The following is a 60,948-nucleotide window of genomic DNA, read 5'->3' as shown; positions in this document are numbered from 1 at the left end:
CCACCCCACAAAAAAAAAAAAAAAAACCAAAAAAACAGCATGGAAGCTCACAGTGCGCTTCATCTTCTCCTCTAATTCCCACAGAGAGTGTCAGGAGTTTAAAAAAACTGCTGTTCAACATTAATTGCAATGTGCACGTTGTCTGGAGCCAAGAAGAAAGAAAATGTAGGACAAATATCACCTGAGCTGCTAACAGACCAATACAGCTATTAGCGAGATGATTGCAATCATCCGCTCTTAGTTGATTTTACTATAGGCGTGCTTTGTGAGTGAGCTGCCTGCCATCTCATTGGAATGCACTCCACATACTCACAATGCTGTAAGTAAGTGACAAATTGGCGTTTGTCAAATAGGGTTAAAATAACAGATTGAAAGCAATTAAGGGACTCTTCTGTGGATTGTCTACCTCCTGTGAAGTGCAAGGTCAAAAATGTCGATTAATATTTGTAAATTACTGGTATTAGTTTCACTTGACAAACATATTCAAAGAGTCTCAAGGTTGAAAAACAAAACACATATTATAGTATTTTAATTACACAATACTACTCCAGAATTCCAAAGTGTGGGTATATTATCATTTAAAAAAGAGAGAAAAGAATCACAACATAAAACAGTTTCAAACATTTGTTTCCCCTCAAAATGCCCCAAGGATCAAGACATGTCATGCAAATGAATCAAAGCTCACCCTGCCTCCACGACTGTGGGATGTGCAAGTACGGCATTGTGTTACCATGACAACTGTAACGATCCATGCCCTGCAGTTCTTCATTTGGAGCTTGGGTGGCGCCATGTGCCTTGTCTCTCCCTCTCCCCTCTGTCTCCATAGAAATCAGCATCACCTGTCTTCAAGCAGCACTGATTACTGCCTGCATCGAAAGCTGTCAAGTTCTACAACCTTCGCCTGAGTATTGACGCTTGTTTGTTTTCACTGGCCGACTCTCGTACTCCAAGGTTTTGTGATACGAATATCCTACGACCCGCATCTGTACTCACCCGATTGTGTTCTTCCCCATCTCCAGTGTTCTTTCCGTGCCTTCCCCGTCTTGCTGACTGCTCCAGCCACGCCGCCAAGCTACCCCACCTGCTTACTTTCCCGCTTCCTGCTTGCTCCTCGTCCCGTTTTTATTAAACTGCACTTTACTATTCAACCTCCAACCGCTGATCTATCCAACAGACAAATCCAACGCTCCCCTGAAGAACATCGCCAGCATGTCCGTCAAGTCCTCCAACGCCTTCTTGAACTGTCTTTTCGTGAAACCTGAAAAATGCGAATTCCACCTCTCCTCCGTTTACATCTTGGGCTACATCATCGCCAAAGGACAGTTACAACCAGACCGAGCAAAGATCCAAGCAGTCGTCAACTGGCCCATTCCCTCCACCCACAAGGAGCTTCAACGTTTCCTGGGTTTCACCAACTTCTATCGACATTTCATCCGTGACTACAGCAACGTTGCCGTACCTCTCACCAGTCTCACCTCCACCAGCTCACCTTTCCATTGGACCCCTGCCGCATCGCAGGCATTCAAACGCCTCAAAGAAGTGTTCACCAGTGCTCCCATCCTGTGATACCCTGACCCCTCCCTCCATTTCGTGGAGAAGGTTAACTCCTCTGACACGGGAGAGAAAGCTGTCCTCTCCCAGCGGGACCCAGTTTCCCAAAAACTTCATCCCTGTGCCTTTTTCTCCCGTCACCTGTCTACATTCGAACGTCGGGAACCGTGAGCTGCTAGCCATCATTTGGGCTCTGGAGGAGTCGGGGCACTGGTTGGAGGGGACCGTTATACCCTTTATTATATGCACTGACCACAAAAACCTAGCCTACCTCCGTTCCGCCAAGTGGCTTAATCCCTGGCAAGATCGCTGGGCTTTATTTCTCAGCCGATTCAATTTCTGCCTCTCCTTCTGCCCTGGTTCGCGCAATGGCAAGCCTGATGCCCTCTCCCATATGTTGGCACCCCCTTCCAGTCCAAATGAACCAGAACCCATCCTCCCTTCCTCATGCTTTGTGGGAGCCGCCACTTGGAAAATTGAACAGGTGATTAAAGAGGCTCAGAAGACTCACTCAGATCCCAAGATCGGACCTCCTAACTGACTGTTCGTACCCAATTCCACACGCTCTGTCATCCTTCAGTGGGCCCACAACTACAAGCTCACCTGTCATTCCGGCATCACCCGCACCATCCATTTCATACAGCAACACTTCTGGTGGCCCAGTCTAGCCAAGGACACCCGAGATTTTGTCCTAGCCTGCTCCGTCTGTGCCCGAGGTAAAGCTTCACATCAACCCCCAGCTGGTCTGCTCCGCCCCTTACCCATTCCGAGTCGCCCTTCGTCCCACATCTCCCTGGACTTCGTCACCAGCCTACCTCCATCTGAAGGTACCACCGTCATCCTCACCATTATTGACCGGTTCTCCAAGTGTGTTCACTATGTACCTCTTCCCAAACTGCCCTCTGCTTTTGAGACTGCTAACCTTCTTGTTCTCCACGTGTTCAGACTTCATGGTATCCATGTTGACATTGTATTGGACCGGGGTCCTTCATCCCAGGTCTGGAAATAGTTCTGTAAGGCGGTGGGCACAGCAGCCAGTTTGTCCTCTGGCTACCACCCTCGACCCAACGGCCAGACGGAGCGGGCAAATCAAAACCTGGAATCCGCTCTTCGCTGCGTCACTGCTCACCATCCTGCCTCCTGGTGCACCTTCTTTTTGGGGATTGAATATGCCCACAACTCCCTCACCAGCTCCGCCACAGGTATGTCTCCTTTCATGGCAAGTTACGGTTTCCAACCTCCTTTGTTTAAGGACCAGGAGCATACAGTGGCGGTTCTCGCGGTGAGGGAGCATCTCCAACAGGTCCAGTCTGTGTGGAAGAATGTCAGGGCTGCTTTAACTCGGTCGATGGTGAAGAATAAGCAGCTGGCGGATCTCCATCGCTCCCCTACACCTGTATACAAGGTGGGTCGGATGGTATGGCTCTCCTCCCGTGACCTCCCTCTCCAAACCGAGTCACGTAAGCTCACGCCGCGCTTCATTGGACCTTTCCTGGTCACCAAAGTGATCAATCCCACCTCTGTACAGTTGAAGCTGCCCCAGTCTCTCAAGAGCCATCCCACGTTTTATGTGTTTCTGCTCAAACCTGTCTCCACCGGTGCTCTTAGCCATCCGGCCGTACCCCCTGCGCCCCCCATGTTATCGACAACCATCCTGCCTTCTCTGTATCACACATCCTGAATGTACGGCCCTGGGGAACGGGGTTTCAGTTCCTCGTGGACTGGGACGGTTATGGTCTGGAGGAGCGCTCCTGGATTTCACGTAAACTGATATTGGACGACTTCCTTATTAGAGACTTTTCTGCGGCTCACCCGTCGAAACCTGGTAGGATGCCAGGGGGCATCCGTTGAGAGGGGGGTACGGCTCACCCGTCGAAACCTGGTAGGATGCCAGGGGGCATCCGTTGAGAGGGGGTTACTGTCATGATCCATGCCCTGCAGTTCCTCTTTTGGAGCTTGGGTGGCACCGTGTTCCTTGGCTCTCCCTCTCCCCCTCTGTCTCCCTAGCAATCAGCATCACCTGTGCATCGCTCCTGTCTTCAAGCAGCACTGATTACTGCCTGCATTTAAAGCCTGTCAAGTTCTATAGCCTTCGCCTGAGTATTGACGCTTGTTTGTGACTCACCAGCCGACTCTCGTACGCCCAAGTTTTGTGATACGAAAGTAATTATCCTACGACCCGCATCTGTACTCACCCGAGTGTGTTCTTCCCCGACTCCAGTGTTCCTTCTGTGCCTTCCCGTCTCGCTGACCGCTCCAGCCACACCGCCAAGCTACCCCAGCTGCTTACATTCCCACTTCCTGCTTGCTCCTCGTCCCGACGGTCTTCCACCTCGCCTTGGATATTACCCTGAGCCAACCTACAATAAACCATTCTAAATCTATTCTATCCTAGGAATCAGATAGTGATCTGTGTTTATGTTTTCAAAAGATCACTTCTACGACATTCCTAGGAAATCACAATGTTCTATCACTGATGACTGTATTTTTAGAATAGGGTTGCTCAGTGTAATTTCTTGATTTTGTAAACATGTACTGTACATAGATTTTTTTATTTATTTGAGGAGTCTGTGTGTGGACTGCTTGGGCGTGAGTTGTAGCCGATAGAAGCTCTTGTATGAATATGCATTATGTTATTGCTTGTGGTAATTAAATGATTGAAGTGCACCAGCCACTGTGTCATCCTGACCACTTGTGAGGGCATTACAATATATATATTACATGTATAATAGACAGTGTGAACTGTTTTATATTGTGATTTTTTTTCAAATAAAATACCACCCTTGCATGAGGTAGAATTGTGTAATATTGTGTGTATTAATTATTGTTAATATTATTATGCGTCTACTGTCTACTCTGCTGCTGTAAAACCTGAATTCTCCCATTGATGAACTAAGGCCTATTCAAATCTATTCTATTCTATTCCCTAATACAGCTAAACACTGAAAATAGTGAACACTAAGCATTGTTGAATGGCGACATCTCAATACAGATCTTGTATTGAATGATGAAAAGTGGTCTCACTTTAAAGGCGAGTTTATGATACAAAAATATTAAACAGAAATAGAAATCTAAATGGAATAATGTAGTGCCGCCTGGCAAAAATAAGTAATAGAAAATACAAGTTTTGAATGTTCTTACTAAAATAAATAGAAAATACATATTTTGATAACTAGTACATGTTCTTAGTCCAATAAAAATATCATGTAAAAGTTGATGAACATAGATCAAAATTGCTAATTTGCATCATTTGCTAAGCGCCGTCAACACCAAAGAGAAGGGACAAATATTGCATCAGATTTCCGGGCGACGTCATCATCTGTCACCGCCGGTCATTGTGTCAATTTGGAGCTCGCTAACTCGTCAACAAGTCGCTCGAAGTGGGGCAGCTTGTCACTTTTTATGGCCGAACAAACTGTCGTGGTGGAGAAAATGAGCGAACTCAACATGGGCGAAGGTCAAAAGGTAAAGTTTCGCCTTCATTTCTGGCTATGTGGATTCAATTTAGCCGGTTAGCTTAGCCTAGCCACCTCTGTCTGTTCCTATTCACGACAGCTAATGCAATGCGGTGCTAACGTGTCGGCTTTCGGGAAGAACGGATGACCCCACATTTCTGTGACTGGAATGCTGCACATATAATAAATGTGCAGTTATATAGGTGTACATATATGTGAGCTTTTACCTCATATGGCCCGTTGTTAAGTTAGTGATCAAAGGGAGAGTCAACGAGGCGCCTCATACAACACATTTGTTCACTTTCTGCTTTACTTTTGTACCATTGTTTTAGCTTTATTGAACACAAACATAACATACAAAAACTATAGACTATACTTTAGACCGTAGGGGTGAACAGTCTTCTGAAGTGTAATTAAAAATATGAAAACGAAGGGGGCTCGAGGTTATTTTCTCAATATATATTGCAGTCTTGACAGAATCCACTGGTCAGAACAGCATTGGGCTTCATAGAACAACTGGGACAGTCTTCACATATTTGCAGATTTAAATTGGATTTATAAAGTATGGCATGATTTGGCCTCAGCTCATCAGGCAAAGAAACAGCTCTGAGCGTGTCACTCGAGGCTCTGTCAGAGGTGACTGTCTCATTCCTCTGCGCAGGAGCACTTTCAGTAAGTCAGCCTGGTCAGTGAGGAGCGCTGGTGAGTGGAACTCAGTACCTGAGGAGGTTAAACTGCTTACAACATACAAGGCCTTCACAAAAAAACTGAAAATGTGGCTAGTTAACACCTATAGCTGCCAACACTAAAAGACAAGTATGTTATGTTGTTTTTTTGTTATGATCAAAAAAATTATGGTTTTATTCTCTCTTAATAGTATAGTTTGATTATGTATCCTGTATTACATTGTCTTGTAGATGTATTTTACTGCTTTTTTACATCAAGGATCAGGGGACTACAGATGAAAACTAGCCTTCTGGCTAATTCTGGCTTTTTTAACCATGTGTACTTCATGTGTTTTATGAAATTGCATTGTCCCCTTTCAAAAATAAACTGATAAACCCAAGTGAGTTAAGTCATCCAAATATAACACAACAAGATTTGGATGTTGGCTTGCAAACGTTACACAATTAATAGGAAACTTAGCCATGGCTTGAAAGCGTTACACAATTAATATGAAATTTAGCCCAAATTAATGTAAGATTGAAAACCTATACCTTTATTTTGTCCAATTTAGGCAGTCCAAATAGTACATGTCTAATAGTTGTTTTCATCAAGGGTTCAAATTTGGAATTGTTTAGGTCAGTCCAAAATACAATTTTGTAGTTGTTGTTCTGGCAAAGATAAGACCCTTCTATTAAATATCTGCTAAGTACGACATGTGCTACATGCAAATACCTTCACTTTTCTCATTGGCAATGTATACTAGTGCTATCCATTTTCTTCTGCTTCTCTGGGGTCGGGTCACGTGGGCAGCAGCTTAAGCAGGGAAGCGCAGACGCCCCAGTCCTCAGCCACTTAGTCCAGCTTCTTAGGGAGGTCCCCTAGTTCTTCCCAGGCCAGCTGGGAGAGTAGTCTCTCAGCGAGTCCTTGTTCGGCTTCCTCCCTTTGGGACGTGCACCTATGCAGGGAGGTGTCCAGGGGCCATTTTAACCATATGCCCGAGCACATTTATCCATTCATTTTCCGTAACGCTTATCCTCACTAGGGTCACGGGTGTGCTGGAGCCTATCCCAGCTGACTCTGGGAGAGAGGCGGGGTAAACCCTGAACTGGACGCCAGCCAATCGCAGGGAACATATAAACAACCATTCACACTCACATTCACACCTACGGCCACTTTAGTGTCTTCAATTAACCTACCTTGCATGTTCTTGGGATGTGGGAGGAAACCAGAGTACCCGGAGAAAACCCACGCAGGCATGGGGAGAACATGCAAACTCCACACAGGCGAGGCCGGATTTGAACACGGTTCCTCAGAACTGTGAGGCAGATGTGCTAACCAGTCGGTCACTGTACCGCCACACATTTTAATGAATATAAATTCCATTATTGCAATACAGCACCAGATAGTGGTGCTTCTGGTGTGTGCGCTTTGGCCACTAAGGGGTAGTATACTATATACATAAAGACTCTAACAAAGACGAGTTTCACAACTAAGTGACTGTAAACTGCAGTAATAGCAATCGTTTTTCACAGTCTAAAGCATATATCCCTGTCAGTATTTGTATATATTCTGTCTACGTGTTGTAACCATTTGTGTTCAAATAACGGTTGCTTAAAACGCGGCCTTAATTTTGTTATCAATTAGCCAGTCTATGTTGTTTTGCATTGTGTAGCATTAAGCAAGTGAACTTTCTCAAGACAAAGTTCTGTGTTTGTTTTAGATACGTAACATGTAATTCTTTGTTTTATGTTTAGTTTGGCGATAAACAGCTAGAAGTGAGTGGCGGTTGCTGCCACCATCTAGTGCTTGTTTCTCAAATTTTTGCTGATAACTCAAAGCAAAAAATTGGCCAAGTGAGGGTTCGCATCTCGAAAAACTTGAGTCGCGTCACTCGTCAGTCAAGGTACCACTGTGTAATTGCATTAAGTAAACTTTAATTAATATCCCTACACTGTGATGTATGGACAGGGAGGAGCAGTGAATTGTAAAGATGGCGGAAAGAAGAAGGTGAAAAATAATGCTGGCGATGCTGGAGGCAGAGCTGAGGTAAGCAACAAACATTTTTCATACCTTGCATATTCACATCAGTATTAGATAGGCTAAACGATGTTTTTTTTTTTTTTTTTTTCCCCCTTCCAGCTTTCATCAGCACCCAAATACATCGACGAGCGCCTGACGTTGTACGCAAAGCTCAAAGCTGAGCACGATGCCCTCATGGCAGAGAGAGCTGCCAAGGAAAGTCGAGCCATTAAAGTCACCTTACCTGATGGCAAGGTAGTGGATGCAGAGTCTTGGAAGACCACGCCCTACCAGTTGGCTTGTGGAATCAGGTCAGTGTCTGTTGCAACATTTTTTAGCACCATAAATGGGGAAATATTCCTTGTACTGCTGCCATCTGCAACGATAAACATACTTTATTGTTAAATACCTCTCTAAACAGCGTATTATCTTTTAATGAAGTGGATAATGTTAATAATGTGGGTAATCTCACATGATCAACACAAGTGTTTAGAGTTGCAGAATTCCGGGATTTTTTTTAAATTGGAAATTTAATTTGGGTACTAGATATAGTTGTGGAAAACACATTTTAGCATAAAACAACCAGATTCCATGCAAGTACAGTGGTACCTTGAGTTAACAGTGCCCCATTTTATGAGTTTTTCCCAAGTTAATGAGAATTTATCACAATTTTCACTGAAAGTGTTCTATTTAGAAAAGTACCCAGCTTAAGCTCCCATTCCCTTGCAGCGCTACATCTATATCACTGGCGTGAAACTTCCTTATTATAATGCTGTGCTTTGCTGTACTTTATTTTGCACAATGTCAGAGCACATTTTAACTTCATTCATCTCTTTAAAGTGGATTTGTCAGTATAACTCAACATCTATGCGTGAATTTGACGAATCTGTCATACTCTGCCATCCAGTCAAGGCCTGGCTGACAACACAGTGATTGCCAAGGTGAACAAAGACGTGTGGGATCTGGACCGGCCTTTGGAGGACGACTGCAGCCTCGAGTTGCTCAAGTTTGACGATGACGAAGCTCAAGCTGTAAGTCCACAGAAGCCAATCATTTGGTTTCTACTCACAAGACTAGAACAGTAAAATTCTTAACAACCCCTTCTGGAGGCATGGTGTCAATATTAACTGTTCAGTATCTAAATGTCAGATGATATCAGCTGTTTCAAGATTCCTACAGTTCAGATTTTCTTAGTTTTTATGTTGTTTTTTTTCCCAACCTTTTATAATTCACAAAGCCAAATTCAAAGAGACATACACAGGGTATTTCTGAGTGTGTTATCGCTCTGAATATGATACTTTTAGAGACCATTGGGGGAAAAAAATGTGCAAAATTAAATGAACTCTTAAAACATTCAGAATTTTGTTGTATTTTGTATTGTTCTTCTTTCTTAAACTTCAAATCTTAATGTATAGAACTACTTTTCCATCTCAATAAATTGGAATATGGTAAAAAAGAACATTTACATTCAAAAAGTGAAACTCATCGAGGTTCAGGAAAAACTTTTCAGAAAACTAAATCCTGCCTTATTTCTATGTTGAAATCATTTTGATCGTTTCTTATGTAATATTCTGATGTCTTGAGATTGAGAATTTTGGATTGTCATTTACTCTAATCATCAAAATGATAAAACAGAGTTTCACTATTGAACTGAACCTACCGAAATAAATTATACACAATATTCTAAGTTATTGAGGTACATGTGTGGCGTTTAATAAAGTATGTACCGTTTGCATCTAGTGTGGGAACACATTTCCATTCTGGAAGTCTGTCACAAGGCAGGTTATAGCAAAGAGTGGAAAGGTGTTGTGGGGGAAAAAATCAATTCCAACCAATGCAGTAAAAAGAAAAATGCCTTGCTTGACACACATTGTTATAGAAGCTGAAAAAAATCAATACGACCAATTAATAATTAAAAAAAAGAACTTTTGATGCCACTATTATGGTCGAGTGGAAAAAATAACATTTTAGAGACCTCGTTTGAGAAACAATGCTATGGAAATGTGAACAAAAACATTATTTTCTACATCCTTGAAATCCTTGAAGGTATACTGGCACTCCAGCGCTCACATCCTGGGTGAAGCCATGGAGAGAGTGTACGGCGGTTGCCTCTGCTACGGTCCGCCCATAGAGAACGGCTTCTACTATGACATGTTCCTCGACAGCAATGAGTGAGTGGCGCAGGCTTGGCCTTCACATCTCTCCAGTCGTCAATGAGCTTAGCTTTTTAATTGCATGGACTGGAGATGAACCTCTTTCTTTGCGAACAACCTTTCCACTTGACCTTTCCCATATGCATTTCCCACATGCAGTAGGAGAGCGCTGTCTAATTAATTCCATAACCCTCTTAATGAAGTCATGTTATGCTAATGGCCTTCCTTACTGACTGATTCTCACCAAGGAGATTTTGACATTGCAGCACCCTTTCAGCCAATAACTCTTAACTATTACCTCAGGTTTCTCAAAGGTTCGTCTCTAATCACAATGGTGGTGACACTTAAGATGCCCTTTGAACACAAGCATACTAAATTTAGCAGTGTTTTAAAGGTTTTTTTGCATTGCAATATGAGCTACAATGTTGCCATTTCTCTTTGTGGAATTTGTGTGCAGAGGGGTGTCGAGCAATGATTTCCCCTGTCTGGAGGGCTTGTGCAAGAAAATAATCAAGGAGAAGCAGCCATTTGAGAGACTGGAGATCACAAAGGAAACACTGCTTGAGATGTTCAAGGTATCCCACAGAAAAAACAGAAAGTCACATAGCATCAGTAACTAATACAGTGAAGTGAAAATGTGCAAATAATTGACGCCCCTCTAAAATTCGGTTTGTAATTGCGTATAGCACTTAAAACGGAGAGTATCATAAAGCACCAACACCATGCAGCTAGCATGTACACAATCACGAACCCATGGTACATAAATTATTAATACATGTATTCAGTAGTTGAACTATTCAACACAAACCACCTTCACATGAGGCTCGTCAATACAGCGTAGTATTAGCTAGCACACAAGTCTAAATAACATGCTAGCACAAACTGAAGTGACTGCATACATCAGCAAACAAATACTGAATGTATGTTATAATTTTACACAAACAGTATTAAGTCACCTTCTGGCATTCACACACAATAATAAATGATTGTAAACACAGGCAAATTGTAACGATAAAGTATACTACACGGGCTATCAGTAGCTGTATCAGGAGAAAGGCGGAAACATTTTTAGTTTCCCTTTTGAAAGTGTACGAGGTGCATTCAAGGACTGCCAACAAAACGGGACATATCAAATGCAGATGAAAAAACACTATCAATGAATTAAACCTAACAGAAACACCAAGCTACACCAGATGGTGCCAAAGTAAGACTTGTATTGCTTTGGTCTGAGCACAAAAACAGCGAATAGACAAGATTTTCAGCGAATAACGGACAGGACATTACAAAAAATAAATCTGCAAATGCCAAACTGTGAATGTGTGGGGATTCACTGTATAATTGACACTCTTACTCTTTGCAGTACAACAAATTCAAGTGCCGTATATTGAACGAGAAGGTTACCACTCCCACCACAACAGTTTATAGGTGAGTTAATGTGTGGTGGCTGCTGTTTGTATGTCTTGTCGATCTTAAATGCACTCGAATCTCGTACGTTTCAGGTGTGGCCCTTTAATTGATCTGTGTCGGGGTCCACACGTGAGACACACAGGAAAAATCAAGGCACTTAAGATCCACAAGGTGAGTTTTTCATTCCTGAGATGAATTACGCACTGCACTGTATGTTCTCATGTAGTGGCCTTCGCTCTTAAGAGGTGCCGTGTCACAATTAAATCACCAAGTGTGTCCTCCATTTTACATAGTTCACGCTCACTTTTTACAATATTTTTTTTTTACACGTATTAATACCCCTGCCAATCAGTCCATTTTAAAATTAAATGTGGCCCTTGTGCACAAAATTTGTTACGTAGGCAGGATGCCAATAGGTGCCTGAGTTAACCCAAATGGTGAGACACCATAACAGCTGAGCAGGGTGTAACTCACCAATGTGGATCTGGAAACAATAAACACAATGGTGTTTAAAGTGTCATAATCCACATTTTATTCAATGGCTTTTGTTTTACTGCTATTCTGTAGCATCCCCATGTAGCAGAGAAAAGCCATTGCTTTAATTTCAACAACAAACAAGCTGTCGTAACTGTGTTTAAAAGGTACAAATCACTAACAAACTATCAGCATCAGCACGTGACATGCCAAAAATTAAATTGGGATCAATTAAATCCGCCTTCATCTGCAATAAGAATGCACAAGTGGAAGCGGCTAATGTGAGGTTACTGATTACCTTCTCATTGTAACGCACAAATAACATTCTTCATCAACTGATCAACAGACAGCAGCATGTCTAGTTCTCACTTTTGCGCGAGCATTTCGCTGGCTTTGGGTGGACTCCTCACATTTCCAAAACCATTACTTCTCAGAGAGAAAAAGAAAACCCAGCATGTTTGTTTAAACGTTAACATTGCATCCTCATTTTCAACACTTTAGATTGGTCAATAGTTTATGAAAATAACAGACTCTCGTGGGGACTTACCAGTTGGATGAATTTGTGAAAAAATATGAAATTGAGCAAATGTGGACATTGAAAGTTTCCGCCCAACGATGATGATTTATACTTATAAACGCCTCCTCCCAAAGACACACCTTACTTCAAATAATGTATACTCTGCAGTTGAGTAAATAAGCAGCTACAGTATACAAGGTGTTCTCAGTTTACAATGGTACAGACATAAACGGTTACAAACGTCGGAAATTAATTGCGCAGTAGTATAAGAATATGTCATAAGACGGCACAAGAAGGGATGTTCAGTTATTGTACTTAATACTACAATTATGACTTTAGTACTTAGAGTAGTGATAGACTACGATGTGTTGCGACTTGCGCACAAACTCGGGTTGCTCACCGCCATAGGAACGGAACCCATGTATGAAGAAAAATTGTATTACTGTGAAAGGTGAAAATCTGGACAAAAAGCCTTATGTTTTTGTATTTTTGGTGCACAGAACTCCTCCACATACTGGGAGGGAAAGGCAGACATGGAGACCCTGCAGAGGATTTATGGAATCTCCTTCCCAGACCCTAAAATGCTGAAAGAATGGGAGAAGTTTCAGGAAGAGGCCAAGAACAGAGATCACCGCAAACTGGGCCGGGTATGAACTTGAGGCATTCAGCTCACAAACTAGACCACGTATCAAGGTTTCTTTTTTCTGCCTGGGAAAAATTACTCGTGAACGTTCTTCATCTTTGAGTGATGATAAATTGACCTGACTGCAGCAATCAGGTCCCATTTACTGGCTGTTTTCTTGGGCAGATTTAGTTCTCTTGCGTTAAGTTGTGGGAGAAGTGATCTTAGAAACAGTGTGTTGTCAGACAAATCCTCATTACAGCACGTGACGAGTCTGTTCAAATTAAAACCGGTTTGACCTAAATGCAAATATGTCGTCCTCAGGAGCAGGACCTGTTCTTCTTCCACGACTTGAGTCCAGGGAGCTGCTTCTTTCTGCCTAAAGGTGCCTTCATCTACAACACCCTGATTGAGTTCATCAGAGTAAGTCAGTCATTATTGGACAAAATGAGAGACACAAAGGCTTCAATTATCAGCAAGGCCACATGAATGGGGAGTTCTACTTTTGTCATATTTGAGGTGCTGCAGTTTAAAGTTCCATTTAGTCTATGAAAAAAGGGGGTTTTGTACTTTTATGGAGGTGTACTGAAGCATGCTGTGAGCTGTTTAAAATATTTTACCCCACTCTTGTGGCTAAATAGGGAACATCATGAGAAAAAGCACTCATTGTGAAGTTGTGCGGTTGACAAACTATAACCACAATACAGTATGAGGTCAGTGAGAGCCAGATAAGAACATCTGAAATACCATCCATCCATCCATTTTCTGAGCCGCTTCTCCTCACTAGGGTCGCGGGCATGCTGGAGCCTATCCCAGCTGTCATCGGGCAGGAGGCGGGGTACACCCTGAACTGGTTGCCAGCCAATCGCAGGGCACATCGAAACAAACAACCATTCGCACTCACAGTCATGCCTACGGGCAATTTAGAGTCTCCAATTAATGCATGTTTTTGGGATGTGGGAGGAAACCGGAGTGCCCGGAGAAAACCCACGCAGGCACGGGGAGAACATGCAAACTCCACACAGGCGGGGACGGGGATTGAACCCCGCACCTCAGAACTGTGAGGCTGACGCTCTAACCAGTCGGCCACCGTGCCGCCATCTGAAATACCAATATTGTGTATTATTGTTAGTCTTTCATTAATAATCTTAATTAATCATCTTTGCTTATCATGGAATTTCAAATTGATAGTTACAATAAATTAGTTCAAAATATTGAGTTTATTATAAAGCCTTTAATTATTAATAAATCACCTCTTGGGGCATCATACAATTTGAATTAATAGCCATAATAATTTAATTCCAAATACTGATTGTATTATTGTCTTTCAGTAATAATTCACCTTCTAGGTCTTCACACAATTCGAATCGATAGTCACATTAAATTAGTTCCAAATATTGAGTGCATTATAAAGCCTTGAATTGATGGACACAAATTACAGTAGTTTCAAATAAACACCGCCGAATGAGTTTATAGTAAAAGGTTTATTGTTTCCCTGTGGCAGAGTGAGTACAGGAAAAGGGGTTTCCAGGAGGTGGTGACGCCCAACATCTACAACAGCAATTCCAAATACTGATTTATTATTGTAAAGTCTTTCAGTAATAATTCACCTTCTAGGTCTTCACACAATTCGAATCGATAGTCACATTAAATTAGTTCCAAATATTGAGTGCATTATAAAGCCTTGAATTGATGGACACAAATTACAGTAGTTTCAAATAAACACCGCCGAATGAGTTTATAGTAAAAGGTTTATTGTTTCCCTGTGGCAGAGTGAGTACAGGAAAAGGGGTTTCCAGGAGGTGGTGACGCCCAACATCTACAACAGCAAACTATGGCAGACCTCCGGTCACTGGCAGCACTACAGCGACAACATGTTCTCCTTCGAGGTGGAGAAGGAAATATTCGCCCTCAAACCTATGAACTGCCCTGGCCACTGGTGAGGCCTCTTCTTTCTTTTCTTGTGCATTAAAATGTGTCTAATTCCGCTGATTTAATTTCAGTCTGATGTTCGATCACCGGCCACGATCCTGGAGAGAGCTGCCCCTTCGCATGGCCGACTTTGGCGTCCTGCACCGGAACGAACTGTCGGGAGCCCTCACTGGCCTCACCCGCGTCCGCCGCTTCCAGCAGGACGACGCACACATCTTCTGCTCCATGGATCAGGTGAGGCCAACCACAACAGTCGCATTTATGAACGTGTCTGTTTGATGGCAATTTTCGAACTGCGCCGATGTTTTTGCCCTCAGATAGAAGACGAGATTAAGGGCTGCCTGGACTTCCTACGCACTGTGTACGACGTGTTCGGCTTCACTTTCAAGCTAAACCTCTCCACCAGACCTGAGAAATTCCTGGGAGAGCCTGCCGTCTGGGACCAAGCAGAAAAGGTAATCAGAGCGCCTGCTTATTTTTCTTGCTTAGCTGAAAATGTCAACCGCTCGCGGGAAGTCTCGGGAGAACAAAGATGGGCAAGCCGTGATGTTATCAAGATAGAAATTGAAGAGCCTCTGCGCAAATGGATTGTGCTTTTCAGAAGACAAAGAACATCTATATTTAAAAAGAATGGACGGCACATCTGCTGTCAGCTAAAAATGTGGTGTTCTATTCTCCTGAGGATTTACCTCACCACAGAGAGATTTTCTAACATTTCTCCACTCACTAATATAGATAGAGCTCCAAAAATAAAATTAAGTATAGGTCCAAAAGGAACATTAAGGATGATAAATAGTCCTGCCATATTTGAAGTTTACGATTTAAGAATTCACCTTTTTGTGATTTTTCTGTGGTACCTATGCCCAGTTATTCGCTGAAAACCTTGAAAAACCTATTTGCGTCTCTTGTGCCGTCTCTGTAATACCCAACGATGCAACAAGATGGCGCGAGGCTTTTATACTATGAGGATAATTGATATGAAACTTTTGGGATCATATTTTGACAGCATGGACTAGTGTTGTCATGATACTATACCTTGATACCAATAATGAAACTATACCATGGCAAAAACCTAAAAAAACATCAATAAAAGCAGCAGAATCATTGATGGCATCCATCCATCCATCCATCCATTTTCTGTACTGCTTATCCTCACTAGGGTCGCGGGCGTGCTGGAGCTTATCCAAGCTATCTTCGGGCAAGAGGCGGGGAACATCCTGAACTGGTCGCCAACCAATCGCAGTGATGGCATACAATGAAACTTAAGTTTGGCAAGCACGTTTTGCCTATTATTTGAAGGGTTGCTTACTATCTGTTGACGTGCACACAGCCACTCTTAAAAATACCGGTGCTAAATAGTAGTAGTATTGTACAGTTTTTGACCGAGAGCCTAAAAGTGCCTGTACACCGTGCAACCCTAGTATGAACTACTGTATTAATACAGGCGATGATAAAGATTTTTTTTAGGTGGGGTTTTCACTTTTTTTCGCAACTGACGGATTATTGTAGATAGTTTTGAAGAAACATACAATGTAGTATTTATAATTGTATGCCATTTTCAGGCTATATCAACATGTTTAATATAATTTGATGTACAATGAATAGTCACTGATGACTATCCCAAGTAACAAGACGGAATATAATTTATTGCCACATCATTTGTTTGTCTGGCAGCAACTGGAGAACAGCTTGAATGACTTTGGAGAGAAATGGGTTCTCAACCCGGGTGACGGAGCTTTCTATGGGCCAAAGGTGAATCGGCTAACATCGCCTTTAACTGCCAGTCAGCGGGCGGGGATGCGTGTCCTCTATTAACCTCCAGTCTCATTTTCGTGCAGATCGACATCCAGATCAAGGATGCCATCGGCCGATACCATCAGTGTGCCACCATCCAACTGGACTTTCAGCTACCCATCTGCTTCAATCTCTCCTTTGTCAGGTGATAATCCAGCTGGATGGGTGAAATTGACTGAAAAAATATATATATAGAAAATTCTCTTTAAGCGATGCTTCGTAGTGCTGTAATGTTCAACTCTTTTACAGCTAGGTTTCCAAAGGAATGGACAATTTTCTGCTAAATTTCCATGGGAAGTTAATAGGGGTGTAACAATTCGTTTTTGCATTTCGATTCATATCATGAGTTGTGGTTGCCCATTCGATTCAAGGACGATATTGGTTCATTAAGAACGATACGATCCGAAGCTATTCAGTGGCTTGAAATCGATTCCCAAAAATCTCAGTTAATTCACTTGAAAGTTTTCCAACTGGTAATTGCTGGAAATTTGCAACCCTGTTTACAGCCATGATGGAGATGACAAGAAGAGACCAGTGATCATCCACAGAGCCATCCTGGGATCAGTAGAGCGGATGATCGCCATCTTGACCGAAAACTACGGAGGCAAATGGTTTGTTTACCATCCATTTAAAGAACTCCATTATTTATTTATTTGTAAATATGAATATATATTACAGGACAAGCACTAATCATTCGTCACTTTTTACAAATAAATAAAATGTCTTATAGGCCGCTGTGGCTGTCACCTCGCCAAGTGATGGTCGTACCTGTGGGACCAACCTGTGAAGAGTACGCTCAAAAGGTAAATAAGCGCCACTCCCAATGTCACAGATAAGGCTCGTATCCACATAATGTTCCGGGAACATTTAGTTCTTGGTACTTGTTGTTCCTGGAACTAAAAGGTTCCTGTGGCCCGTTGGTTCAACTGTTTGCCCAGTGGGCTAAGTTCCCCGAAACATTTATGTAAATAGGGCTGCAGGCCCTGCCCCAAAGATTCCTGAACCCCACAAAGCAGGGTCTTTGGGTCTCCCAAAAGTCACCTCAGAACTAAATTTTTACACTTTCCCAAGTCCAAATACACAACAATATTTACATTTTAGAATAAATTTGACATAAAAATACATTAAAATGTTATTACATATCAGTTATATTTAATTTAAAATGCATTTTAATTTTCTTTGTAATTATTTCTTTAAATCCTTAATAGCACTCAGGATTTTAAGTACTTGAGAAAGTACTGTACAGCAGTGCTCCCCGTTTATTTTAGCGGAGAAGGAGCACCACCACCCAAATATGATATGATACATGTGAACACCAACGAAGCCAAAACATCGTCTATTGTCATCTTTGGTGGATCTGTGGTGATATCTTGTTTATAAAAAAAAAAGACATTGAAGATGTTTAAAGTTCCTAAGTGTGCTTTGAAACGGTCCCCTTTCCCAGTCACCCAAACGAGGGGGAAGGGCTTTTACGTGGTTTGCCGAATGCAGAAGTAGGTTGCGTATATACCGGATTGCTACAATGAAAAATACATTTAACCATTGCACACATTATCCATACCGACGATGTCACGTCATTAAATTCACTGTGAATACAGCGGAGATAAGCAAGAAAGCAATGTTAATATACTGCAATTGCAATGAGTAGGACTCACTGTGGTTAAAGAGGTAAAAGCTCCAGGAAGAAAAAGTAGATGTAGCAGAACTTGATAGTTCTCCTTATTGTGAAGGTATGGTGAGCCTTATCTGCTAGGAGGTGTATTACTGCCACCAAGTGGACTGGAGACTCATTGCAATCACATTTCACCAGCAAGCAGCAGTATGAAATTAAAATCTATTTGAAGACTTTTTCACTGTGGACTTTTTTTTTTTTTTTTTTTTTTTTTAAACTGCACAGGTTCAGCAAGACTTCCACAAAGCCGGCTTCATGAGCGACGTGGATCTGGATCCCGGATGCACTCTGAACAAGAAGATCCGAAATGCCCAGCTGGCACAGTACAACTTCATCCTGGGTCAGTGGCTTCATCCTCCCTCCTCCTTGGCCTCCTCTACGTTTCCTAATGTATTTTCCTACTTATTTTGTCTTCATGAAACAGTGGTGGGAGAGAAGGAGAAGACAAGTAACACCGTGAATGTGCGCACTCGGGATAACAAAGTTCATGGCGAGCGTGGCGTGGACGGGTGCCTCGAGCGTCTCAAAGAACTCAAATCCTCCAAGAGTCGGAACGCCGAGGAGGACTTCTGAGCCTTTTCCCCCAAAACAATCAGCTTTGTTTCATCTCAGCAGCAGCTTGAGTCAATTAACGGTAAAAGGGGCCTGACCTTTTTTTTTTTTATTTAAAAAAAATTGGTAAACTACAGTTTTTCAACGTAAATTATGTTGTTGACATTATGCCATGTACTTCCATCATTTGACTGCAACTTGGTGCCTGGTCTCCTCGATTACAACTGTAACAGTCTGGGTGATCTCTTCAATTATGCTTTGTCTTCATGTTTTCAGGGAATTGTACATGAGTTGCAATTTTTTTATTAAACAGTCTATTAATTTTGTGTGGGGTTGAATGTATTTAAATTAACTTAGGTGGCTATTTCTGCAACCCAATTATCACAATTGGACGGAGAAGAACATCTAGAATATAGAGAAGACAATTTATCTGTATAGTTAGATAATGAACATTTATAGTCAGTTTGAAAACTTGAAAATGAAGCATGTCAAAATGTAAGTGCAGGATAATTCAAGTGCAGTCAACTTAATTTAATTATTTTAGTTGCTATTTGTATTGTAATTTAAATATATCCTTATTAGGGTCACGAGTGCGTTGGAGTTGATCCTAACGAGGGGTGGGATACATACTAGACTGGTTGCCAACGAATCGTAGGGTACATACAGACTTGCGTTCACACGTATGGACAACTTCAAAGAACCTAACATGCATGACATTGGAATGAAATGTCCCCTTTAAATCATGCAAATGTATCTCATTACTTTAAGTAGGGACATTAAGTTGAAGTTGGAGTAAAATATATTTTCTGAGGACGCGATAAGTGAACGCGGGCCAATACAAACATTGATTTTGGCTGCTCTGACACTTACAGGTGATTAAAACAAGAGGCTGATGGCGATGTTGGCCTCTAGGAAGTTTTCAGCACCAAATAAAGTCAGTTTGGTTTCTGTGGACTGCATTTTATGGTTCCAAAAAAACAAGCATTTTCGCACGGTTACTCTTAACACTAATTCATTCTGAATGTTTTGTTTTATACGTGGAAATAATTTGAAGTCGTTCCACAGTCTACTGGAACAAAAACATATGAAACTGAAATAATTACAGTTGCAACGCTTTATGGTGGGAAAAGGGGATGTCTATTTGTATTGAGTGGATGATGCACCTGGCAACGAATCGGGGCCTGTCACTTATTACAGCGATGCCTACTATTTGAGGAAATACAATAATCGTTAACAAGGGTTTCTCATTCTCCCTTAAACCTTTAATAGACACTTGTTGAAATACTTTTAATGAAAGACAATTTTCAAAATGCGTAGGTCATTTGGTGAGTTAAGAAAAATCATTACTGCACATGTAATAGCATATCACATTTAAAAAAAAAAAAGGCAATTGGCTAGCAACCAGTCCAGGGTGTAACCCAGTTCTCGCCCAATACAATGTCAGCTGGGATAGGCTCCAGTTCACCCGGAACCCAAATGACGATGAGCTTTTGAAAATGGATGGCTATTATGATTATAGTTTTAGTTTTCAGCAGAGCTGGGACCAAGTAATTGCTTTGCAAGTCACAAGTAAGTCTCAAGTCTTTGCCCTCAAGTCACGAGTCAAGACAAGCAAGTCCCGAGTCAAGTCGCAGGTCCTACACTTTAATAATTTTTTCGAGTCACTTTACCAACAAAATAAAAATATATTTTAATAAATATATTTATGTATTATGTACCGCACTTATATATTTAATATATTTTTAATATATAGGCTCCAGCATGCCCGTGACCCTAGTGAGGATCAAATTTAATTTTATTGAATACTAATTGAATTTGAGTGTTTCTCTATTTTTAGTAACAGGGTTGCAAATCAATGCTAATGTTACAGTTTTTACTCAGGCGTACATGCTAGCTGTGTTTGGTCGCGGACATCCTGGAGCCTATCCCAGCTAACTTCAGGTGAGAGGCGGGGTACACCCTGAACTGGTCGCCAGCTAATTGCAGGGCACATAGAAACAACCAACCATTCATACTCACATTCACACCTACGGGCAATTTAGAGTCCTCAATTAACCTCTCATGTATGTTTTTGGGATCTGTGAGAAAACTGGAGAAAACCCACGCAGACACGGGGAGAACATGCAAACTTCACACAGGCGGGGCCGGGACCTGAACCCCGGTCCTCAGAACTATGATGCAGACGTGCCGTCTCAATAATATATCATATCCATCCATCCATCCATTTTCTGAGCCGCTTATCCTCGCTCGGGTCGCGGGTGTGCTGGAGCTTATCCCAGCTATCATCGGGCAGGAGGCGGGGCACACCCTGAACTGGTTTCCAGCCAATCGCAGGGCACATAGAAACAACCAACCATTCGTACTCACATTCACACCTACGGTCAAATTAGAGTTGTCAATTAACCTAGCATGCATGTTTTTGGGATGTGGGAGGAAACCGGAGTACCCGGAGAAAACCCATGCAGACACGGGGAGAACATGCAAACTTCACACAGGCGGGGCCGGGATCTGAACAACGGTCCTCAGAACTGTGAGGCAGACGTGCCGTCTCAATAATATATAATATATCTTTTTTTTTTAAAAAGGACAAACATCTAGGCGGCACGGTGTACGACTGGTTAGAGCGTCAACCTCACAGTTCTGAGGACCCGGGTTCAATCCCCTGCCCCGCCTGTGTGGAGTTTGCATGTTCTCCCCGTGCCTGCGTGGGTTTTCTCCGGGCACTCCGGTTTCCTCCCACATCCCAAAAACATGCATGGTAGGTTCATTGAAGACTCTAAATTGCCCGTAAGTGTGGATGTGAGTGTGGATGGTTGTTTGTTTATGTGTGCCCTGCGATTGGCTAGCAACCAGTTCCGGGTGTACCCTGCCTCCTGCCCGATGACAGCTGGGATAGGCTCCAGCACGCTCGCGCCCCGAGTGAGGAGAAGCGGCTCAGAAAATGGATGGATGGACAAACATCTACCCATAGAGCAATTAAGTTGATGTCATTTCTCCTGAGTCATGTAGCTCACTTTTTCCCCCTCTTCCTAGATGGTGAAAAAGGTTTTTGTAACAGGGTTGTGTATGTTGCAAGACATCTTCAGAGTATAATGTCCATGATAAAATATTTTAACAGTTACAAGGAATACATATAAACAAAATCATACCAAAAAAAAGCGGATTTACAATGTATGTATTATACTTGATAAGTTGGTCATGAAGTGGGAGTAACAATAATTATTTTAGAGATTGCTCAAGAGCTATTTGATATTCTAGATAATATTTAGAAATCACAATTTGATTATTTGAAATTTCATGAGAGGGATACATTTTTTTTTATCCAATTCTGGAATGACCCATAAATTACCCCAGTCCACCACAAGGGGGAACAACAGAACCAGGGCTCATGGCAGGGTTTCTGTGAGTGAAGTGTGGGAGTTAAAAACAACCAACACCAAAAAAACAAAAACATTTAGATCAGGGGTTAATGAAAGAGTCAATGAAGTAGGAGAGTGTCAACAGACAGAGCGAGTCAGGACGGAATATGTGGAGTCGGGAGTCCCTGTTGGATCCATGCTGAATGCATCGATGGCAGTCTGGCCTCCGACTCGAAGGGTCACAACGCTTCAGTGAGCTGAGCAAACCTCTCTTTCGCCGCACACGCTCAAAGTACCACACGCTGAAGTGGTCTCTCTGCACCAGCCTGTCATTCAGATGATGCAACACTCAGTCAATCTATTTTATGCAATTACATATTACTCTCCCTTTTTGGCTGAAGGCCTTGAACCATCTTAATTTTTGTACAATAAATTTGTGGAATACTTTATAAAAATTAAATGAATAAGGTTAATGTCAAGGCTTTTATAAACTATATACTTGTTTATCAAAAACACACCTTAACATTTTATATTAATTAAAGAGATATTGATTAAGATGTTTTTAATGGATATGAAAAAAAAAGTGTCGGTATGTGTTATATTATAAAGTATTTTTAAACAGAAAACGTAGACACAACGAAAATATGTATCAAGGCACTGTATTACTCAACAACTGAATTTTGGGGGTAAAAATTACCATAAAAAACATTTGCAATGGGTTTATTACAATACTACATACAATAAAAACGCTTGGACAGTCTAAAATGTCATCCAATTTTTCTGATATACAGTAATACTAATTGAATCTTTATGTATTATGTGTAATGACTCACTAGTATACATAATATAATGACTTATTAATAATTCAAAAGTTTATCTTCTAGCACAAGAAACAATTACCAGTACCATCTTTTCAAACAGTTGTTCAACATTTTGAGAAGTATTTATTGTGTTCCACAGAAGCAATTCAAAGAGTAACTATCTTAAATAGTTAGCTGTTAGCCTACCATAGGGAATAGCAACAAGGGGAATTAGTTTCCTGTGTGTCAGCTTTATTCATTAATAGCTGTTGTCTCCGTGAGGCTGTTGTCAGGAACAGCTCCTTATTAAAATATGCTACACTTGGCTAAATGTACTCTTATTCTCTAGCGTCCATTCATCTGAATGCAACATTAGGCTGCAGCAACTTCAGAAACTTTTAGAAAAGCAAAAGCAGCTATTGATGTTTTAAGGTGTACAACAAAAACAATCTTAAAATTTAAAGTGCATTCCAACTGGAACTGTGCAAAGTACTATCCATCCATTTTCTACCGCTTATCCGAGGTCGGGTCGCGGGGTCAGTAGCTTTAGCAGGGACGCCCACACTTCCCTCTCCCCAGCCAGTTCATCTAGCTCTTCCGGGGGGATCCCGAGGCGGTCCCAGGCCAGCCGAAAGACATAGTCTCTCCAGCGTTACCTGGGCCGTCCCCGGGGTCTCCGGGGTGGGACGTGCCTGGAACACCTCACCTGGGAGGCGTCCGGGAGGCATCCGAATCAGATGCCCCAGCCACCTCATCTGGCTCCTCTCGATGTGGATGAGCAGCGGCTCTACTCTGAGATCCTGCCGGATGACCGAGCTTCTCACCCTATCTCTAAGGGAGAGCCCGGACACCCTGCAGAGGAAACTCATTTCGGCCGCTTGTATCTGGGATCTTGTTCTTTCGGTCACGACCCACAGCTTGTGACCATAGGTGAGGGTAGGAACGTAGATCGACCCGTAAATTGAGAGCTTCACGTTTCGGCTTAGCTCCTTCTTTACCACAACGGACCGATACAAAGTCCGCATCACTGAAGACGCTGCACCGATCTGCCTGTCGATCTCCCGTTCCATTCTTCCCTCACTCGTGAACAAGACCCCAAGATACTTGAACTCCTCCACTTGGGGCAGGATCTCATCCCCGACCTGGAGAGGGCACGCCACCCTTTTGCGACTGAGGACCATGGTCTCAGATTTTGGTGCTGATTCTCATTCCAGCCGCTTCACACTCGGCTGCGAACCGCTCCAGTGAGAGTTGGAGATCACAGCTTGATGAAGCCAACAGAACCACATCATCTGCAAAAAGCAGAGATGCAATACTGAGGCCACCAAACCGGACCCCCTCTACGCCTCGGCTGCGCCTAGAAATTCTGTCCATAAAAGTTATGAACAGAATCGGTGACAAAGGGCAGCCTTGGTGGAGTCCAACCCTCACCGGAAACGAGTCCGATTTATATGGCCAGATATGCGGACCAAACTATGACTCCGGTCGTACAGTGACCGAACAGCCCGTATCAGGGGGTTCGGTACCCCATACTCCCGAAGCACCCCCCACAGGACCCTTCGAGGGACAGGGTCGAACGCCTTCTCCAAGTCCACAAAACACATGTAGACTTGTTGGGCGAACTCCCATGCACCCTCGAGGAACCTGCCGAGGGTGTAGAGCTGGTCCACTGTTCCACGGCCAGGACGAAAACCACACTGCTCCTCCTGAATCTGAGATTCAACTTCCTGACAGACCCTTTTCTCCAGCTCGATAAAGGCCCGATAGGACTCCTTCTTCAGTTTGATGGCATCCCTCCCCGTTGGTGTCCACCAATGGGTGTGGGGATTGCCGCCACGACAGGCACCGACCACCTTACGGCCACAGCTCCGGTCGGCCGCCTCAGCAATGGAGGCGTGGAACATGGTCCACTCTGACTCGATGTCCCCCGCCTCCCCTGGAACATGAGCAAAGTTCTGTCGGAGGTGGGAGTTAAAACTCCTTCTGACAAGGGATTCTGCCAGACGTTCCCAGCAGACCCTCACAATACGTTTGGGCCTGCCACGTCGGATCAGCATCTTCTCCCACCATCGGAGCCAACTCACCACCAGGTGGTGATCAGTTGACAGCTCCGCCCCTCCCTTCACCCGAGTGTCCAAGACATGCGGCCATGAAACAAACCACCATTCACATTCAGATACTGAAGTAGCCAAGCTCGCCGAAAACATGCAAACCCAACACAGCAAGGCCAGAGCTACGTGGTAACCACTAGGACACTGTGCTGGGCATAAGTTAACTATTGTACAAACTTCAATTCCAATGAAGTTGGGACATTGTGTGAAATGTATATAAAAACAGATTACAATGATTTGTAAATCCTTGTCAACCTTTATTCAATTGAATACACTACAAAGACAAGCTCTTTAATGTTCTAACTGATTAACTTTGTTGTTTGGCAAATTGTTCTCATTTTGAATCAAATGCCTGCAACATGTTCCAAAAAAGATGGGACAGGGGCAACAAATGACTGGGAAAGTTGAGGAATACTCAAAAACATCTGTTTGGAACATTCCACAGGTGAAACAGCTTAACGTTAGTGTCATGATTGGGTATAAAAGGAGCATCCCCAATAGGCTCAGTTGTTCACAAGCAAGGGTGGGCCGAGGGTCACCACTCTCTGACCAACTGTGTGAGAAAATAGTCCAACAGTTTAAGATGTTGTTTCTTAATGTACAATTTCAAGGAATTTAGGGATTTCATCATCTCAGAAAATGGATGGATGGATGGATCATCTAATGTCCATATTATCATGAAACAATTCAGAGAATGTGAAGAAATCTCTGCACGTTTGAATGGCCGGGACTTTCGATCCCTCAGGCGGCACTGCATTAAAAACCGGCGTCATTGTGTAAAGACTATTGTCAAGTGGGCTCAGCAACACTTCAGAAAACCATTGTCGGTTAACACAGTTCGTCGCTACATATGCAAATGCCAGTTAAAACTCTACCATGCAAAGCCAAAGTCATACTGTATATCAGCACACACTCTGGGCCCGAGCTCATCTGAGATGGATTGATGTAAAGTTGAAAAGTGTTCACTTTTCAGATTGCTTTTGGAAATCATTGACATCGTGTCCGCCGGGCCAAAGAGGAAAAGGACCATCAGGACCAATCTTTGCCAAAAATAAACTATAACGTTTATCCGTTTGAACATTAAATATCTTAAAGGATTTGCAAATCATTGTATTCTGTTTTCATTTATGTTTTACACAGTTTCCCCATTTTAATTTGAAGTGGGGTTGTGTAAAACTAAAGCAAAGTTAAAATACTTCTCCTTTGAAGATCGGCAATTACTATTTTAACAGTGCGTTCATGCTAAGCTAAATAGCATGTTTTGTATATTTAAACAGAAATGTAAGTTTTCTCTCATAACTCCCTACCAAAGAGGAGATAATTGTATTTTCCAAGATGCAAACTATTTCTGTAAATCTCAATAAGCTTCATTTGAGATTTGGCTGTCTTCATTTTTCCCTGTGGTTAAAGCCAGTTGCTGCGCGTCTGTTTTCTTTGTCACCATCGCGACCACTTGGATAGTCACTGTCTGTGTGATGTAAGCCAATACTGTATTTAAAAAAATCACACACACACCGGCATCCAAAAGCCTCCACTGTAACAAACTGTTGCAACTCCCCTCTGTTCATGCCAGACACAGGTTGCTTCTGGCCCCCAGAAATGCCTTATTGAATTTCTACCAACCATTTCCAATTTGTAACACACATGAATGCACGCACAGTCTCTTACACCTACGCTCCTGTGCGTGAATGCGGCGGAACCCCAAATTATGGTCAGTTCCCGGTTGCGTTAGTTTGGCTTGGGCAAACCGAGCTGCCATCTTTAATATCATTATCTTGCCAAATTATATGCTTCTAATTGGGACTCATTTGAGCAGACGTTCAAGCGTATGGAAGCGTTTTTCTTTGTTTGTTTGATTCATTTCACATCTTCAAAATATGATGTGTGCCCATGAGCCAGCATAAATTAAGCATACCACTTCACACCGAGCAAAGGCTGCTCTCCTGCAGTCGCACCCCGCACAGGGCCAACACCAACATTTCCCGGTAACGTCGTCGACGATGTAGGTCTGGAGGAGCGTCAAACACAATACAGCTGCATCATGTCAACGCACAACCGAACAACAGCGCACTGGTACGCTTGAGAGTCAGCAATAAAACTTCTAAAACGAACGAGACGAAAGTAGTCTATCTTTTTGAACTGTCTCTCAAAATTTAATAAAATGTAAGCCCACCCAGAAACAAAAATCCCCTGTTTCAAAATACTGTACAGACATTTTCACCAGGATGTCACATTTCCACTTAGCAAAGTCAAGCAATCGGCGATTGCGCCACTAGTAAACAAACCCTTACATGTAATTTGACCAATGCAGAGTGATTGAGAAAACAGGGTAAACGGCTTGAAAGTGTGATTTGTCAGTCGAAAATAAAATGTTACGTGAGGTAAATTGCTTGGAAGGGAAACGGAACGGCATCTTTCATCTACATTTCAACAGATAAGTTGATTAAAATATAGATGAAGTGGGAACTAAGACATAGTTAACATCATGATCATGAGGGACTGGCTAAATACTGTAATTGACCTCTCTGCTGCTCGGATTAATGAAAACCGAATTGCTCTGGGGAATAAATACATTTGTTTGAATCATAAATCTTAATGGCACGAATGTGGTATTTTTGTCATCGTTTTATCTAACTCTGTTTCATCCAACAGCCATCCATTTTTTCCGAGTACGTGTCCTTATTAGGGTCGCGGGTAAGCTAGAGCCTATCTCAGCGGACTTCGGGCAGGAGGCAATGTACACCCCCGACGGGTCGCCAGCCAATCGCAGGCACATAAACAAACAACCACTCCCAATTTAGAGGCTTCAGTGAACTTAACATGGATGTTTTTGGTATGTGGGAGAAAGCCAGAGTACCCAGAAAAAAACCCACGCAAGCACGTGAGGCAGACGTGCTAACTGACACCACCGTGCTGCCTCATCCATCATAGTGTCAATTATTACTTTGACAGGTGCTCAACTTTAACAAAACTGGTTTTCTACAGCAGTAAAAGCTCATGAGAGGACTTTTATGAACTACTGAGATCTCAAGGCAACACGTTTGTGTTTCACTTCGTCAGAAAGTACACATTACCGCCACTAAGCTGTTTTTTGTGTGTTATTGAGCAGGATGACACAAAAACTGCTTAACCAATTTGGGTGAAGGAATTAACATTACATTTTGGTGGGTTTTTTTCTCGCTCAAAAGTGGAACTTTTTCCTCTTAATTTATTGGCAATAATGTAAAAGAAGGTGGATATACAGTACTTTATATGGAGTACAGACAGAACAGCAATGGAGTAGAACAAAGGTCTCCTGTATTTACTTCTGAACACTTGGCTGTTGATAAGTATACAAATGGAATTCAAGGGGAGCAGGAAACAGGAGCGGTGCAGCAAAGCCGAGCCTTTGGCCTATTACTGACAATTAACTGACTGTGCTTTTGTGGCGCTCTGTTCGCAGCCCTGTTGTCGGTGGAAGCAGTACACATACGTTAGTTGGTGATGATGGATCAATATAGAAGTTCCTTTCTATTAAACAGGTCATAAATATCAAGGTTGAAATGTTAAAAACCCCCAAATAATTCCTATGGAATTTAGGGGTCCACATGGTGGTTATTTTTAATTGGCATTCGGATTATAAAATGGAAACATTTATCCCCTGTAAGAGGTCTCTGGATCCAAAAAGTCTGATAACCCCTGTGTTGCCCATTTCTAGATGCATATCCTCAAAAACAACCAAGGCAATTTCAACAAAGAGTAGAGCCGTGCAGAGTTAAATAGGTGACATGTAATGGAAAAGGAGCATTAAAGTACCCTTAGTAGTTGAACCGATTAATCGAGTAGTCGACTTTACTACTCGGCAATCGACGTTTAATGCTTGAAGTTGACTACCCGCTAATCACGTGTTTTTGGCATTTCGTGTTCCAATTGGCCAGTTTACAGAGGGCTTTCGACTCGTCTGACTGATGCCGTTGCCGGAATATAACGCTCGGTGGAGCAGCAAAAATGTCCAGCCAACAAGTCTTCATATGCCTGCTCGGCTCCAAGAGAATGAGCTGATTCCAGATGAGAATAGCGGGCCGCTTCGCTAGCATCAGCTATTCTGAGCTCTGCGAGTCTCTAGACTGGCAGTGAGGATCTAGGGGCAGGAGCGTGAAGTGAAGCTCCATCTTCATCACCAAAATGTTGTATCCAATAATGCGCCGGCAACAACTTTGTAATAATTTATAACACAATAATAACATAAATTCCTTGTGTGTTTTGGACATACTTGGCAAATAAAGATGATTCTGATTCTGATTCTGATAACGAGAAATTTATGTCGCAACACGCTACAACATCACGACACCTGTGTAGAAATATTTGACCGAAAATTAGACTGGTGGCACTGTCACCTGCGAAATATGCAAGTCCATCCTCGAATAAAATATAAGTGAAAATAGAAACAGAGAAATGCTTCATTTTTTTGGAGCCTTGTTATGATGTCCCTTCTTAAAACACGCTATGATATGGAACACAAGATAAGATCGTTCAGCTCGTTGAAGAGAACTCTCGTGCGCGGCTCCCACAAATTACAACAAATTACCACATTCAGCGCAATGGTGAGTTGTATTATTGATCGTTTGTTTTTATGTATTTCAATACTGGTCTGTCGAAATATGTCTTTATTTGAAACAGGTACGTGGTGCAGAAAAGGTTAGGGACCACTCTACTGTGCTGTTAGTTACCTGTGCGGCAAGTATGATGGATCTTCCATAGCATTGTTATTAAAAGCTGTCGGTGCCTTATGACAGAGCAGGTCAGCCATTAGCGCTTCATGAATGACTCCTTTCTCACCTTGCTTGAAGTCGAACACATCTCTGCCTAACATGCAGCTGGCCAGATGTTTAGACTGGACGGTCTCCACAGAGCAGTCCTCAGTGCTGAACGTTCTTTTTATTTACCCAAATTGTATTTGTGTCAGCTCCAGCCCCCACCCACACCCCCCAAAGTCTCTGCTCTCAGGGGTGGCTTACTTTAACCTTCAAGTGGGAGGTGCTTGGCGAGAAGGCCCCGCCAGCGTACCCACAATTCACCGCTGGCTGACAGGGCTGATGAAGTTGAAGCTGACAGCTGCATAAATCACTGGCTCATGGTGCTAATAGGGGGCAGTATAAAATCAAGCCTGGACCACCCAGGCTGCGGGGAGGGAATGGGAGCATCGAGTCATATCTAGCGTGCAGCACTGTAAAGCCAGCTGAAGTGCTTAACCTCCCTGCTGCCACCCGGCCTGTTCCAGTGCGAGGGGCTCTCTTAGCAACACAGGAAAGGCTTGTCTGGCATTCACGGTGCAGTGATTCATATTTGGCACTTTCATAAAGGTTCCAAGCTGCTTGACTTGTTTTGGGGGCACTTTTTTGTCACACATTTTGCCCTTATGAAGAAAAAAACCCGATAAACACTTCAAGGCTTCTAATTGAAGAGGAGCCTGCGCTTTCTCCTCTTTCATATGAACCACTCAATACTTGCATTGCTCCCTACAGTCACGAGAAAGAGCTGCCCACTCGCCATTAATCTGTTTGTAGCGTGTGTGGTATATTTGCCTCTTCTGAAAGGAAAGGGCTTGAGTTGACTGAGTGGCGCTGCTAAGAGAGGTGTGAAGGTGGCTGTTTGCGGGGCCTCTTTCTTTGTCAAAGTGCACATATAAACACAACCAGAGCAAGAGGGGGCGGGGCCTCACCACCACAAAGCCCGGCGTATTGTTCAATAACAACACTTGGATCCTCATGTTACTTCGGGGTTGACCCCAAACCCCCACCTTCACCATGTTTTCATCCACGACCTCTGCTCTTTCCCGACCGTTGAAGAAGATACATGTTCTGTATTTCTACCAAGACTTCAATATACCAGAAGATAATGATAAATGTCTGCTTATTCAATCCATATTCATGGACAGATCCCACACACCGATGAAGAGAGCTCTATCGGTGATGGGACATGCATTTCGTACCTAGGCCTTACCTGGATAAATTAAGGTTAATTACAAATAAATAAATAAACTGTGCCACGTACATCATCTGGAGCAGTTCAGAATCAATATTTATGTAAAAACATGACAAAAACATTGAAATAAAACACATCATACTCACCAGAGATGTTTATTCTTAAATGTGTGCAGATGTATTTTACCGGTTAAAGTTGGCTTTAACAAGTTTTCCTCTGACCGACAAATCAGAATCACACAAATGAAGAATGTTGATGTCATCGGGGGCCAGCGCTCTGGCCCTGTGAGGATGAAATTGACATTTGATTAATTGAAGAAACAGCCCTATTGCTAATATAAGTAATGCTAATGTAAGTTACATCGGCCAGCATTACTGATTCTGAAGGCCCTGGGCAGAATAGATTGACATGGCAATACAGTGACTGAAATTTGATTGGACAAAATTTTTTTACTATCCACATACATGTACTGGAAGCCAAGAGAAACATTACAAAATAAAAAGAATATACTGTTGTGAATACATTAATACAATTAAATCTGTACATTATTACTATATTTTTAAATGGTCAAGTATATTAAGTATTGTTTATATCTTTTAAGTTCTTAAAGCGGTGGATCGAGGTTCAAAACCCGGCCCCGCCTGTGTGGAGTTTGCATGTTCTCCCCGGGCCTGGGTGGGTTTTCTCCGGGTACTCCGGTTTCCTCCCACACCCCAAAAACATGCGTGGTAGGTTGATTGAAGACTCTAAATTCCCCATAGGTGTGAATGTGAGTACGAATGATTGTTTGTTTCTATGTGCCCTGCGATTGGCTGGCGACCGGTTGAGGGTGTACCCCGCCTCTCGCACGAAGATAGCTGGGATATGCTCCAGCACGGCCGCGACCGGCCGCGACCCTAGTGAGGATAAGCGGCTCAGAAAATGAATGGCTGGATGGAAGTTCCAGTACCAAAAACTCCCACCAAACCCATTTTTCCTGAATTTTTTGCAAAACACTGCTACGATACCACATAACTATGTTGATCCAAACGTTAGACCAATCAAACTCCACATGATTAGCAAAATCTTGACGATCAAAAATTCTGCGGTGTTTCTTGTCTTCTTTATCAAAGGGCGAGCACTTGGAAATTTCTTTGGCCCCGCAGTGGCTTAACAATCGCACTCAATGAAAAAAGCTTTTGAATTGCTTCCAGTGCCTGCATTCCAATCGCTGACAAATTACAAGCGACGATTCCCCCAAGCTGAGAACAATAGCACACTAGCCAACGACTTGAACACCTTCTACTGCAGATTTGAAAAGGACACTTTCACACCCCACACCTACCCAGCCGCACCACCGACCACTATCACACCACCGACTTCTGTGTTAACCATCCGCGAACAGAATGTGAGACGCATCTTCAAACAACAAAAGATTAACAAAGCGGCAGGCCCAGACCATGTGTCACCATCCTGCCTCAAAGTCTGCGCGGACCAGCTCGCTCCAGTCTTCACACAGATCTTCAATAGATCTCTGGAACTGTGCAAAGTACCATCCTGTTTCAAACGCTCCACCATCATTCCAGTCCCCAAGAAACCTACAATCTCGGGTCTAAATGACTACAGGCCTGTCGCCCTGACATCTGTGGTCATGAAGTCCTTTGAGAGTCTCGTGCTGGACCACCTCAAGAGCGTCACAGGTCCCTTGCTGGACCCCCTGCGGTTTGCCTACCAAGCGAACAGGTCTGCGGATGATGCAGTCAACACTGCACTCACTTCATCCTAGAACACCTTGACAGTGCAGGGACCTACGCGAGGATCCTCGCCACAGCTGCCCCACACGCTGTCCAGCTGCCTTGTGTCAACCGTTGAGACCTTCAAGTTCCTGGGAATTACAGTCTCTCAGGACCTGAAGTGGGCGAGCAACATCAACTCCGTCCTCAAAAAGGCAGAGGATGTACTTCCTGCGGCTTCTGAGAAAGCACGGCCTGCCACAGGAGCTGCTGAGGCAGTTCTACACAGCGGTCATCGAATCAGTCCTGTGTTCTTCCATCATAGTCTAGTTTGGTGCTGCTACAAAAAAGGACAAACTCCGACTGCAACGGACAATCAAAACTGCTGAAAGGATTGTCGGTACCCCCCTAACCACCCTTGAGGACTTGCACGCTGCCAGAACTAAGACAAGAGCGTGCAAAATCCTCTCGGACCCTCCACATCCCGGTCACCAGCTATTCCAGCTCCTTCCCTCAGGTAGGCGCTACCGATCAATGCAAACTAGAACAAGCAGACATTCCAACAGCTTCTTCCCTCTTCCCATCAACTTCTTAAACAGCTAACCTACAATTCCATTGCAACATGCTGGCAATTTTTTGTCTTTTTGTCTTGAGTTTGTTTTCACATTTCTGTCGGGCCAATTATATATTACTCGTGCACTCACTGTAGTAGTCTCACCACGCTGCACTATTTGCATATCTGTTGTTGACCAATACTGGCCACTCATGCCAGAGTAGCATCTGGAGGAGTATCTGCAACATTTGCACAATCAACATTGTCCCAGATTATCGCACTACTCGCTTGAAGTCTAGGCGCCCTTTGCACAATGGTCATTGCACCGGACGATTGCAATATTAGTCTTTCGAACTGCTGAAGTACAAGAGGACATCTTTTTGCACAATTGTAAAAAAAAAAAAATAATAATAATAATGTACCGGCATTACCAGATAACTAGCAACCCTTTATTGCTCAGTGACTGTTTTCTTTTGGCAATATCTTTATGTCTCAAAAGTGTTCTCTGTCAATTGACTGTCTGTTGTCGTACTAGAGCAGCTCCAACTACCGGAGACAAATTCCTTATGTGTTTTTTGGACATACTTGGCAAATAAAGATGATTCTGAACAAGAGGAGTGATTTCGACTCAAGGAAACGCTCAAAGTTGTACGGAAGGCTTTGCGTAGGGCTACATTACAGGAAATGAGTGGCCGAGACACGCAGGCAGACGGATGAATTTGAGTTTTTCAACTGTAAGAGCTTCTTCCGAATGGCAAATCTGCCAAGGCCAGATGAGCGTACAACTTCCAAGAAAATGGAACAGACAATATCAGCAGTCGTTCTTAAAATATGAGTTTATCGTTAATGGTGACCAAGCCTACTCTGCGTAATATGTGGCGACAGGGTCCTCAATGAGGCAATGAAGCCTTCAAAACTACCAAAAAAGAAAGCACTGAACACCTTGCTTTTCTTTCCAATATCCTATCTTTGTGAAGCAGAACTTTCTACAATGATAGTGACCACAACAAAACTATAGCGTTGACTGCACAGACTTCAGATGTCAGTGTCTCCCATTATTCCAGAATGGGACTGACTCACTGAAGAGAAACAAGCGCAGGGCTCCCACTAATTACAACTACTTTAAGTGTAATGATGAGTTGTATTTTTAATCATTTGTTTGTCTTCGTTTCTATGCCAATTCATCAAAATATTGCTTTGTATGAAACCAGTCCTTCACGCAAAAAGATGTTGGGGACCGCCAATACACAGTATTTAGAAGCTTCATATTTGCTCTCAACGATGATTGACGTGCGCTTTCAAAAAGACCCGATGGACGAACGAGGCCAAGCAGCAGTTTGTGGTGTTTGTTCTGTGTGGTGTGTTAAGAGGGAAAACACAGTTCCAGTCAGTGGTCAAGCAGGAGTGGCAGAGGCTGGGACACAGCTCTTTATTGTAGTAAAACATTACTTGGATGCAGAAATGCTCTTACGAGACATTTTTACCCTTTCCAATGATTTGATTTTCATCTCTGTATATTTGTTGATTAGTTAGGAGGATTATGCAAAAACTACTTAAGTGAACATTCTCTAAACTTTGTGACGGGGTGGGAATGGACTATGCGAGCCGGTTAAATATTGGCACAGGCCCACTTCAGATTTAATCTATCCATTTTTTATATTCTGTTCAGGGACAGGGGGGAGCTAGTCCAGCTGACTTTGGGTGAAAGGCAGACTACATTCGGGACTGGTTGCCAGTCAGTCACAGGGAATATATAGAGACAGACAACCATTCACACCGTCATTAAATGGGAGCCGAACCTGCCTGCACCCAAGTCAGGTGAGTGCACCACTACACCATCTGTGACTTCACTGCAGATTTACTGAGTAATATTAAGACAGAGGAAAATGGTCAACATTTTTACGACTCCTGATAGCAAATTGAGGCAGGAAGTAATAATGACGCTCATACAAAAATAGTTCTGATAAAAAAAAAATTTAAAATGCAAACAAAGTGTAGTCTACAAAGTTTTAATTGGCCCGAGGCATACTTGAATAATAAAATTAAACATGGCCCACATCAAAACGTAACAAGAAAAAGTAAAAATGTTGAAAGACCGAGCACAATTTTTTGTAATTTAAAAATCAAAATGTAACAAAATATATCACTATTTTTGAATGATCCTTTTTTTAAATAAATAAATACATTTGAATTTTACATGATATCATACTATATTTTTTTTTATTTATTGCGTGTTTAAAAGTCGGATGTTACAGGTTATGCATTTTTTTTTAAAATAAAAAACGTTAGATAACATTTACTATATATAACTGTAATAACTTTTATTTGGTCACCGATAACCCCAAACTGAGATTTAGACTGTTTTTTTTTTTTTTCTTTGAAGAGGTTTAACTGCTTAGCTTCTGTTGACCTACACAATATTGAAATGGTGTTAGCAGGTTTCATAAACACAAGGAGAAATGGGCCCCCCTCTTCCCTACATTTTTCTGTTTGCGGCACTTTGTGGAAAAAGTTTGGACATCTCTGGTGAAAAGTAACAGAGGTTACGGTTAAATAAGTTTTTAGCCCACGCATGTCCTCATAGATGGATTCACTGACATTATAATTAATTTGATTGTGTAGAATTCTGTCCATTGTGCAGAGTTGACACTTAATAATAATCGTTTCTTTCAGCAATTTATGCAAAATGGAGTGTACTATTTGGTCTCAGTTATATTAAAAAGAAGGTTCAGGACTGAATTTTATGCAGTTGTATGTACATATCCACAAAATCTGTCCTCCACATTTAACCCATCACAGTAGTGATTTTGGGCGAGAGGTGGGGTACACCCTGCGCTGGTCGCCAACCAATCTTCAGGCAAAAAGAGACAAACAACCATTCACACTCACATTCACACCTATGGACAATTTAGAGCCCTCAATTAACCTACCATGCATGTTTTTGGGATGTGGGAGGAAACCGGAGTACCCGGAGAAAACCCACACAAGCACGGGCAGAACATGCAAACTCCATACAGGAAGGCTGGAGACCGGATTCGAATCAACGACCTCTGGACTGTGCCATGCCGCCCATTTTCGTGCCATGTATTTATCAAACCTCTTTTTAATACGAATGCTTTGCTTGTTTTAACATCTGAAATGAGCGTCTGAAATGCTGATGCGCGTCCTGTGACTCAGCTCAGTATGCTGTCCACATGGAGGCAATATACCTGACGCGCCCACAGAGGGCCTGTGGAATCACGCGGCACGCCTCTTCATGTTTACATTCCCGGTGTTGGCAAAATATCCAGTTGCTACGTTGAACTAAGCAACTTCCATTTGAGAAATTTCGTGTTTGGGAATGAACGCGGTGCGGCTAATTGCCCGGCAGTCGACACGGCGCCTCCCCCTAAATGCACCCTGACGTGATGTCACACCCTAAAGTGACATCATCCCTTGAATAAACGTGACTTCACTGCAAGGAGGAGATCATTTGGCCAACGGCTTGGCTGCTGCTTTTAATGGAGTCATGGGAGAGGCGAGTGCATTCAGTCCAGCCAAATAATAGAGCCTTTTGTAGCGGCCCCCACCCACCCATCCACATCTGTCTGGAATCGCCTCCCCTAATTACCTGAGTTAGTCTTTGGAATTGTCAGCGTTAACGTTAAACTGTCAAACGTCTGCGTGATGGCGACACGCTTCAACATGACTCATTGACTGTCGAGCTGGAAGAAAAACAACACTTTTCATTCGGTCTGCTCCGCTACCAGGTGAACACTCCCATGTTCAGTCCTCTCTCATGATCACATTCACACTTTCTTACTGTACATAAAGATGTTCATAATCACACATTCTTACAGTTTTTGTAGTGAACCTATGCAAATCAAGGAAATACATGCAGTGAACCACTGTTCATTGTGTGTGGGGGGGCGAGGGGTTTCAGACACCAGGGGTCACAAACATGGTGCCCACAGGTACTCTCCTGTCTGCTGTCGGCAAATGATTGCAAATGAGTGTGTTCTCAATTGCCTTTCCTGGATAAATACAATTTAAATAAATATAGAAATGAGTAGTCAGCAGGCCTTTTCTAAAAATAGCTCACCAGTGATGGGACAATGTGATTTCCTAGGAATGTTGTAGATGTGATCTTTTGAACATGTAAACACTTGCAGCAATTTGGAGAAATAAAATGTTGAATATTGGTTCCTACCTTGTTTGTTTGTTTAGCACAATTTAAAGCCGAGAGGACTTGTACAGGATTCCCCTGCCTTCAGAAAATCATATCAAATGTCAATTATTGGATTCACAGAACATGTAGAAAAAACTAAAGAAACAACATGTAAAGAACACTTGAATCCAGAATAGAGATTTCATGACAATGAGAGAGAGAAAAAAATTAACCAATGTGAAGACTGAACAAGATTAGATGTATTTTCAATGACTTTTTAAAGGCCGAGTAAGACGATATTAATCTCAGCGATATATCCAAGTGATTCCAAAGTTTTGGGTCGCCAGATATAATACTGAGCTGATAAGAAAATATCTGGCAGAAGGGTAGATGAAAATTGAAATGAAATGAAAGTCAGATGAGAATGCAAAGAAGCTTTGAAAGTGCCAGGAAGATTGTGCTGATTGTTGCTGTACTTGTGCATGAACAGGTAGGGATGGAAGACATTGAGCTTGTAGCAATAATCATTGTTGATAATCATTGTGAGAAAGGGAAGCGGATGAAAAGACATGAAAATGACATGCAGATGTAAAAAAAAAAAACAAACAAACAAAAAAAAAAACAGCTGTACAGTTAAAACACATTTTAAGATGGTGACTGAATGAAAGAATTACGATGATGAACCAAGAAGGAATTACTTGTTTTTCCATTATTTATTATGGGAAAATTTGTTTCAAAATCAGACTTTTGCCACTGTCCTGAAACTGAAGGTATTTGACAAAGGTTCCATGACATATTAAACACTGAAGGAATGAAAATTGAAATGAAAAACACAAAAAGTCTTATTTGCGCCCTATTAAGCACAGCAGGTGTGAAAGGAGAGCAAATTTGCAGACTTTCAGTCACAAAAGGAAGTTTTCTTTGCAGCCATTCGGGTTAGCCTTAATTATTTTCCCGACAAAGGCCTGGGATCGTGCCTGTGGAAATGTTCTGGCTGCCGATCTCTCAGCGACAACCTTTTGAGATGCGGCTGATACCTTGAGAGGGAGCGACGCAACTGTATTGACGGGTATGAAACCGAAACAAACTATGCTGACAAGACGGAGAGCTGTGCAAACACAAGATTAGCGAGGAGATGAAAGAAAGAGGAAGCCCGCTCAGTGGGTCGCTGCCAGCACTCTGTGGCTTTTCTTCTGCTGGCGTTCAAAAGCTCACCTCACTGAATGACATCAATAGAAGAATCGAGTGATGCCCTTTTTATTTTGTGTAAGCTTATTCCTACTAGAGTGGGAGGGATTGCAGTCTGATCCAAGAGCTTATTGGAGGGGATATATTAATAAATTGACCATTGTTTGTATACAAATAGTTGGGTCTCTGGTGGGCCTGCTTGCCCATAAATTGTGAAAATAAAAAAAAAACAAGTAAATCTATTGTTATCTGCTTGTTTCTGAAAATGTGTCCGTGAGCCAGCACTGTTGCAAAACAGTGGGGCTAATTAAGAAGAGCCAGAGCACGGTTGAAGGAAGCAGGGTGGCTTTGCACAAGGTCAGCAGAGGGAGCTTCATATAGAGACCGAGGGGATCAAGCCCTGCTGCGAATAGCGAAAATCTGCAAGTAATTGATACGTCACCAAAAAGGTTATGATTACCTCTATAGTAGATGCCACAAGATGGCAGCAAAGCATTACTAATGGAACGCCTCAACTCAATTCAACATAGTTCCTTGGTACCAAGATGCCGGCAAAGCACTACTGATGAAGCAATGCAACTCACTTCGACATCGTTGCTCGGCATCGAGGTGCCACAAGTTGGCAGCAATGCGCTACTAAAGAAGCTCCTCGGCTCACGACAACATAGTTCCTTGGCGCTAAGTTGAGCATCAATGAAATTTTCAGTGAATAACGGAGGTCAGGTTCCTCCCAAAAATCTATTAATAGGTGATACCTCGAGTCACGAATTTTTGTGGGAACACTGTATTTCATATGGCTTGTGGGGCAGTACGGTGATGTAGTGGTTAACAAGTATGCCTCACAGTCGAGAGGCTCTGGTTTCAAATCTCTGCTCAGGCCCTCCTGTTTGGAGATTGCATGTTCTCCCTGTGCTTGGATTGGTATTCACCAGGTAGTCTAGTTTTCATTCCAAAAACAGAACACTTCAAAAACATACAGCACATGTTAGGTTCATTGAAGACTTGGCTCTGTGATTAGCTAGCGAGAGGGGGTGTGACAACTCTGTCTCAACTTTGAAGTTGGTGCGTAGCTGAAAAAGTGTTTACCAGTGTGATGAAGGAGAATTCAAGCAGATTTCAGTGACACTACTGTACACTCCTCTGCGTGACACATGATGATTTGCGTCCACACTTGATCTTCCCGTGACTGGGTGCCATGAAAAGACACATGGTGTGGTCTCCTGGTCGCTCCTCCTCTTCGGCGCGGTGACAAAAGCAGCCGTCGTGTTGTTTGGTTAGTGGCGCTGTAACCCGCCAAAGCAGCGCTCCATCACACGGTGGCCAAGCGCAAACCAACAAACGCTGACAGGCAGAGTCGGTTGCTAAACAACCGAGGTAGGCATGTTTGGAGATGAGCGCTCTCCTGGGTCTTTAGGACCCCTTACTGTGCTGTGGGCTGGCCACGTCTTGCCTGCAGAGAAGTGTGACAGAGGGACCTGACAGCTCTGATGCCTTGCCCAAGGACACGGTGTCACGGGGGCACAATTGGAGACGACTGAGTGGCCCCTGGTCCTGAACAACACGGCGGCCCCCGCTGGACGCTTAGAAAGAGCTTGCGACAAAGGAGCAGTTGACAAAAGGTCCATGTTAAATTCGGCATTCGGGCCACAAGGGCAAGAAGAAATCATAAAAAGATATTAAACGCACAACTGCAATGAAAGCCAATGGGAACGAGCGAGGGGGCCAGCGAGGGTCCTTCAGACTACAAAAGAGAGCTTCACGGGGACAGTTAGTGATGTCAACGAGACAGCGGCTGCACGTTGCAGATCCATCAGGAGAATCAGATTAAAAGTGCTAGCCTGTTGTAACTTGTCGTCACCAAAGCGGTGTCATGTTGCACTGGTCTACTCCTGCTATGTGCGCGATTGGCTCAAGCCATTGTTTGTGGTGGCCTTTCTCCACAAGGGGTAAAGCTACGCACATGCTCTTCTTAAGTAGAATTACAGAAACGTGCGTTTCAAAAAAAAAGTACTGACTTGACTGCTTTACTTAGCTAAGTTAAAAAAAAAAAAAAAAAGCACAAATTCTGAAATCTATTTATGTGCAAAAGTAAAAATGAATTTTGAAGGTCAGTTATACACAATACGTGTAAAACGTTTTTTTTAATACTAGAGCAAGCTAGTGTTGACTTATGCTTTTATGTTATCAAAACAATAGTGCTGCTCACGTTTTGAACGAATGAACAAAACATGTTAAATTAGCTAATGATAAGAACTAAGGAAATACAATTTACCTGTCTGTGTTTATTCAGATTAGATGGAGAATATTTGAACGCTAGAAAATTGTGGTTTTTAAGGTGGCACAAGAGGCAAAATATTCCCGATGAAACATTCTTCTCCATCAATCAAGATCTCTTTATTGATCTGCATGTCCTGTCATCATTCGCCTCGGTTGAAAAAACAAAGTGATGTGCGTATTTTGACAAAGTATAAAGTAGAGATAGGAGTTTTCAAATTGACATAGTAAAAGTAAAATGTTTACAGAAAAAAATAAAGTACAGCTACCAGAAACATCTACTTTAGTAACAAAATCTTTGTACTTTGTTACTTCTCACCATTGCCTTTATTAGATTATTATGGGATAGCACAATCCCAGCTGGAATGAATTTTGGCCTAGCGGTAATTGTTGCAGAAGCGTTTTACACTCATGAACAAAAACCCTAGAACTTGTGTATTAGTAATTTAAAAAATAATTGTTGTTTTTTTTTTGTTTTGTTTTGTTTTTTTACAGTAAGTAAACTTGACTGTTCTAAGTGGATATGGATAGATTTCTATGGCATGGATTCAATATCTATTCACATGCAATTCATTTTTTCAGGGAATAAAGCATATATCATATTAACAGACCACAGTGATACCATAATGAACATTTCCCGGCTCTTTTTTACTTTGTGTATCTATTAAAGTGACCAGGGTCTAATTCTCAAGGCAGTTTCCTCGTGTCATTGAATGTTTTTTTTTTCTCAGTAGTTGTTTTATGATTTAATTACAAGTGCAATAAGTTCCGAGGTATAGCCAAGGGCTGAAGGGGGCCTGATGTCGCTGCGCTCGAGGATAATTACAGGGAGGGAAAAACCTCGTCAGAGTCAGAGGAATTCACTGGGATTTATTCGAGAGTGAAAGGATTCCTTGTGAGCCTTAAATACATTTTAATTGCAGTAAGCTGTCCAATACAAGAGACGAACCCTGATGAGTTGTGCAAAAGAAAAAAAAAAAAAGGGACTGAAGGCGGTATTAAAGCACAGGGATTCATACAAAATACTCCATTTATAATTGGGAAACATCACACCAATGCTTAATGTCACAACTGCACTGCACCCCACTTACATAACAAATCCTGTATTTCCACCGCTGTTTTACAGGTGTGAGGGCAAAATAATTGCAGTCATTAAAACCAAAAAGTACAAACTTGTAAATGTTGGCTTCAAATAAATGAGAAGACAAAATCTAATCAACAGACTTTGGAATGCATCTTTCCGATATCCTTTGGCAAAACATCCCCGTGGCCTCGTGGCTCGCTTGTCAAAGCATGCTGTGGTATTTATAGGGCTCATTTTCAGCTTTTCTGCTCCGTTTTATCCTTTCAACACCTGTGTGTTCACACATCTGTGTGTCCTTGAGGAGGCATTTTATGGTCTCTGTTTGCTGATAAAGTGTCATACTGTATCAATTCAAATATAAAGAGGATATTTAAAACAGGTAGAATTTTATCAAACAGATTTGTGCCCTCGCCCTCCCCCAAAATGTTAGAGTGAATGCTAATGTGCCAAAACATTGACTATTTGATTTTCATATTCAAATATAACTTGACAGTCCATAACGTAATACAGTTTGTTTTTCTTTTCTTTTCTTGTAATACTATTCTTAGAAAATTAAGATTTTTTTTTCCTCCTCTGAATACTACATTCTTGTAATATGACCTCTCAGTTATACAATAACAATTTTCCATGTATTATGACTTAATCGTCTCAATATTATTACTTGTAATTATTTGTATTACTTGTAAAATAACAACTTTGTTCTCATGCATTTTCAATTTACTCCTAATATTTCAAATGTATTCTCATAAAATTATTTTTTTTTATTTTATGAGTAAGTTTTTATTGTCATAATAGACTTTCTTTGCAGAATATTACAACTTCATTCTCATAAATTGGGACTTCTAACATGATGACTTTATGCTCGCATATTTAAATTTTATTCTTGTGATATCACGATTATTCGTGCATGGTTGAACTTTTAAAAATGACAAATAATTACTAATTACTGTAATAACATGACTTTATTCTGACAGTATTTAGGTTGAATTTGTATTGTATCATCAGTATTATTGTTTTTCTTTTCATATTTAGAGGCCTGCATAATTCTAGAGCTACATTTGACCACTTGGAGACAGATACATTGAGAATGGAGAGTTTCATGGCCAAGGGAAATGTTTCAATTTCATATCAATCTAAAAAAAAAAACCTTCTTCTTCTTCAGTGTTTGAAAAAACATCTGATCAGTGGCAATCTGCCAATGGAGGACAGGAACAGACTGAAATCAATCTTGTTGGTTTTCAGCACGGAGAAGATAAAAGCTGCGCTCTGTACGCCCCTGCCTGTCTGCATGAGGGTGCCTTGGAAAAGTGGACGAGTAAAAGTTCTAAATAAGAAGCAAACAGGTGTCTGCAGTCTTAGGTCAGACAGATCTGTCCGCAGCATTCTATACTTTCCCCAGAAAATGACAGGAGGGAACAGTGTGGGCGGACAGGGAGACAGATAGAGATGGATGGACACAGAGCAAAAGAAGGCGAGCACTTTATGATGCCTTCTTTTTCTAAAGTAGAGAAAGTATTATTTGATATATATATAGAATGGTTTAAAGCTGCAGCAATGATTGGTTTGCAATACCACAGAACTCAGGGACTGAGTATATAAAGACTTACTGTAAACGAGTTGAACCCTTTTACTGAATGTCGAAAGTCGAGTCAAAAATATGTCATTTGTTTGAAACAAATGTCTTTGTTTCTGGCTCAACTAGCGTTTCAACCATCTCTGCACAAATTGAAGCCTGCCATTGGGTACCACGGAAGTGCATAGGCCCATAATTGGACTGGAAGGAAAGGAAGGGAGTCACATTCTCGCAATTAGTCTGATACAAAGCTCCCGCTGATTCCCCGCAGGGTGGAACCTTTTCAGGGTGGAACCTCATCTAAATCTCAGCTGTACTAATTTTTATTTCCTGCCTTTTCATCTCTCAAGTAGTGGCAGTAAAATATGGATCATTATAACCACATACTGTATCCGGTGTTATTTGTCTCGGTTGTATCCTTGATGTTCTGGTTTTGATAAAAGATGTTGAACAAAGTAGGGGATCACGAAAATGTGAGGGTGCGGTGCGTAGAGAAAAGGATTCAGTTTAGGAAGAAAAACTCTCATTTACACCATGACCTCTGTGGGTCAAGGTAGGACGATGCGAGTGAAAATGGCCCTTGAGGCTGCACTGGTTGCCTGATTGATCTGAGCCTGTCAAAGGTCTTCAGAGAGACAGAGCGAGAGTCTTGTGAAGCCTAAGCAGTTTACTACAACAGACGGCTCATTTTGACAGAGCCTGCAGGGTCAGAACCTGCACAGGACAAGAAACAGCCTGCAGGCCCTCAACCACATAGCTGCTCTTTGCGATTTAAAAAAAAAATAATCTTGATCTAAATCAGGGATGTCGAATTTTTTTCATCGTGGGCCACATCATCGTTATGGTTGCCCTCAGGGGGGTGGATTATAAGGGTGAAACCACAAATGTGAATTGCGTGAGGTACAACGCCAAATCACAAATTACAGTTTGGTACAGTAAGGGCACAAAATGCAAAATAAAAGCTCATTATTGGATCTCAAATCATTGTTACCCATTGAAATGAATGGAAATGGAATTAATCTGTTAGAGCAAAAAAATAAAAAATAGTTGTTTGGTGTGAAAAATTGCACTTGAGACTTGTGATTGGGTCTCTCTGGTCATGTGACATTCTGCCATAGTCTCAAACATCAGATATTATGTGATTATATGATCTCGAAGCACCACCTTGTAGTGCAGTCTATTAATTTGTCTGACATTTCGAAAAGGTTAGACTCATAGTTAAACTTTTGAACACATAAAAGATCGTTGACTTTTGAACACTTTCAATTTTGGACTTTTTATGGAACATAAAATGGCCGCATCTGGCTCATGGGCCTCAAATTTGATGCCCTTCTAACTAATAAAAAATGTCATTGTGCACTCATCCTCCAGCTCACGTGGATCCTCTGAGCTCTGTTAGCCATTTTCCCAGGCATCTTCCAGCGCAGGGATTCACTCATAGCTGACCGAGCTGCCAGAGAGAGCAGCGTCTTTACTTGACAGCTTCACTGACACTGAGCATGCGCAGGTGAAAGACCAGGAACACTTTCTGCCGATACTTGGAATGACTTTGACAATGATGAAGAGTCCATGCGAGCAACACGGTGGAAACGTCTTCCTTCTCAAATACAAAAGAAGCCGTATCGGTTTGATCGCTGTTGGTTGACTGGTTAGTTAGCAGGATTACGTATAAACTAAATAACTAATGTGTTCATTGAACGCTCAAAGTTTTCCTTATGTGTAAAGGTGAGCGTGAATGGTTGTTTGTCTATATGTGTCGTATGTCGATACCGTCTTAAACTGAGGGCCCACTATAATGACAAACAAAAACAAATGAGAAGCAACTATTTCATTTTTCATTTTTCTTTTTGTTTCAATTTTGTTTTCATTTTGAGTCATGATGTGTGATCCGGATCCAAAAATAACACTTGCCTTATATAATCTTTGCTGCTTTGACCTCTAAAAACTTCAGAACACTGATCTTAAAATGGAAGTTTTGCAAAAACACAAGGTTATTGCTTCTTTATAAACACACAAAAAATGCGAAAATAGAGAACAGGCAATATTGTGTTAAGTGTTCAGTGTAGTATGTCAACAAAATAATGACAAAACAATAACGATGGACCATTGTTAAGAGTTTGTGCTTATATACGGTATCCATTAGAATTGCAGTGGTACCTTGACTTAGGAGTTTAATTCTTTCCAGGACTATACTCGTAACTCAAATTACTCATATCTAAAAGTAACTTTCCCCATTCCATTCATCTTTTCCAGCCCAAACAACAAACATATTAACAAATATACATGACATGTTTTTTAAAAAGCTGATTGTAAAACACAAGAAAAAAAATACAACTAAACTGCAGTAATATTAGAAAGAATATATGTCTGTTGGTATCGTTATATACTTCTCTGTATGTGTTGCTGCACCGTTTGTGTTCAGATATCAATTTAAAGGTTTGTATAACTGCCGTGATAAATGCTAGTTAGTTTGTTTAGTTTTGTGCATTAAGCTAGCGGACATTCATAAGATAAAGTTAATGTAGTTTAGTTAAATACACAACGTTCCTGTCACAAATTGGGTTTTTGTGGTGTTGAGGCAAAAGGCCAAGCGCACTGAAAGCAGAGAGGCAAGCAGGCGTTCAGGACTGACTCCCAAAAAAAAAAAAAAGAGTCCAAAACTCTAAACAGAACAGGTGGAAAGGAAAATCTAATGAACAAGACATTAACAAAGGGACACAGGGAAAAAACTACAGAAAACTAAATGTAATCAAAACAAAGCAAACAAAAACACGGCTCATGAATTTCAACCCGGAGTGCCAATAAACAGCTTAAAGCAAGCACACTCGGCATCTTTTTTGAAGAATTGCTCGCTATCTGCCAAATTGCACATGGCACGCGTAGGAAGAGCAAAATACTGTCGACATCTTTCGCTTTATTAGGTAACGTGTAAGTACCACTGTATGCAAAGTGCATACTGTTAGTTTACAAAATGTCATCGCCATCTACTAGCATGGCGAACTGGGAAGCCTTGGACATCGTCATCAGTACATTCAAGTTGTCGGTAACAAAATGATAATGAAAGTTGTTCAAATTGGATCATTTCTCTTTCCCTTACTTCATCCAATGTAAAATAAGACAAAAACTTCCTCTTGTCCTGAGGCGAATTCTTCCCCGCACAAAAGCAACTTGTTCCGTGACAGGCACAACTAAAGAGGGGGAGGCAGGAAGATTATACACATCCTTTATAGGCTCCTCCAAATGACTCAAGAGCTGACTATTCACCAGCTGGTAAAATTATCCACCATTGTCACGGACTTTCCCCTGTAGCCTATCACACACATAATAATCTCTCATCTCGCCTTGCACTGCTTCACCTTTCGCAATCTTTTTTTAAGGGCAAGTTGGATTGAAAATAGTTCTGACATTTGGTCTGCTTGCTGTCAGAAGAGATAAAGTCACAACCATCCCCAGACGTCAGCATCGGCAAGCGCAGCAGATTTGTGGCGAGGAATTGGGTAATAACTTTTAACATGTGACACAGTCCCACTTTCCATCACGTATGGCGCTTCAAAGCGGGGAAAATATGGTATTTATTGACGGAGCCGTAATTCAGTTCTCCTCTAAAGCCGCTCAGGTTTCATTGGACAGGGCAGGGAGAATCGAAAACAGATGATACGAGGCCCGACTCTGGCTGAGAACTTGAAGCCTGCAGGTTGCCGGGTTGAATCCTGACAGGTTAAAGTTCCTTCCTGACCGGTCAAAACTCTTGAAAGACTTTATTGAATCCTGAGCGTGAATATACATTTCACCTGCCCCGAGGTAGGAGCAGCCTGACGTAAAAAAAGATTATTTTTGGCATCGCTCGGCCCAGTTTATGCCATAAAGAAAGGCATCATTGTGTCTCGCCCTGTCACCACATGTCCAAATAAAAACACGTCGCCTCCAAGGCGCACGAAGGGAAACACGTGACTGCACAGAGGAGGGCTCTCGCGGGTCGTCCATCCCCTCTCGCACTGCCAACGGCAAACGGATTTCCACAAAGCAAACACTGGTTAGCCTCGAAGATTTTGTGTGGAGAGCCACCGCAGTCGGCTAACTCACTTCCAGAAAATAGCAGTCTGCCTCGGGATAAGGCACCATGGTGTGTGTGTGTGTGTGTGCGTGTGAGCGCGCGCGAATGTGTATTCCATATGATTCCATGGCGGCCCAGATAGCTGCAGCAATGACTAATTTGCTGGCAGTGTTCCAGGCTGGATGAGGTTTGACTTTGCTGGAGATTTTCTCCCAAAAAGAGGGGCGGTGGAAGAGGGGGCGATGGAGCTTCCAGTATCAATTACAGAGGCTGGAGCCCTACAATCTGAGCTCCTCACTCATCATCCATGCTACGCCTGCATGCTCCACTGCTATTCATGTTCTCTTGCCGTAATCACAGGCGGGAGGGAAGCAAAATAAAACAAGGTGTGTTCCGCTGCCTGCATGCTGTCAGCTCTTCCGTGTTGTTTGCAGCATCATTGATCAGCTGTGAAATTTGAGGAAATAAATACAAAATGTTGATATGTATCCTCTCTTGTTCAGACGCAGCTGTTTGTAATGTACAGTACTTTCCATGGTACTTTTCCCATGCAGTAAGAGCCGTGCCATGATGTCATGTAGCCAAATTTCCAATCCACTTTTCGATTTAGCAATCACATCCATCTGCATGAAGGGCAGATTTTTGGTAAAGTGACAATTTTGCTGTGAGGCTTCTGTTTTACAGCATTCCACCTTCCCTATCAGTCTGTACAAAGGTCTGAAACAAAAAAAATAAGTCCCCCCCCCCCCACCCCATCCCCAAGGGCCGCCGACAGAAAAAGGGAAGGGCCACTTTCAAATTCTTCAACTTTCATTTATTAAACACGCTACAATCAATCCATCTAGCAATTATATATTGTTCATACATTAGAATTATTTGCAAAAACTGCTACAATTTTGAGGTAGCCCGTGGCACTGTATCCCACGAAAATAGATCCGGTCCTGAATGAAGCAGCTCTCCACAATCCAAACCAATAGAAGATTAATCTGTAGTAAACTGGCTATCTTTAAAGCTGTTACGTGAAAGTCATTAATGTGATATGTTCACAAATCAGACCTTGACATGCAGCAGAAAGTGTGGCAAAGCCACTTTGACACCCACACTTTTCAAGATGTAACACTCCCCCCTTTTTTTTTAAAATAAAAAAAAAAGAAAGAAAGAAAAACAGTGTTGCAGACACTGTCAAATGTTATTATTAATTGAAGGGAATATAGAATACTTTATATTCTAATATGTAATTCTATATGTAATAGAATATAAGATACAGTGGTATTAGTATGAGGGATAGGGACCGGGCCCGATCGCCAATCGCGAAAATCTGCGACTAACTAACTAGTCCAGGGTGTAGTCTGCCTTTCGTCCAAAAGTCAGTTTCCTGCGACCCAAACAGCATAAGGTATCAAAAATGGATGGAAGGATTTTCAATAAGGTATAAGTCTTAAATCTTGGTACACAAGTTGTAAACCATTTTACCAAGTTTGGTTATAGTTATATAGTTTGTGTGAGTTCGTCACCCAAGGATCAATTGACAGATTATGGCACAGACATATTAAAGCAGTTATAAATGCCGAAAATATATCATTTACTACAGTTTAGATGTTATGTTTGTATTTTGTTATTTACTTAAAGGGAAACAAAAATGTGGCTTTTTTATTGCCTGTTAAAAAAATAATAATCTGAATACATTTGCATTCAGGTCCTTGCCGTGGCCCAATGGTTAAGATCATTGCCTGTCACCGTGGGGGACCTAGGTTCAAAACCCCGACTGGACCATCCAGCAACCTCCCCCAGACTCACAGCTGTGGTGTCCTTGAGCAAAACACTGATACCCTGAAATGCTCCCCGGGCGCATTGGCTGCCCCCTGCTCCAATGTCTTCCACTAACGTGTGTGTTCACTGTGATGGGTTAAATGCAGAGAACAAATTTCATGTGCATGCATGCATGCATGTTCATGACAATAAAAGATGATTCGTCTTCTTCTTCTTGCAGTGTTATAAAATGACAAAAAAAGGATCAGATTGTTTTCAGGAAATTACATATTGTAATATTTTAATTATTAAATAAGAATGTAAAAAATAAAAATAATCCATCCATCCATTTTCTTCCACTTATTGGAGGTCAGGTCGCGGGGAGAGTCGCTTCAGCAGGGACGCCCAGACTTCCCTCTCCCCAGCCACTTCATCCAGCTCTTCCGAGGGGATCCCGAGGCATTCCTAGGCAAGCCGAGAGGCGTAGTCTCTCCAGTGTGTCCTGGGTGGTCCCCGGGGTCTTCTCCCGGTGGGACGTGCCCGGAACACTTCACCAGGGAGGCGTCCAGGAGGCATCCTAAACATGCCTCTCAATGCGGAGGAGCAGCGGCTCTACTCTGAGCCCCTCCTGGATGACCAAGCTTCTCACCCTATTTCTAAGGGAGAGCCCGGACACCCTGCGGAGGAAACTCATTTCGGCCGCTTGTATCTGGGATCTTGTTCTTTCTGTCACGACCCACAGCTCGTGACCATAGGTGAGGGTAGGAACGTAGATCGACCGGTAAATCGAGAGCTTCACCTTTTGTCTTAGCGCCTTCTTCAGCACAACGGATCGATACAAAGTCCGCATCACTGCAGACGCTGCACCGATCCGCTTGTCGATCTCACGTTCCATTCTTCCCTCACTCGTGAACAAGACCCCAAGATACTTGAACTCCTCCACTTGGAGCAGAATCTCATCCCCGACCTGGAGAGGGCACGCCACCCTTTTCCGACTGAGGACCATGGTCTCAGATTTGGAGGTGCTGATTCTCATCGCAGCCGGCTGCAAAACCGCTCCAGTGAGAGTTGGAGATCACGGCTTGATGAAGCCGACAGAACCACATCATCTGCAAAAAGCAGAGATGCAATACTGAGGCCACCAAACCGGACCCCCTCTACGCCTCGGCTGCGCCTAGAAATTCTGACCATAAAAGTTATGAACAGAATCGGTGACAAAGGGCAGCCTTGGCGGAGTCCAACCCTCACTGGAAACGAGTCCGACTTACTGCTGGCAATGCAGACCAAACTCTGACACTGGTCATACAGGCCACCGAACAACCTGTATCAGGGGGTTTGTACCCCCCATACTCCCGAAGCACCCCCAACACGCCTCCCCGAGGGACACGGTCGAACGCCTTCTCCAACTCCACAAAACACATGTAGACTGGTTGGGCCAGTCCCGGTCCACTGTCCCACGGCCAGGACGAAAACCACACCGCTCCTCCTGAATCTGAGATTCGACTAGCCCTCTTCTCCAGCACCCCTGAATAGACCTTACCAGGGAGGCTGAGGAGTGTGATCCTCCTAATAAAAATAATGTTACTATAAATATCTAGTTAAATCAAGGCACATATAAATAGAAACATATGGTTGCAGAAGCACAATGTCCATAGCATTAGTAACAGTGGAATGTACAAGTACTCTAGTTCACAAATAGTTAGATAGTAGGGTGAGAAGACGTTTCAGTTTTTGAGGTGGGGAGTTTATCATCATTCAGCCTCTGGAAGAAACTGGGGTGAAGACTTGTTGTTCAATAGAATTATCTTTAAAGTCAAATGAAAAGGTTATCCAACAATTTTGATTGTGACTGCCACTTCATACATGGGACATCAAGTCAACATTAAATGGTACAACTTCTTACGTTTTAGTAGAATTTAGGAAGTTTCTATGTTGCGATTGTGTGAAACACATCAGCCGTGTTGTGTAGCACTTCTTTTAATTGAGCGCCCTTTTTACCTTACCTTCATTGGAGAGCAAAGAGTGAGCAACCCTGCAAAAAGATTCGGCGCTCAGTGAAACAGTCATTCATGGACCATCCTTTGATTGCTCACTGGACAAATTTATATGCAAAGAATACAAGCGAGCCCTGGACGCTCACACACTGATGCACACGGGCCTCTCATTGTGTTGCTCAGCCATCTGTCTCTCAGCAGTGGGTCCTTGTTACCTGTTGTAGTCTTTCTTAGCGGGCTCATTGACACACACCAACTCGCTGCCAGCGGAGCCTTTCACCACCCTGCTAGCGAAAGGCTCCTAAGTAGGAATTCATTCGGAAAATGAAAACAAAAAAAAACTACTGCTTCGACCGAGTCAAAAATAGAAGAAACCAGAATAGCTCTCAGGAGAGAGCAGACATCCATCAAGGCCAAACTGCCCTCATTTGGATCAGCACCAAAATATATACTTTTACATTTCGTTTTACCAGAATATGCATTAGTCACTGAAAAAAACTATTTTTTTTATAATCTGTACTTTTATCCAGATAAGCATAAAAAACTTGTTTTCCTCCTTATCCTATGCTAAAAAAAATAGTTTTTCATTTGTTGTTTGTTAGTAGGTGAAATTACAAATCAGTTTTAAAATTAGAAGGATTATGCAAAAACGACATAACCGATTTCCAAGAACATTTAGAGAAGGGTTACACATAGACCAAGAAATCTGAATGTATAGAAATCTTCAATATACAGTATATACTTTTTGTGACATTTTTGTTTGGGGGTGTCACAATTTTGTGGTGATGGTGAAAAAAAGATGAGGACCCCAGTTCAGGGAAGCAGGGAGGCAAAGCAGGATGAATCTCAACAACAGGATTTAGTTTCAAAAACAAAAAATCCAAACAAGGACCATAGAAATTCTAAATAACTAAATGAACAAAGTCCCCAAAATCCAGACACAAAATAACAAATAACCACAAGGAAACAAAACACCACAACAGGGAACATGACAAAACTAGAAACATGACTTGCAGTAACAACAATGATCCAACACGGACTCAACAAACCCAGGGAACGAAATACAAAACAAAATGACAAGACAATGAGACACACCTGGACAAGACAGGAGTTGCTGGAGGGAGCTGATTGGTTGATACAAGGAGGAGGGCTGACGAGAACACGTGTAGACGAAAACCAAAACGAGCAGACAAGCCCTGAACATGTGACACAGGAAAACTTGACAAAACATGAAATAAACTAAATCTAATCAAAACCAAGTCAAAAACAACAACAAAAACAGATCATGGCAGCGGGAGTGCTATGAAATTCCAATGTAAAATATGCGCCTTGGCTCAATAAAGGTGAGGGAACACTATTCTAAAAACATCAACAGTATAACTGTGAATTCTTTGTTTCACAAAATACATATGCTTAGGGCAAGACTGATAAACTATATCTATATATATATCATCATAATCATCATGATAAATAAAACAATTATTTGATTTATTCCGATTTCAAGCATAACTGGCAATTCCAGATAATTGTGTATTTATTATCAATAATTACTTTTACTTAAATTACATATTTGAATAAGATTTTTAAGATATTGGAGTATTCAAGCAAATTAAATAATTTGTTCTGTAAATCATGATGTTTTTGTTTAGATTTATGTAATTGAGTTCGATAATTTAAACAACCCTGGTTTTGGGATGGACAAGGTAGGTACAGAACAGTGGACATTGGCGCATGGTCGTAAATGGTCGTAAAAATAAATGTCGAAAAGCCCCTATTAATAGTTTAAACCATAAATATACCACAAACTATGACCTAAAAGACTTGGGAAGAGGCTCGCATCATTTAAAATGCTTACTATCATACTGTAGACGGTATTTTGCCATGAAAAAAGCAAAACGGGAATAGGCAAAGTTTTCCAAAAATAACGGGGAATAGGTTAAAAAAAAAAATAATAATTGCTGTGAATTGGTGAATTTTCGAATGCTGAACCGCGACTATGCGGGGCTCAACTGTATTGGGACGCTGAGAGCAACATGGGACAGATGCTTCCCCTTAACGCATAAGGGGGGCAGATGAGATGCTAAGTTTATACAACACCACTCGGCTCCAGTCTTAGAAGTCAGTCGGATGTCCATAGCCGATGCATATGGACTTGGTTAGTAGCAGAGCCGCAGGCCTCGGGCCTTTTTTGTCTCATATACGTACGCGAGCGGCAGCAGCGAGCGGTCGTCACAGTCAGACATTTTCCATTCGCTGCAGGCCGCATTAAGCTTCAAAGATTTCGGTCAAAGTTTATGATTTCTTTTGGAACCGAGAACAAAACGTTCGTGAGAGGGTGTATCAAAGAAAGATGTAACTCCATAACAAAGGCTGATTTTAATATTTGGGTTTAATCATGTTATGCTTTCAACACATATGTATGGATGCAATGTTTCTTAATGACCCTTAGTTAACTTTGCACCTAATGTGGTCATTTTCATTGAATAACAGGAAGTTAACTTTCCTGTTCTTAAACTACCCAACCTCTTCTTACCGATGACCTCTCAGAATAAGAGGTCAAGGCCAATTATAAGCAAGCTGCTAATAGTGCCTTAGTGAGTCCAGATGTTGTTAGCTTTAGTCCCTGCAATAAATGACTCAAAAACCGCTGAAAACAAAGACAATCTGTCCGCTAATAGTTTCTGGCGAGAAAATAGGTATGTGTGAGTTTGTTGTACCAAAATGCACCTAATTTAATCATGACCTGTAGCCCAACGTTACTCTGACAAGAACATGAACATGTTATTGTACGGTAATTATTTGGCGCCTATACTAAGTATGTGTGAGTCGCAGCGTATAGTACAAGTATTGTGCAACCATAAAGCTTTATAGGTATCATATGTTGCCAATTTTGAACTGGAGTAAGGATTTACGTGACCTTACTACCAATGCTAGGAATAGAATTCATTTAAATCAGTCATTGCACCGTAGTTTGCTTTGAGAGATCATTCCGTGTGCCGCAGGAAATGATCGAATTTCACTTTATTGGTCTAAATATAATTGTTTACTACAAATAATGTGTCTTTGTTCATCTATCTATGCCAGCAACATATAGGGACACAACGAACAAATACGCTTACACTATCTTGCAAAATCTCCATCTCTTCTCATTCATACAAAAGAATAATAGCTTTCTGTTCACCTAAACAGGCCCAGATTTACATTTGACTGTTAAGAATGTAAAAATGTTACTTTGAGATAATGTTTAGTTTGAGATAACTACAGTTTGACCATGCAATGGATTTGTATTATTTACTATGAGAAAAATCAGATCTTGAACATTGAAGTTTCACCTTTCATAATGATTGTGTAGCAAAAGTTGATTGATACTGTACAAAATATCCAGTTGTGTTCAGTTTCAGTTTCTGGCATTTACATTATGTGCACAGGATGGCAATGCTGGGAGGGGCGGAGACACGCCCCAAAATAAAAAAAAATTAAGTGCTACATTAAGTAGTTTTCTATTGTGAAATGGCATGATATGTCAATGGGGATGTCAATCTTTGGCGAATTTGAGCCCCATTATTTGGAGTCACCATCTGTAGAAGAGAGGCAGGTTGGCAGTGGAAGTCCTGGGGAATGATGGGAATTGTAAGTTGTACTTATCGTCAACATGGGAAAAAAAAGGTCAAAGCCATCAGGTGCACATTTTCCTTTTTTTCCCCCATTTGTGCAATGCAACATTTGAGTTTTGCTATTTTGACTACATCTAAAGTAGACTTTACACCGATTTGATCAGGCTGATCCGTATCGGCCGATATTTAGCATTTTATGCTGCTCAGCTTTAATGTCATAATTCGCAGATCCAATCAACACGACAGACAACACGTCGGAGACAGGCAACAAGTAATGCCCGGATCAGACTACAAGACAATTTGTTCTTTCACGATTGGCTACTGCAATAAAATCTTACCACCGCATCCCATTTTTTATGATCATCGGGCTTTATGTTGTCAACTCAAATGTGACCGGATACACTCGTTACCTTGGCGACGAGAACAAGAGTGGATCGCGCCGACTGCATTATAAAAACAAAATGGGGACAAACGTGTGTTGGTGGTCACCGGTGCTCAGGACAGGAGATGACATTCGTTTAAGGCTTACTTGAGGTATGTTCACGTACTTTTAATACGGTACGGCTCACAAGCAGGCAATAAAATGTTACATAGCCTAGCAAGCTAGTGGTACCACAAATCCATCCATTTTCAACACCGCTTATCCTGGTTAGGGTCGCAGGGCGCTGGAGCCTATCCCAGCAGACTTCGGGTGAAAGGCGGACTTACACCCTGAACTGGTCGCCAGTCAGTCGCAGGGCACATATAGACACGGACAACCATTTGCACCCACATTCACACCGTCACTGAGTGGGAACTGAACCCACGCTGCCTGCACCAAATTCAGGCGAGTGTACCACTACACCATCAGTGACGGTACCACAAATGGTTGGACGTAAACATGCCGCCGTTCTGTCGAATCATGCTCTAAAGTTTGAAGTGTGGGTGAAGTAATTTAATTAAAAATAAAGTAATTTAATTACAGTAAGTTAGCACCCATTATTTCTGTCATGTAATGTTGGTTTGATCTGACTGATTAGAATACACAATCTGACTAGAGGAGTGATTTCCAACCTTTATGGAGCCAAAGAACATATTTTACAATTGAAAAATGTCACGGCACACCAACAAACAAAAATGTCATAAAAAGTGGATACATTAACTACTGTATGTACTTCCTGCCATCTAATAGAAAACCATTCATTTGTTCGGTCTGTCACTATACCTCACTGGCATAAATAGAGGAACAAAGATACATTATTTATTGTAAATATATTTTTTTCAGCAATTAAGTACAAAAGTATACACAGTAAATGAACAGGTCATTTAAATAGACATCTTGTGATCGGATCGGTGATCGGTTATCGTTTTTTTAAACTCGCTGATCGGTAATCAGCCCCAAAAATCCTGATCGTGTAAAGCCTAATCTATAGGGATCACTAATGCTACAAGCTTTTTGGTTTGTTTTTAGCACCATTAAATCACTGCCAATATCTCCTCAAAATTCAAATATTGGTCCAATCATTTTTGGCTGAGGCAGAGTCATATCAATTGAAATCTTGGAATTGTAAACAGACATTTTTTTTTTATCACTTGCATTTTTTCCCCAAACATAATCAAAGCCAACGCATATGGTCTCTTCCAAACAACCTCTTCAGTACATTTTGTTCTTTGACTTTTTCCCCCCTTCCTGAGTGTGTACTATAGGCTACAAATAACATGCTAAATTGTACAGTATGATGTACTCATGGAACTATATGTCAAATCAGATTGCTTTGGTTACCAAATAAGAGGTACATTTTATAGAACAAGCTAAAAAGAAATAGGGCTCATTATAATTGTGTGATTCAAAAGACTTCCTGCAGAACCGCTTTTAGGCTTTTGGTTTTCGAGGCTAGTTCATGAACCATTTATGTGCTTTTTTGTTTGTTTACTGTGGTTTGCCTCTCATAAAAATAAAGTCAGCTGAAAGAATCGTTCTCCGTCTTGGCTGGCTGTTAAACCCTCCAAGCTATGGGGACGGTCACACCCACCACTGGCCTGGACGGAAATTGACTTAAAAAAAAAAGGGGGCCACGCTGTACAGTACAAATACATCAACAGGTCTTCACTTGTGATATCAGGCTGGTTGGATGATGAGAGCTGACACGAGTAAATGATACACCGCACAACGGAATTTATGACATCACTGACGTGTTGGATTGGGGGTTGTTAACAATAGCCTCTTTTACATTGACGCATCAGAGCATCATTTAAGAGAATGTTTTGATCTTGTCGGCTACAAGAATGACAAGAAGTATTTTTTTCTTTTATTGTGACAAGATATCAAAACAGGAGGTATTGTATACAGTTTATCATATTTTCTGCAGTAGATGAAAGTGAATAATGGTGAGGCTATAGACTTAAAAAAAACAACACAAAAAGGTGACCTCACTGGAAGAGGAGAACGAAACGAAATATCCTCACCTTTTAAGTTTGCTAAAGTTTTAAGGTTTAAGTTGTGTCGTGACAGGGTTATGGGACCATCCGCCAAGCTGTGTTGTCCTTGAGCAAGACACTGATACCCCGAAATGCTCCCCGGGCGCTTCAGCTGCCCCCTGCTCCAGTGTGTTCCACTAACATGTGTATGTGTTCACTGTGATGGGTTAAATGTAGAGAACAAATTTCGTGTGCATGCATGCATGTTCATGACAATAAAAGATGATTCTTGATTCTTCTTACAACAAGGGCAACAATAGTTCAAAGAGCTTTCCTCAAAACGAACAGAACCAAATAAATGTGTTGGGCGCTGCTATGACGATACTGACAGCCCTCCAGCAGTGTTTCAGAGGATTTCTGATAAAATAATGAAAATGTGAAAGTATTGAGAGTTGATATATTCATTGACAGATGGTCTAATATTTGTTGTGAATTTTGTTCTTGTTACTCAGATGCTCTGTCAAATTATGTGTGTCTGTGTGTTTATTTATTCAAACTAATATAATTTCAGGCGGCACGGTGGACGACTGGTTAGAGCGTCAGCCTCACAGTTCTGAGGGCCCGGGTTCAATCCCTGGCCCCGCCTGTGTGGAGTTTGCATGTTCTCCCCGTGCCTGCGTGGGTTTTCTCCGGGCACTCCGGTTTCCTCCCACATCCCAAAAACATGCATTAATTGGAGACTCTAAATTGCCCGTAGGCATAACTGTGAGTGCGAATGGTTGTTTGTTTCTATGTGCCCTGCGATTGGCTGGCAACCAGTTCAGGGTGTACCCCGCCTCCTGCCCGATGACAGCTGGGATAGGCTCCAGCACGCCCGCGACCCTAGTGAGGAGAAGCGGCTCAGAAAATGGATGGATGGATGGATATAATTTCATGAAAGAAAACAGACATTTCATTTTATTATTTAGTATGAAAAATAATTTCATAAATTCAAGGAAACTTTAAAGAAGATTTACCTTTTACAATTTGTATTTTATTAAACTTACATGTGGAAATTAAGATGACGAAAACTAAAAAAGATTTTGCTAAAAACAATCAAGTTTATCACTTTGAACATTAAATATCTTGTATTTGTAGTGTATTCAATTAAATATAGGTTGAACATGATTTGCAAATCATTGTATTTTGTTTTTAGTTATGGTTAACACAACGTCCCAACTTCATTGGAATTGGGGTTGTACAAGCTGTCTATGCTAAGCAAAGTTTGTACAATGTGTCTTCTTCCACTACTCAGACTAGTTTAGCCCAGTTCCATAAATGGATAAAACATCTTGGTCAAATAAAGTTTTAAGTTGCCAGCATTAGAAATTAGCGCGAAAGGACCAAAGCAGCTGCCGTGCACAACTTTGCAGTAACTTATGACAGTCTTCAAGAACAAACTATTAAACAGTTGGATTGTCATGCTGACTTCAATACGAGCTGTGAAATCAGCTGAATGGGAAAGTAACACAACATGTTAATTTGCTGTATTCTGGAAAATTCGCTCAAATTGGTGCTTCATTGGAATGGAATTGAACGTCTGAGTGAGCCCAGTGACACGGCTTTGAACTGATGCAACACAAGTTGTATTTAGCGCTGTCGACATAACTAGCAGTTGTGGCGCTTCGAGTGCGGTTAGGGAGGGAAAAACTGACACTGGGAGGAATTACAATGCTGCTTGCGGTTTCCATAATCAAAATGTTCACTTTGCTGTTCGTAAAAGTGCCTCGGAGCCAACCGCCGAAAGACTTTAGGACGCATGTGAATGTAATAGTTAAAGGTCCTGTTGTTGTTTTTTTTTAAATTTGACACACCACAGTGGAAACTGATGTTAACAACCCTGGCAAATTTTAATGATTAAAAAAAATGCCAAGTACACATTTGTATATAAAATGAGGCTTAGGATTCATGAAAAATCAAGCCGTTCTCTCCACTCCTTTGAGCATTTCAACTTAATGCGCTCAATCAATCAAATTCCACTTGTACGACCTGCAAAAATGGATGCGACTTGATCTTTATTATACCTTCACATGCTGTAAGTACTGTACAGGTTCGAGCTGCGGAAATATAGCCGCATAGAGCCTCCCGTGGTTGAAATTTATCCCACCAGCTTGTCGCAAGGCTTTTCCACACAGTGACAACGAGGCGCTCTATAGTGACCACGCCAGCCCGAAGCCGGACTGCATGCTGCATGTCGGTTGAAAAAAAAAATATATATATATATATCCTCCTTCCCTGCGCTTCGGCCTTCCTTCCTCTGTCATGCGTGCACTCACAGCCGACAATGAGGCGATCTCAAGCGGCCGCAGCAGCTCCCCTTCTTTCCCCCTCCATTAGCTTCCGCGTTTCTCACTGTCACCTGGATGGACTCGCGACCAACAATGAGGCGCTCTAAAGCAGCCACGCCTGGGGAATCCGAAGGAAAGATTTTCAGTGTGCAGGATTAGCTAACTAGATGTCGCAATTGGGCTAGCTAACCTCTGATATCAACGTAGGCGCTGAAGTTCTTACACTATATACTGGGGGAGGGTGACTCATGCCGAAGTGCGTCACGTTGTACCGTTTTGACCTAAAAAAAAATAATAATAATTTTAAAATCAGGAAAACTGAAATGGTGAAAAACTACTTAATGGTACATCTCCACAGGTGTGTACGACATAGTTCTCAGTCTTTGCAGGTTTTCAGCAGTTATCTTCAAACATGTATCATGTATTTGTAATCAAATCTCTGAATTCACTTTTCCAGCTCTTTAAGACGGCGCCATCAACGTGCCACATCTCCCACACTATGCTGAGCACACGGGGACTTTCACAGAAGGAAATTGAAAAATTTGCAGACAGAGGAAATTAAAATAACCAAGTCAGGCATTTTTAGAGGCCCACATTCAGAACCTGAAGGCCTTTTGCTCTGAGACTTTTTTAATAACCTACTGTACATGCTTGGTTGGAGGAAACGTTATGAAAAGCAGCTGGCAAACGGTCCCCGAGACAGAACATGTTTGAAACGGGCCATGTCAGCTTTCTATATCTCACTTTTGTCTTTGACCTTGCTTTTGGTTTCCCAACATCTGTTTTTATCACAGTAAAATAGCGCATGCTGCCCGACGATGTCCACTTTGGTTTGGCGAGTACCGCACGAACACACTCGGTACTATGCTAAAAAGATTAACAACACAGGCATTTTTGTTTTTCTCACTAAATGATGAACTGCAGAGAGAGACAACATGCATGTCATGACAGTCTTGTCTTATCTGGCCATCTCACGCTGCTGCTATCTTCCACTTGTGGCAAAGAATGTCTGCTGCTGTGTCAGGAAAGAGGCGGGATGAGCAAGCAAACAGAAAGAAAAAAAAAACTAGGCGACATAAAACAGACAGATTCCAAACGCCTCTCGGGTATTCCAATGTTCACAAGTTCACCTTAAGTTTGAGTGAGGTTTTTGCAACTGGAACTAATAATATATATATATATATATATATATATATATATATATTGTGCAATATTTTTTCTTTGGTCTGCATAA

General features: G+C 41.9%; 1 protein-coding gene across 1 annotated transcript; it reads left to right on the top strand.

Annotated features, from left to right (window-relative positions):
- The first annotated feature begins 4,849 nt into the window (after positions 1 to 4,849).
- tars1 (threonyl-tRNA synthetase 1) lies at positions 4,850 to 19,140 on the top strand. The gene is made up of 19 exons (XM_061767428.1): positions 4,850 to 5,016; positions 7,641 to 7,718; positions 7,812 to 8,002; positions 8,599 to 8,722; positions 9,738 to 9,862; positions 10,302 to 10,419; positions 11,205 to 11,269; positions 11,344 to 11,422; positions 12,743 to 12,889; positions 13,189 to 13,287; positions 14,637 to 14,803; positions 14,868 to 15,030; positions 15,114 to 15,251; positions 16,471 to 16,548; positions 16,635 to 16,735; positions 17,097 to 17,201; positions 17,321 to 17,393; positions 18,488 to 18,602; positions 18,687 to 19,140. The coding sequence occupies exons 1-19, from the start codon at positions 4,954 to 4,956 to the stop codon at positions 18,833 to 18,835; spliced, it is 2,178 nt and encodes a 725-aa protein (XP_061623412.1). The 5' UTR covers positions 4,850 to 4,953; the 3' UTR covers positions 18,836 to 19,140.
- The last annotated feature ends 41,808 nt before the right edge of the window (positions 19,141 to 60,948 follow it).

Source organism: Phyllopteryx taeniolatus, chromosome 3 (genome assembly GCF_024500385.1).
Source record: "Phyllopteryx taeniolatus isolate TA_2022b chromosome 3, UOR_Ptae_1.2, whole genome shotgun sequence".
Classification (NCBI taxonomy): Eukaryota; Metazoa; Chordata; class Actinopteri; order Syngnathiformes; family Syngnathidae; genus Phyllopteryx; species Phyllopteryx taeniolatus.
This window is presented reverse-complemented; position numbering and strand designations above follow the sequence as displayed.

Excerpts from the sequence above, each read along its gene's own strand:
- tars1 (XM_061767428.1), top strand. The coding sequence starts at position 4,954 with ATGGCCGAACAAACTGTCGTGGTGGAGAAAATGAGCGAACTCAACATG. Across the intron at positions 17,394-18,487 it reads GTGAAGAGTACGCTCAAAAG|GTTCAGCAAGACTTCCACAA; the intron begins GTAAATAAGCGC and ends TAAACTGCACAG. Across the intron at positions 18,603-18,686 it reads ACAGTACAACTTCATCCTGG|TGGTGGGAGAGAAGGAGAAG; the intron begins GTCAGTGGCTTC and ends TTCATGAAACAG.